The 72,089-nt window shown below is 38.1% G+C and overlaps 1 protein-coding gene and 1 non-coding gene across 2 annotated transcripts; both read right to left on the reverse strand.

The window, feature by feature from the left end:
* Positions 1-7,702: 7,702 nt before the first annotated feature.
* Positions 7,703-16,628, reverse strand: LOC130957207 (uncharacterized). Its single transcript, XM_057884080.1, has 3 exons — positions 16,512-16,628; positions 16,249-16,478; positions 7,703-8,381 (listed from the first exon to the last, which is right to left on the reverse strand). Exons 1-3 carry the CDS (start codon positions 16,626-16,628, stop codon positions 7,703-7,705), a joined length of 1,026 nt encoding a protein of 341 aa, XP_057740063.1.
* A 31,558-nt stretch (positions 16,629-48,186) lies between these two features.
* On the reverse strand, positions 48,187-48,295 carry LOC130959797 (small nucleolar RNA R71). The gene has a single exon (XR_009078862.1). It is a non-coding gene; the product is annotated as a small nucleolar RNA R71 (small nucleolar RNA).
* Between the last annotated feature and the right edge of the window lie 23,794 nt (positions 48,296-72,089).

A 72,089-nucleotide genomic window follows, 5' to 3' on the forward strand; every position in this document is an offset into this window, starting at 1 on the left:
GATCTTCTGATGGAAGTTCATAAAACTTGCAATTCTGTTGCATTAGAGAAACTAATTGAGGATTTAGCTCAAAGTTGTTTGCTCCAATAGCAGGGATTGAGATGCTTCTTCCATGGAAGTTGGAATTTGGTGTAGTGAAGTCACCAATTATCTTTCTTGCATTGTTATTGTTGTTGGGTTTGGCCATTACTTCTTTTCAAGATTCTCTGTAAGGTTTTCTCTGGATTGTTGTGCTTTAGCTTCTCTTAGCTTCTTCTTCAGAGTTCTTTCAAGTTCAGGGTCAGCTTCAACAAGAATGTTCTTGTCCTTGCTCCTCCTCATATGAAAAAGAAGAGAACAGAAAAGAAGAGAAATCCTCTATGTCACAGTATAGAGATTCCTTTATGTGAGTAGAAGAGAAGAAGAATAAGAATGAAGAAGGAATAAGAAGAATTCGAACACAGAGAAAGGAGAGAGGGTTCAAATTATGTGTAGAAGAGAAGAGAGGAAAAGAATTCAAATTTTAATTTTAAGAAAAGAAAATTATTTTTGTTTTTATTTTAATTTAAAGTTAAAATTCAAATTTATAAAAAGGAATAAAATGAAAATTTAAAACAATTAGTTAATTAAAAAATTTTTTAAAAAGAAGTTAATGATTTTTGAAAATTAGAGAGAGAAAAGTGGTTAGATGGTTTTGAAAAAGATAAGAATTTCAAAACCAAACACAAAGTTAAGTAGTTAAATGAAAAGGATTTGAAAATCAATTTTGAAAAGATAAGAAGTTGGAAAAGATTTTGAAATTATATTTTGAAAAAGATATGATTGAAATTTATTTTGAAAAAGATTTGAAAAAGAAATTTAAAAAGATTTGATTTTGAAAATTAAAGTTAATTACTTGACTAACAAGAAACTAAAAGATATGATTTTAAAATTTAAAGATGGAACCTTTCTTAATAGGAAAGTAACAACTTGAAAGTTTTTGAATCAAAACATTAAATGTTAGCAAGATTTTCGAAAATTTGAAATAAAATTAAGAACAAGATTTTGAAAATTAATTTTTTTTAAAAAAAAATTTCGAAAAACTTGAAAGAAAAATGAAAAAGATTTGAATTTTGAGAAGAATTATAAAAGATAGGATTTTTAAATTGACAATTTGACTTGACTCATAAGAAACAACTAATTTTTAAAAATTTTTGACTGGGTCAACTCAACATTTTGAAATTTATGAGAGGAAAAAAAAGGAAAGATATTTTTTTAATTTTTGAATTTTTAATGGGGAGAGAGAAAAACTCAAAAATGACACAAGACATGAAAAATTAAGATCAAAACACATAATGCATGCAAGAACACTTTAAATGTCAAGATGAACACCAAGAACACTTTGAAGATCATGATGAACACCAGAACATGTTTTTAAAAATTTTTAAGAAAGAAAAACATGCAAGACACCAAACTTAAAAATTTTTAAACTTTAAACACTAATAATTCAAAAATGCATATGCAAAACAAGAAAAGACACAAAACAAGAAAATATGAAGATCAAACAAGGAGACTCATTAAGAACAACTTGAAGATCATGAAGAATGCAATGCATGAATTTTCGAACTTAAAAATTGACACTAGACTCAAACAAGAAACACAAAATATTTTTTTGGTTTTTATGATTTTTTTTAAATTTTTTTGTATTTTTTTCGAGAATTATATAGGAAAAAGAAGATAAGAAATTCAAATTTTTTTTTTGGAAAATCGAAAAAGAAGAGAAAATTTTTATTTGAAAGATTTTTGAAAACTTTTTGAAAATAGAACAAGAAGAAAATTACCTAATCTAAGCAACAAGATGAACCGTCAGTTGTCCAAACTCGAACAATCCCCGGCAATGGCGCCAAAAATTTGGTACACGGAATTGTGATACACAACTTCGTGCAGCTGACCAGCAAGTGCACTGGGTCGTCCAAGTAATACCTTACATGAGTAAGAGTCGATCCCATGGAGATTGATGGCTTGAAGCAAGCTATGGTCATCTTGCAAATCTCAGTCAGGTGGATTCAAATGGTTATGAAGCTTTGATAATTAAAAGATAAACAAACATAAAATAAAGATAGAGATACTTATGTAATTCATTGGTGGGAATTTCTGATAAGCGTATGGAGATGCGTTGTTCCTTCTGAATTTCTGCTTTCCTACTGTCTTCATTTAATCATTCATACTCCTTTCCATGGCAAGCTGTATGTTGGGGATCACTGTTGTCAATGGCTACCTCCCTTCCTCTCAGTGAAAATGGTCCTCTACAGTTTCTGTACGGATAATCAACTGTCGGATTTCTCGTCTCGCATGAAAAATACCAGGCACAGCTATCGTATGGCTAATCAGTTGTCGGTTCTCGATCGTGTTGGAATAAGATCCAATGATCCTTTTGCACACTGTCACTGTGCCCCATAGTCGCGAGTTTGAAGCGCGTCATAGTCATCCCTTCCCAGATCCTACTCAGAATACCACAGACAAGGTTTAGACTTTCCGGATCTCAGGAATGCTACCAATTGATTCTAGCCTATACCACGAAGGTTCTAATCTCAGATTCAGATGCCCCATTGTCAGAGGGAAAACAATGTGAATCGCTGATTAGAGACCCAAGAGATATGCATTCAAGCTTGTTTTCATGTAGAATGGAAGTGTTTGTCAGGCACGCGTTCATAAGTGAGAATGGTGATGAGTGTCACTTGATCATCACATTCAACATGTTCTTGTGTACGAATGAATATCTTGGAGTAAGAATAAGCTTGAATTGAATAGAAGAACAATAGTACTTTGCATTAATACTTGAGGAACAGCAGAGGTCTACACCTTAATCTATGGTGTGTAGAAACTCCACTGTTGAAAATACAGAACAAGCTCTAGGCATGGCCGAATGGCCAGCCTCCCAAAAGTCTAAGATAGTATCAAACTGACCAAAAAGATCTCAGATGATCAAAGATTGGTATAAGGACTAAACGTTCAAAGATGCTCAGTACAATAGTAAAAAGTCCTATTTATACTATACTAGTTACTAGGATAACAGAAATAAGTAAATGATGCAGAAATCCACTTCCAGACTCACTTGGTGTGTGCTTGGGCTGAGCATTGAAGCTTTCATGTGTAGAGACTTTTCTTGGAGTTAAATGCCAGCTTTTATGCCAGTTTGGGCGTTTAACTCTAGCTTTTATCCTATATCTGGCGTTTAACGCCAGAATAGGGCAGGAAGTTGGCGTTTGAACGCCAGTTTGCGTCGTCAAAACTTGGGCAAAATATAGACTATTATATATTGCTGGAAAGCCCAGGATGTCTACTTTCTAACGCAATTAAGAGCGCCCCAATTGGGATTTTGTAGCTCCAGAAATTCCATTTCGCGTGCAGGAGGCTCAGAATCCAACAGCATCTGCAGTCCTTTTTCAGCCTCTGAATCAGATTTTTGCTCAGGTCCCTCAATTTCAGCCAGAAAATATCTGAAATCACAAAAAAATACACAAATTCATAGTAAAGTCTAGAAATGTGAATTTTGCTTAAAAACTAATAAAATATACTAAAAAGTAGCTAGATCCTACTAAAAACTACCTAAAAACAATGCCAAAAAACGTATAAATTATCCGCTCATCACCTACCTCTCAGGATTCACCTTTCTATTCCTCCACGTGAGCTCAATATCCTATTTACATCCTTTAGTCTTATTTATAATGTCCTATCATAACCGAATTCAAGCGTATGTTGTACTCATTCTTCTCACTCTTTGCTATCCTTAATTCAACCCCAATACTACATCAGCATTTCAATTTAATGTTCTTTAAATCTTTCTTGCAAAACTAACAATTTATTCATTACCATCTGTGTACAAGTTCAATTGCACCTGTAATCATCTCGAAAGCCTACTTCGAATCGATCTAATCTCACAGTCCTGATTAAATTCAGTTTCTTAGAAATCCCCATTTACCTTAACCCACTAAGCTCTTCAAGAATTCAAGCCTAAGATACGTCTAGTCACCATCCTACTACCTCTATTCACAACTATTATGTGCCATTGCTTTCCGCGAGCTTCTGCTGCACCACTTTGATTCCCAGCCACTAATTAACTAACTAATACAAATGTTCAATCAAGTCATACATCATTATCGGATTACAAAGCCTAGGCTCACTTCTGAACTCTCTCAACTTAACTCAAATAGTGTTTATGCTCATCCTAAGACTAAGTCATAATTTAGTGCCTTATGGCATCTCTATGCCTCATTCAAGGTCTCATTAAATCCTCAATCTCAATAATTATATTACCTAGGACCTTAGTGATAACTAGGGAACCTACTCAGATTATCCATGTTTAAGTGCAACACTACAACTCCTCATACTAAACCATCAATAAATTTCCACTTATCATAACTAAAATCAAATGCCACTCTATGTCTAACCCAATCGAAATTCAAGCCTAAAGTCATGCCCACTTATCTTTCCCCTTTTATACATGCCTTTGTACTTAAATAATCTACCAGGTACTAACTGTCATATTAATCATCTTAGAATCTAAACGTAAAACTCAAAATCAGATGTGGATATTCCTAGGTGGTAGCTTAATTCAAGATCTTAGTCCTTTAGTAGTCTTATCCATCTCTATGGGGTAGTTCCTCCTTGTTCCACATTTTTAAGACGAGCACAAACATAGTAGGCTCCTGATCGTGAGTCAGAGAATTTACTTCGTTACGGCCTTAATCAGCGCAATGCCTAACCCACTATATCCTAAGATTACGTCGGAACGCACTCCAAGATTTCCAATGAAACATCATCATAAATATCAACTAGTTCATGGGATTTTGGCAACACAAGTATTAGCTCTGTAATTAATCTTTCTTTCAAGTCCTGGAGAAGTTTCTCTACAATTTGATGTCGTACGCTCGCAAGTTTTGTCCTTCGGGTTTATAATTTGTGTCCTAAGGAACTAACATACCGATGGTTGCGACTAAGAATTGCATGCGATGCCGAAATGATCTCAAGTTATTAGAAGGAATACCAAGCTTAGAAGAGAAAATACAATTTTGGATGGTATTGATGACAAGTCATCATATACCCATTTTCTATGCTTTTTCATACAAAAAATTGATGATTTGTGCTTAAATATTGAATGCTTTTTGTACTTAAATGATATATTTTCTTGATATTTTAAGTTGGGGTACACTTTGGAGCCTTAGGAGAAAAAAAGGAGAAAAAAAGAGCTTTGGGACACACTTTGAAGTTGGGGTACACTTTGGAGCCTTAGGCCACGCTTTTAAAAGCGTGCCCATGACCAAATCAAGGAAGGAAGCAGCCAGCACGCACACTGCCCTGCCCTTGCCAAGGGCAGGGCAGAATCGTGATGCATATTGAGGTTGGAAGCAAGAATTTCGCTAAGGTAAAATCTGGGCGCTCACAGCATGACCATGCCTCCTTCAAAGGGCTATAACTTGAGCTACAGATGTCCAATTGATGTGCTTCCAGTTGCGTTGGAAAGCTGACATTCAGAGCTTTCCAACGATATATAGAAATCCATATTTGGCGTACAATTGAGGCAGGAACGAGAGGCATCTTTAAGGGCCAAAAATAAGCGAAAATACACCAAAATGCTTCCATCAAGGCTCGAAGAGGGAGACACAAGGAAACCAAGGAAGTCTGCCCTCAAGGAGGGCAGAATGCCCTCTTGGAGGGCAATGTCGTGTTTTATTCATGAAAATTCAAGGAAAAATTGCAACAACTTCCTCCACCAAGTTTCGAACACAAGACCTCTAGGAAGCCAAGCTTTAGGCGCGCACACAACTTGGCACGGCCAGCATCAAGCACGCACGGGCAGCACAAGACACACCAAGGCAACATTGCCTTGCCCTCCACAAGGGCAGGGCAGCATCTTCACACTCCAAGCCCACACCATGCTCGCACCAAGGACGCACGCACCAAATCCTGCCCTGCCCTCCACAAGGGCAGGGCAGCCTCCTGGAAGTGTCATGGGCCAAAAATCAACCAAAATTCAATTTAATTCAATTCCTCACCAAATTGAATCAAGGCAAACCAAACCCATTTCTCCTCAAATCCAAAGCAAGCAAAGCCCACTCATCATCACTCAAAGGCACATGGATCAATTAAATTAGGATTTTCATTTTTGTAATTTGTTTTAATGTCATTTTCATTTTTTATTTTGTAAAGCCTATATAAAGGCATCACTCTCATTTCAAAAGGAGAGCTCTTTCATTTATTTTTCTTCTGTCTTAAATTTGGGATTGAGAGTGAAGGAATTCTGTTTCATTCTTGATCTAAGATTGCTCTTTATTATTTTTCTGCATAATTCAGTGAATTGAGTTTTGGATCCAAGTTTTTCTCTACGGCTTTCATCTTCCTTTCTTCTTCAATTTGTCTTCTACTTTGATCAAGGAAGGGTTTGAGATCTAGACTTGTTTTCTAGTCTCATTGATTCCCTGAGATCAAATTTATTTTGAAATTAAGTTGAGTTCTTGGCTGCTCTTCTATTTTTACTGTTCCATTGGCTTTCAATTTACTTTCAAGCAATTTAATTCTTCTGCACTTGTTCTTCATTTTAGATTTCTGTTCATGATCCCAATTTCCTTTTCTGCATTCTGCACTTTCACATCTTTGTTCACATTGAGCTTGATTTAATTTTCTGTGCATTTACATTTTCCGCAATTTAAATTTCCAATTGCTTAATCTATTGCGTCCTTTAATTTCCAGCACCCACTCCCCTTTACATTTGATGCAATTTACAATTCTTGCAATTTAAGTTTCAGCTATTTTACTTTCTTGCTCTTTAAGTTTTCTGCCCATTTAGATTCTGCAACTTTATCATTCCTGCAATTTACTTTCTGTTGATCAACTTCACACAATTCACTTCAATGTTAGCTTGACTAAACTAATCACCCACTAAAATTGCTTGATCCATCAATCCCTGTGGGATCGACCTCACTCTTGTGAGTTATTACTACTTGATGCGACCCGGTATACTTGCCGGTTGGATATGTGTGTTGGAAATTTGTTTTCCGCAAAAACACCATCAGGTATCCATAAGAAATTGAAGAGATACATTATGTTGTGATAAGAGAAAGTGGTTGTAGAAAATAAGAAAATGCATCCGAAAGTAAATTAGAGTGCACCTCAAGAAAGGGATTCCAAATAAATAATCTTTGGTGGAAACAATAAGGCCAATTGAATCAAAATATGCCTTTATTGATATTTAAGAGGATCACGAGCCCTTGAATAAATGCAGTTCAACCCAACAGTACACATTCAAACTCACATCAAGGAGCACAGGGTTTGCGTGAAGATATGTACAAACAGGGAGTATGATTGGGCAAGGTTCAATATATTCACCAAGGTTCAATATATGTCCAATGCAATTTACAAGGAAAATGACAGGTCGGTTCACAAAGATGTGTTGATGTTTTTATGCGTATAAAATCTCACACCGCCATTAAGATTATGGTGCTTTCGCAACGTTACTCTGATTCGTTGGACTTTAAGATTTTGATGACTCGCAACCAAAAATGTCCCAAAGTTCTGTCGACTTTAGCGGCAATACTTTATGCGGCACAAGTACATTGAGTCATAGGCCTGACGCTAAACCTGATTCCCTCAGCTATAAGTTCACCATATGAAGTTACAAATAAATGTTGGGGTACAACCTCACACCATGTAGTTACAGCTCTGGCACCAATTACACACTTACCTCTCATTGGTGTTGTTTTCGACCCGCATTCGGGTTCTTCTCACGAGTACAATCCCTCGCCATGTGACCAGGTAGTCTGCAATCAAAGTAGTCATCTCTTCCTTTTGCGGGATGATACAGATCAAAAGTGGGTCTCCGTCTCCTAGTGTTGCCTTGACCTTGAGGTACATGTCCTCCCCTCTTGATGTTCTGAGCTCTTGGTTGAAAATGCTTCTCACGCCCACGGTCGTTGTTCTCCCCATGAGTATCTCTTGACGGAGCCACTTTCTTCGCACACTCCTCCACAACTCTCGCCTTGTTTACAAGCTCGGAAAAGATCCAAATCTCCAAAGGAGCTACAACAGTCATAATATTATCCTTCAAGCCCCCTTGGTACTTAATGCTCTTCCAACTCTCATAGCTCTCCAGGGCACCCTGACAAACCCTAGAGAACCTACAAAGCTTCTCAAACTGACTAGTGTAATCCACCACAGACAAAGAGCCTTGCTTCAGCTGCATAAGCTCAAACTCCTTCAATTCCCATACAGATTTAGGAAAGTACTTGTTGTAAAAAGTTGTCTGGAATACATCGCAAGGAATGTCGGCATTTTGAAGCTGTAGTAAGCGGCACTCTCTGTAACACCAGTGTAGAGCTTCTTGATGAGTCCATATTTTCCGATATATTTTGGCTTGATCTGGGTAGCTTTCATCACATAAACCTACACTTAAGCACAATAATAGCATACTTTTGTGTTTGATCCCTAAATTAGACCTAAATGTGAAAACATGCATTTTTTGTGCTTAAATTAGGAAATTTAATCCCACTTTAATTCCGTTCGATCCCATGATATATTTGTTGAGTGATTTTAGGCTTTAGAGGAAAGAATGGATGGCCAAAAGTGGAAGAAAGCATGTACAAGGGAGAACACATGAAAAAAAAGGAAAAGCACACACAGTAATGTGTGCGTGCACACAAGTGCCTGTGCGTACGCACATGAGGATTTTCAGCTAAGTGTGCGCACGCACACATCTGTGCGTCCGCACAGGTCCCAGTACTTCATTAAAAATGCACGTGCACTCATAATTTGGGGCTCTTTTTGGCCCATTTCTGAAGGCTTGAGGCTCGTTCAAGAGGCTATATTAAAGGAGCAACAACACATTAGCTGAGAAAGCCATCTTAGTTTAGGAAAAACACATAGTAGGAGTAGGAGTAGTGTAGATTAGGAAATTGTCCTCTTAGGGTTTTAGTTAGGGTTTGTAGCATTTTATACTTCAAGTTTGATTTTGGATTCTAGCAACTCCGATTGTAAGTATTCCCTTAATTGTCTCTTTTAATACATTGTTTGTTCTACATTTTCTCTTATTTTTATCTCTCTTGTCAATATTTAGATTTCTAGTCTTACAATTTTAGATTTCTAGTCTTACAATTTTAGATTTCTAGTTGTTTAATTTCATGTTTGATGGCTTTTATATGTTTGTTGAGTTGCTGTTATTGCTTTTGATCATGTATGGTTCATAGCTTTCAGTAATTTACCTATTTTGTCATGTTTTATGATTATTCCCATTAGGTGTTTGATGAAAATGAGTGCTAGAGCCATAATGTCCAACATTTAGTGACAATTCTTGGGTTGTTAGTTGTTATTGTTTCCATTAACGCAAGCTTTTTACTAAGGTAATTAATAAGTTAGCTAGGACTTGTGGATTGATAACAATTACGCTCACTTGACTTATCCTTCGATGTTAAGGGTTGACTTAGTGAGATTAATCCATCATAATTATCATAGTTGTGGTTATGGCAAGGAAGGAATTCCATAACTCATCCCAAGTCAAGGTTTCTTTTAGGTCTTAAACCACTTTGTCATTTACTTTAAAGCTTTACGTGTTTATATTGCATACATAGTTCTTTTATTCCTTTATTAGTTTATTAATTGAAATTTTGCCTTGTCCTTTTATTCCTTTATTTTGTTTGCTCTCAATCATTGAAAACCCCTTTGCTTTTTTACTACCAAGATTGTGCACTCGTTGGCATTAGTTCCTAGGGAGAACGACCCGAGGTTGATGTACTCTCGATTTCGGTTTATTTTGATTTGAATTGGATTATTTGATTTGGGAGTTAATTGTTGGTCTAGACTATACTTTCAACGAATGAAATTATACTTTGTGAAAATCTAGATCGACGATAAACGCCTAACATTAAATTTGGCGCCGTTGCCGGGGAGCTAGCGTCATTAGTGCTATATTTTGGTTGTTGTAAATATGTGAATAGTGTGAATAGATACTCTTTTTGGGTTGTTTGCTTGTTTTTTGCTATTAATTAGGATTTTGCTTCTTTTGTTATTTGATGTCTTTTGTCTTTATTTTCTGTTTCATCTATGAGTTATCACCCTCTTGGTTTGGAGTTTGGTTGTGATCATTTTGTAGGGTTTGATAACTTTAATTGTGGATTGCATCATGGGTTTGGAGCATCAATTTTGGGAGGAGCAACCTCCTCCATAATACAATGAACCATACCCTTCCCAATATGCATACCCAAACTTAGGATATGGTGGATTCCACTATGACTATACACCTCCACCACTATATACCTAGGACCCCTACCCTTAACACAACTCTCAATCACCATATTTTCAAACACCAGATCAATACCACCATCCACCTCCTTATACACCACCTCAAGATGCTTATCAACATGAACTACCTCCCACATATACAACCTTCTTCCCTACCAATGAACTTTTCCTTTCACACCAATGTGAAACTTTCCTACCCTTGACCCAAGACCATCAAGACCTTCAGGTTCTTCTCCAAGAGCAAGAAGGATCCCGAAGAACTCAAGGGCAAATCATGGCTACCATAGACGAAGCGTGAAACCGCTTAATCCTCCTACGCTCATCCGATCAAGGCATTCCTCTTGAGGAATGTGAGGGATCAACTAAAGCCTGTAGTGAAGAGGAGTGCGTGGAGCCACAAGGAGAAGAAGAATGGTTAGGGCTTTAAGTGCAACAAGAGGAAGATAGTGAAGTATGTGAACCGGAGGAGAGAAGTGAAGAATTGAGGGAGGTTGATCAATATGAGGATTCCATCATCAATAATTTTTTGTCCTCCTTGATCAATCCCCTTGATGATCCTAATGAGCCTCTTCCCATTGAGCTTGAGAAAGACATGGAGGTAGACTTCTCATAACCTCCTTGTTGTGATGTGAGTGATGGGGAAGAAGGGGAAGAGGTTGGTAAGGAAGGAGTGGACAACCAAGAGCATATTGAGTGGGTGGCAATTTTACCTATGAGCTTCATTGGCCCCCACCAATATGCTATCTTGGAGTCAGATTAACAACTTAAGGTCCTACTTGGGTTGGTACATGGTGGAGGAAGGAGTAGTGGTTGCCGAGCAATTCCAGGGTTCTTCAAGAAAATCAATTCAAGAATTGGAGTTATAGTGAAGTGTAAACCACAATTGGGTGATTTTTGGAATATGTTGTGTTGCTACAAGGGTCAACTGAGACTTTGTTCATCCGGCTTGGAGCATAGTGATCAACAAGAAGGTGACCGGACACCTAGGATATGGGATCCCAGAGGAGCCTTAAGAACCAAGCTTGGATGGAGGTTCAAGGAGGAGTGGAAACACAAGCCACCCTAGCAAGAGTCTCCTCAACAAGTCCAACTTAAGGACTATAAATCAAAGTGTTAGGTGGAAGACACCCCACCATGGTAACATCTTTCTTACCCTTTCTCTTTGTTTATAGTCTTGGTATTGCATTTTTTATTTATCTTGTTTAGCTTAGGATTAGTTTAATTTTGAGTTTGGTAGGTTAAGTTTTTGTATGGATCATAATTTTGGAAATGTTTGCTTGTTTAGGGTTGAAAAATGTGTTGAGCTAAGCTAGGATGCCCTGGATTTTGAAGAAAAAAATTTTGGAAAACAGGGCATCTGTGCGTGTGCACCCTGCTGTGCGTGCGCACAAATCTGCATTTCTCATCACCTGTGTGGCTGCACAAGCATGTGTGTCCACACACCCTTTGAAAACCCCTCTGGTGGGAGCGATGGCATGCCTTGTGCATAAGCTCAACCCACCCCATTTCGCCCTTGTGCGTGCGCATAGAGCTGTGTCCGCTTGCACACATGACCCTTCCCCTAAAAAAAAGTGTTTAGTGCGTGGGCACAGTCTTGTGCGCACGCATACACCTTGTTTCCCTTTCTATCCAGAGCACTCGCACAGCTTGTGCGAGTGAACACCTCCCCTTTCTCATGAAGTGTGTGTATGCACACATACCTGTGCGTACGCACAGGTGCTGTTTTGGGCAATTTTTGTTTTCATTTCTCCTTAAAGCCCTAACGCACTTCCACCCCTTCCATTATCCTCTTTTCTTGCTCTTTCCATGTTTGTCTACTTGTTTTAGTTAGTCCTCATTGCATCTCATTTTCGTTTCAGTAATTATATTAGTTTTACTCTAGTTGTTATTAAATAATTTACAAATGTTTGTTTGTTAGTGATAGGGTTGCCTCTTGATTAAATACAATGTACTTATACTTTGCTTTAATATGCAAGTACCTAGTGGGTTTGAATACTCATGTTTTGATTATACCATTAGGACAAATTATATAAGTGCGTTGGATTAAGTCAATTGAGTTGAAATTACCTGTTCATCATGATTTTCGTATCAAATTCGTCACATGTCCAGTACTTGTTCCTTGTTAATACTTTGCATTTGTTTGAGTGACCTAACTTGATTCTTATCAAGCTTATCACTTTTTGTAACAAGTACCCTTCCATGTGACTTTTTCATTATGCTTCGTGATGGATAAGGAGTTTTCGTTCATTATTGAGTTAGTTGTTGTTCATTGTGCTATTTTATATCAATCTTACACTTTAACTTGCACAACTACAATAGCCAATATCTTAATCACTCAATTCACTTTCATAGTTACCTAGGGTTGCTTGTGCCTTATGTTTTGCTCGTTCTCCACTTTCAACCTAGGTTATCTAAATGACGAACATATGCTTACTTTTTTGTGTGGATGCCACATTAGCCGGCCGTTGTGTGTATTCCATACCGATATGCCAAATTCCTCAATTAGATGCTTATTTACTCTCCCCTTTACCTTTTGTGCTACTTGCCCTATTATTCCTAATTATAGTTTATTCATTCTTTTGAGGATGAGACATACTGGCAAGGAGCCGGGAGAGGAGGAGGACACCAAGAATGGAGATGCCAAGCCCGCATTGGACTTGGAGATTTCGCCACAACCCGAGCCCCCTCCGCATCCACCAGCTGAAGGTGGAGGATCTTAAAGCCATTCTTCCCGGATTATGTTTGTGCACGGAGAACCGTGCAACGCTTAAGTGTGGGGGAGAATTCACCACTTTTGGTGGAGTAAAATTTCTTTTTCGAACACCTTGCACTTTAATTTTTGTTTTCTTTTGCTATGTTTCTTGTAGATATTTGGAGTGTTTTTAATTATTGCATTGCATTTTCTTCATAGTTTATATCTATTGCATTTTGCATCATTTGCAAGGTATATATTTATAGATAGAAGTTGTGATTGGATGATATGAATAGCTTATGCCTAGTTCATTTTGATCCTAATTGTTCATGTTACTTTTTGCTTGTTGAAAATTGGGAAAAGCACTAGGAAATTTTGAAAAATTTTGCATCCATCGCATTATATATTCATATATAGGAAATAATTTTGGTGAAAAATAATACAAATTTTCCAAGAATTTTGTTTATGGGCATTCTATTGAATTGATTTGGAAAATTGTTTTTAAACTTGCTTGAATGAATTTTTATGGAACATAGAAGAGAGAAAGAACAAAATACCTTGTGAGTTTTTGAGCTTTAATTAGTGGTTACAATCTTTAACCACTAATGTTGTTCATTGTGCTATACTCCTTCTATGATTGTAATCTTGGTTTTACTCGATTCTGTATTTCCAAAATTTGATGTTTTGATTGCATTTAGCATGATTAAGGCCATTTTTGTATTAAACTCACTCACCCATATAGACCTACCCTTGCATCTACCTTTGTTAACCTCATTTGAGCCCCTTAATCCCCTTTGTTCTAATTATTAGCACATCACAACCCTAAGCAGAAAACCATGAATTACCTTGAACTGCATCTTTGATTAGCTTAGGTTGAGGAGTGTGTTTCATTTAACTGTGGGAAAACTTTTGGGAAACATTGGTAGTGAATGAAGAAATTTGTATTGGATATGCAATGAAAAAGAAAAATTTTGGAAAATGGGTGCACATTCAGGTATCAATTAGCTTTAACCATATGCATTTGTCATAGAAAAAGAAAAAGAAAAAAAAAAAATATATATATATATATATATATATATATATATGGAAAAAATAATAAGAAAGGACAAAGGTTGCCCCAAGGAAAAAAATTGATGAATAAGAAGTGCATATGTGGATTTGGATGAAAAAGATGCATGAATGTGATGTTAGGTTGCATAGTTTGTGATTTGGTTGATATAGGTTGAGTTGGACACTTGAGCTAATCAAAGATTTAATTCCTTAGTCCACTTAGCTATATTTACCCTACCTTAACCCTAACCCCATTACAACCCTAATAAGACCTCATGATACTTGCACTCATACATCACATATTTGTTGATTGTTAGATGAAAAGCAAATCCTTGAAAGCATTATTAGGAGGAGACTTGAGTGAATTGACCCTAAAACACCGACCGTTAAGAGTGTATACACACCAAGTGAGGGTTCGATCACTCGACTCTATGTTTCCATACTTCTTATCATGTATTCTCGCAAGTGCTTCATTTCGATGAGTTGAATCAATTCTTTAGATTTTGCTTGCATTGTGTTACTTCCTTGCTTACCCCTATATGTCCATATACTTGCTTGGAAATTTTATTGTTTATTTTCACCAAATCAATAGGAACTATAGATAAATATATAGGTATACATAGTATATACATACTTGCATGCATCTAGATAGTTGCATTCAATAAGTTGTTTCCCTTTGAGCATTCTCCTTGTTGGTTTAGCATGAGGACATGCTATTGTTTAAGTGTGGGAAAATTGATGAGTCCATATTTTCCAATATATTTTGGCTTGATTTGGGTGGATTTCATCACATAAACCTACACTTAAGCACCATAATAGCATACTTTTATGTTTGATCCCTAAATTGGACCTAAATGTGAAAACATGCATTTTTTGTGCTTAAATTGGGAAATTTAATCCCACTTTTATTCCATTCGATCCCGTGATATGTTTGTTGAGTAATTTCAGGCCTTAGAGGCAGGAATGGATGGCCAAAAGTGGAAGAATGCATGTACAAGGGAGAACACATGAAGAAAACAAGGAAAAGCACACACAGCAATGTGTGCATGCGCAAAAGTGCCTATGCGTATGCACGGGAGGATTTTCAGCTAAGTGTGCAGATGCACACATCTGTGCATCCGCACAGGTCCCAATGCGTGCCTTCATTAAAAATGCACATGCACTCGTGATTTGGGGCTCCTTTTGGCCCATTTCTAAAGGCTTGAGGCTGGTTCAAGAGGCTATATTAAAGGAGCAACAACACATTAGGAAATTCTCTCTTAGGATTTTAGTTAGGGTTTATAACATTTTATACTTCAGGTTTGATTTTGGATTCTAGCAACTTTCATTGTAAGTATTCCCTTAATTGTCTCTTTTAATACATTGCTTGTTCTACATTTTCTCTTGTTTTCATCTCTCTTGTCAATATTTACACAGTCTTGAAATTTTAGATTTCTAGTTGTTTAATTTGATGTTTGATGGCTTTTATATGTTTGTTGAGTTGCTTTTATTGCTTTTGATCATTTATGGTTCGTAGCTTTCAGTAATTTACCAATTTTGCCATGTTTTATGATTATGCCCATTAGGTGTTTGATGAAATACCAATGTTAGTTTTGGGGTAATTTCCACCGCTTGGCTTGGGGAAAATGATTGCTAGAGCCATAATGTCCAATATTTAGTGACAATTCTTGGGTTGTTAGTTGTTATTGTTTTCATTAATGCTAGCTTTTTACTAAGGTAATTACTAAGTTATCTAGGACTTGTGGATTGATAACAATTATGCTCACTTGACTTATCCTTCGATGTTAAGGGTTGACTTAGTGAGATTAATCCATCATAATTATCATAGTTGTGGTTATTGCAAGGAAGGGATTCCATAACTCATCCCAAATCAAGGTTTCTTTTAGGTCTTAAACCACTTTTTCATTTACTTTAAAGCTTTACGTGTTTATATTGTATAGATAGTTCTTTTATTCCTTTATTAGTTTATTAATTGCAATTTTGCCTTGTTCTTTTATTCCTTTATTTTGTTTTCTCTCAATCATTGAAAACCCCTTTTCTTTTTCACAACCAAGATTGTGCACTCGTTGGCATTAGTTCCTAAGGAGAATGACCCGAGGTTGAGCTACTCTCGATTTCGGTTTATTTGATTTGGGAGTTAATTATTGGTCTAGACTATACTTTCAAAAAATGAAATTATATTTTTTAAAAATATAGATTGATGATAAACGCCTAACATCACTTCTCCTAAAAGCTTATACGCGGTAAACTCCACAAACTGGTTGTACGGAACATGCTGGGCTTGTAATGCATGCTCCATAGCCTGGAACCAATTTCCCGCTTCTGTAGGATTGGTCGAACCTCTGAAAGTCGGTGGATAAACCTTGAGAAACGTAGCCAATGTCATTGGAGTGCCTCCCAAGTCATTACCATTTCCGCCTCCGTTTCTATTTCCATCCCCATTTCCGTTTTCATTACCATTTTCGTTGCCAGCTGGTTGACCTAACCTCTACACAGCTTGCAGAGTCACAGCAGCATTTGCCTCTATAGTATTAGCAAGATTAGCCATTGCCACCATAAACTCGGCATGGTTATCGGCCGGTTGTTCATTTCCAGTCTCTCCCGGTGTACGAGTACGACCTCGTCTGAGAGTAGCCATTAGTGTTCCTTTTGACACCAAACAATCGATATCAAGGTGATCAGTCTCAATATCAAAAGTCTAGTGCTTCAATTATCCCAAAAAGGCACTCATAAACAAGCATGCTATGAAATATCAAGTAGATAGCCTAAATAGCATGAAAGAAAACTGACCTAGAGTATGCAATGAAGCATAATCGGTCCATCCCTCAGGCTCACTAGGACGAACCACTTTGATACCACTAAATATAACACCCTAATTACCCTAAGCCTTACCTCATGCCGTAAAGAAAAGGTTAATCAGAGGTTATGACAATTCTAAAGCTTGTAAATATTTATATAGAAGGAAATAATATATTCTAGAAGCCCGATGAAGGATTAAGCTCAAAAACAGAGTTTGAAAAATGCAAAATGTTTACACGAAGTTACACTAATCTAGGCACAAGATAAATATATAAGATAAAAAAATATAGGTATAATAGTCAAAGGATACTAGCCTCAGCTCATGAAGTTTAAGCCGATTAGTATATACAGATGATGAGCGGATATCTTATACGCTTTTTGGCATCATTTTCATAGAGTTTTTAGCATATTTTGTTTAGTATTATTAAGTTTTTGTAGGTTTTAGTGTTAAATTCACATTTTTGGATTTTACTATGAGTTTTTGTGTTTTTTTACATTTTCAGGTATTTTCTGGCTGAGATTGAGGAGTTGGAGCAAAAGTCTGATTCAGAGGCAAAGAAAGCACTGCAGATGCTGTCCAGATATGACCTCCTTGCATTCAGAAGCGATTTTCTGGAGCTACAAAAATCCCAATGGAGCATTCTCAATGGCTTTGTAAAGCTGACCTCCAGAGCTTTCCATCAATGTATAATAGTTTATGCTTTGTGTAACGACCCAATTTCTAGTACGTCATCATCATACTTGAAAATGAGCACTACCAACTTGTCTTCCAAATTATTATCTATTATTTATTATATGAGCCTGATTCATAGTTAAAAGCGTAATTAGTTTGCGAGGTACTTTTTTTTTTAAAAACGTTTGGATTAATAAACAGAATCATTCATAAGCAATTCGCAAATAATAATAGATAAAACGGTTATAAACAACCACACATAAATACATCTCAAGCAGTTGACAATATTCGGTGATCCAGCCTTTATTAGAGTATAGACTTTCAGGTGGTCCTTAAGCACTTTTTCCTCCTAAATCACATCAAGAACAACTTTAAAACCAAAATTCCTCAACTAACCAAATCTTTCTCAGCATGTTAGGAAGGGATATCTCACCTTAGACTTGCTGGAAATTAACGTTTCTTGGCCCTCAAGTCAAGTTAAGCATGATTCCTAAGGAAGAACATCAAGTAAACACATGTTTTGCATGGTTTTCCTTGAAAACCGAATTGAAGAGGGAGGGAGACAGCCATCTCACCATATTTCCAGCCTTGATATGTTGTATGGTTATGTAGAGGAAGAAGAGAGGATCATTTTGGTGAAATCGGAATTTTGATTTGTGTTTTAGTTCAGAAGAAATCAAGCTTTGAAGATTAAGTGTTCATGAAAGTTTCTCTCTTTTCTCTCTTGTTATTTTCGGCCAAAATGAAGAAATGAGACAGCCTTGGAGTGTCTTGGGGGTGTAGGGTGAGTTTTGATTGGTTGGCTTGAAGGTGGATTAAAATAATATTAAAATATCTCAGGTGTATAACTACTAAAACTAGGTGTATCGAAACACTTGTAAAAATATCTCTAGAAATTATTTTCTGAGCTAATAGCATAAATGACAGTAGTGACATATTTATTATGAGAATAAAATATGTATAATGAGGCCTTAGCATTGCTAAAGTCATCAGAGAGTGCCGGTGCTAAGTTGCACCAGTAAACTGTGAACCCGGTTAAACCGATTTCCTGTTTTTAACTAAAACTGACCAGATAACCTTATAATATCATTCAAGAAGCTTCTAATACTAATATAATGATAATATTATCCTATTATCTCTCTTCTCTCATGAATCGAGTCTGGTTCGTCAAACTGAGACTATTTACGAAAAACAAAATCAAAACTTATAACCGATACGGTTCAAAAACTGGGTTCTTCGTGACTACGTTATCGAGCTTGCGTAAGAAAAGGTTTTTTCTTAAAGGTGACATAATGACAATGAGGATTGAGATACTTGATGATATAGCAGAAGTTCTCCCCTTACTAATCTTCCAGAGAAATCCGTATTTTCAGAAAAGATCTCGCGTACTCGAAAATCGGGGTTGTTACAATCTACCCTCCTTAAAGAAAATTTTGCCCTCAAAATTTTAGCCACGTGCAAGAATCCATCTTCAAGCAATCTATTTCCTTCAAGCCATTTTGACGATGAGATCGATTCATTCCTAACAACATCCAAATCTCACACAGTCATAGCCATGGAGATCATAACAGCTATGAAAACAGCTATGGCTCACATCGATTCATCGTTCAGAGTTCGATTAAACCATGCCTATTCACAGTCATTGAGGTCTTATCCGTACCAAACAATTAATATTAAGGTGATCAGTCTTAACATCTCAAGTTAAGCATGAACTTTCCCAAAATGAGCACTCACAGACATTCATGCCAAATGTATCTTAAAGATACCCTAACAGCATGAGACACAGAAGCAGAGTATGCAATGAGGCATAGTAAGTCCACTCCCCAGGCTCTACTAGGAACGAACTGCTTTGATACCAAATTGTAACGACCCAAATTCTGGTACGTCATGATCATACTAGAAACTGAGCGCTACCAACTTGTCTTCCAAATTATTATCTATTATTTATTATATGAGCCTGATTCGTTGTTAAAAGCGTAGTTAGTTTGTGATGTACTTTTTTTTAAATGTTTGGATTAATAAATAAAATCATTCAGAAGAAATTCACAAATAATAATAGATAAAATGGTTATAAACAACCATACATAAATACATCTCAAGCAGTTGACAATATTTGGTGATCCAACCGTTATTAAAGTATAGACTTTCAGGTGGTCCTTAAGCACTTTTTCCTCCTAAATCACATCAAGAACAACTTTAAGTCCAAAAACCCTCAACAAACCAAATCTCTCTCAGCATGTTAGGAAGGGATATCTTACCTTAGACTTGCTGGAAATTAACGTTTCTTGGCCCTCAAGTCAAGTTAAGCATGATTCCTAAGGAAGCACATCAAGAAAACACATGTTTTGCATGGTTTTTCTTGAAAACCAAATTGAAGAGGGAGGGAGACAGCCATCTCACCTTATTTTCAGCCTTGATATATTGTATGGTTATGTAGAGGAAGAAGAGAGGATCATTTTGGTGAAATCGGAATATTGATTTGAGTTTTAGTTCAGAAGAAATCAAGCTTTGAAGATTAAGTTTTCATGAAAGTTTCTCTCTTTTCTCTCTTGTTATTTTCGGCCAAAATGAAGAAATGAGACAGCCTTGGAGTGTTTTGGGGGTGTAGGGTGAGTTTTGATTGGTTGGCTTGAAGGTGGATAAAAATAATATTAAAATATCTCAGATGTATAACTACTAAAACTAGCTGTATCAGAACACTTGTAAAAACATCTCTAGAAATTATTTTCCGAGCTACTAGCATAAATGACACTAGTAACATATTTACTATGAGAATAAAACATGTATAATGAGGCCTTAGCATTGCTAAAGTCATCAGAGATTGCCAGTGCTAAGCTGCACCAGTAAACTGTGAACACGGTTAAACCGATTTCCTGTTTTTAACTAAAACTGACTAGGTAACCTTATAATATCATTCAAGAAGCTTCTAATACTAATATAATGATAACATTATCCTATTATCTCTCTTCTGTCATGAATCGAGTCCGGTTTGTCAAACTGAGACTATTTACGAAAAACAGAATCAAAACTCCTAACCAATACAGTTCAAAAATTGGGTTCTTCGTGACTACGTTATCGAGCTTACCTCAGAAAAGGTTCTATCTTAAAGATGACATAATGACAATGAGGATTGAGATACTTGATGATATAGCAGAAGTTCTCCCATTACTGATCTTCCGGAGAAATCCGTATTTTCAGAAAAGATCTCGCGTACTCAAAAATCGGGGTTGTTACACTTTGCTTCAGATTAGAAGGCCCAAAACTGGCTTCTAACGCCAGCTTCCAGCCCCGTTCCAGGCATCCAGCCCCCAAAGAGTAGAGACCAGTGTCCAAACGCCCAGAGAGGACCCCTTAGCCAGCGTTTCGCGCCTTAGGAGCCTCATAGCACGTGGATCTCATCAAATCTCAGTCAAAACACTCACAAAGTGGGCACCAGAAGTCGATTTTATTGGTTATCTGTTTAGTATTTAAAGTGTATTTTACAAAATCTTTAGGAATCATCTACACTTTACATGTTTTTACTTTGTATTTCCCATCAGTATGAGTTTTTAAACTTCCGAGTTGAGGAGAGGAGCCCTGCTGAGTCCTATGAATTAATGAAAGTATTATTGTTTCTTCTTCGATCTGTGTCTGATTAATTCTAAGATGTATATTCGTACTTCAACATGGTGAATAGAATGATCAATGACAAATCAACTCTATTCATCATACTAAGACCAACGTGCCTGACAAACACCTGCGTCTACTTGGGTTCGTGTGAATACTTCAGTGCAAAGCACGCACCACCAGCTTGAATCATACATCTCTCAAACAACTAATCTACGACTTTGTTTGGGACTTATCAAGAGACCAGTTCAGCCAATTTCTGGGAGATAAGGGTCTCTGTCGTAGAAGCTAGATCCCAAAGATGCAGCATTCTCTAACCCAAAAGATCCGACCTTGTCTGTGACGTTTTGAGTAGCATCATTAAGGAGAATGGAGTGTATGCACTTCACCCTCAAGCAGAGATGGATCAACACTAACCCTGAGGTTCAGATTTGGAGGAGTATTGACGACCTCTTAATAAAGGCGCCAATCACTTACAGCCTGCCATTGAAGACATCACTCACAAGCAAATAAGACAGTAATACCATAGTTAATTCACAAAGACAAAGCAACTCCAATCCTTAACCCTATTACTATCACCGATTCCCTTCTAATATACAAAGTATTTTATTTTATTAGTTATATGTAATCATAGTTTATATCTCATAAATCCAACAAGCTTTTGATTTTGCCTGACTAAGACCTGCAAGATAACTATAACTTGCTTCAAACCACAATCCTTGTGCGATCAACCCTGACTCGCTCAGGTATTACTTGGACGACCCAGTGCACTTGCTGGTACAGCTGTACGAGAGTGTGGGGATTCGTGCACCAAGTTTTTGGTGCCGTTGCCAGGGATTGTTCGAGTTTGGACAAACTGACAGATTGTCTTACTCCCTAGATTAGGTACTTTATTTCTTGATCATTTTTATTTGAGTTTTTTTTTAATTTTAATTAAGTCTTTTATTTTTATCTTTATTTTTATGCTCTCTATTTTCAAAAAATTTAAAAACTTTTTCAAAAAAATATTTTTGTTTTCTTAGTTTAATCCTTGTTCTTTGTTGAGTCGTAGATGCTCCTTGATGACAAGTCATCTTATGCTAGTTTCACAAGCATTTTTCATTAGTTTCATTAGGTTTTATGCACTTTCTTGCACAATAAGTAAGTGATTGGAGTGGATTTTTATTATTATTTTGAATCAATCAAAAATCATTTATTTTACATAAAATCATAGGTTTTATGCTAGAATTAATTGATTTCATGAACAATGCAAAGACCTTCTGAATTTGGTGAGACTTTGATTGCTTGTTTAGTTGCTTGTAGGTGAAGAAATGAAGAAATGAAGAGAGAAAGGGGATGCAATCAGTAAAGCATTGTGTTCAAAGAAGCAACGCCATGTTCACTAGCACACTTGGAATAGCGTTCACTTTGGAAGTGAATGTGGCATTCACTTTGTGAACTTTTTCGTGTTTTTCAGCTTTGGAGGCAAGCCTCGTGCCATCTGTACAAGTTAGCGCTCAAATATTGAGTGTAGCACTCAACCAAGGGAGCGTTAGGCAGTGCTCAACCAAGGGAGAGCTAGGCAGCGCTCAAGAAAGGAACCGAGCGCTCAACAAAAGGGAGCGCTAGGCAGCACTCATATGCTTAATGTAGCACTCAAAGAGAGAGCGCCCATAAGCAAATCGCGCACGAGGGAAGCACGCCAAGGGAGCACTCACAATTTGAGCGCAGCATTCACAAGAAGAACGCTAGGACGCACCAAATTGGCGCCCACAAGGAAGTGAACGCAGCGTTCACTAAATGAGCTGAACGCTCTACTTGAGCTTCACAAAATGCACCCTGACCCATGCCACCAAGTGCCATTTTGGATCCATTTCTTCACAAACCCAAAGTTCCATTCCAAAGAGGTTAATGATGGAAATAGAAAGTGTATAAATAGGAGCAATTTTGATTTGAGACGGGACCTTGCCTTAGCTTACATTTTACTAAATTTTGAATTCTCTCTTTTAAATTTTAATTTGGGGGATTGGGATCTCTTTGTTCATTTTCTTTTCTTCTGCAACTTTTAATTTTTGTTTTGGGTTTTGGAAATTGGATTGAAGAACTCCACTGAAATTCTTCATCTAAGGATCATCTAGGATCTAAATCTTCTTTTCTGATTTCATTCTATTTCTTCTACAAGTTCTTTTTTGTTTAGGTCAAGAGAGTAACTGAGATCTAGATCTTTTTTCTGTTCTTATTACTCTTCTTCAATTGTCAATTTCTATTTTAAGATTTCATAATTGAGCTGAACTTCTAGCTGTTTTCAATTCTATTTTGGTTCTTCTACAATTTTTCATCATCTAATTTACTGCAATTTACAATTCTAGTTCAATTTGAATCCCAATACCCAATTCCTTCTAATCTTCAAGCAATTTACATTTCCCAGCAATTTAGATTCAGCGATTTAAGTTTCTTGCACTTTAAATTTCAGCTTGTTTACTTTCTTGCACTTTAAGTTTCTGCAATTTACTTCTTCTATACTTTAAGATTCAGCCAATTTTCATTCTGCACTTTTGTTTACTTTCAATTTCACTTCTGTTAATCAAAATCACTCAAATCATCAAATATTTGCTTAACTAAATTCGACCTTACTCTTGTGAGTTATTACTACTTGATGCGACCCGGTACACTTGTCGGTGAGTTTGTGTGGAATCATTTTTCCCTCGTCAAATTTTTGGCGCTGTTGCCGGGGATTGATATAGATTGACAATGATTATGTACGGTGATAATCTAGATTAAGCACTTTTTCTTTGTTTTTGGTTAAGCCAACTAACTATTTGAGATTTTGTTTCACTAACTATTAACATCACTCTAGCAATAGAGTACTCTGCTTATGTTGTTGGTTTGTGTGTATGTCAGAAGCAAGGAGAGAGGTCACCACCATTTGTGACCAAGACGAGAGAACCCTCCGAAGACTAAGGAGAGAAGCAAGAGGGAAAGGAGTTATTGAAGAAACAGACTTAGAGGAAGAAAATCAAGAGATGGAAGGGAATGTCCCTAATCCACCAGATGGAGTGGCTAACAATGGCCAGCCTCAAAGGAGAGTTCTAGCCTCCTACACCTTCCCCAATGCAAGATATTGGGGAGTAGCATACTCACTCCAAATGTGCATGCTAACAACTTTGAATTAAAAGCTCAACTCATCACCTTGGTGCAGAATAATTGTTCTTATGGAGGAGGTCCATTGGATGATCCAAAACAGCACCTAGCCATCTTTTTAAGGATATGTGACACAGTTAAAACAAATGGTGTACACCCAGACATCTATAAGTTGCTGCTGTTTCCATTTTTCTTGAGGGATAAGGCTACTCAATGGTTGAAAGTATTTCCCAAGGAAAGCATCAACAATTGGGAGGATATAGTGAGCAAATTCCTAGCCAAGTTTTACACATCTCAAAAGATCATTAGATTGAAGACAGAGGTGCAAACCTTCACCCAAATGGAAGGAGAATCACTTTATGAGGCTTGGGAGAGATACAAAGCCTTGATTAGGAAGTGTCCACCTGAGATGTTTAATGAATGGGACAGACTTCAAAATTTCTATGAGGGATTGACCTTAAAAGCTCAAGAAGCTTTGGATTATTCTGCTGGAGGATCAGTGCAACTCATGAATACAGCTGAGGAAGCTCAGAACCTTATAGACACTGTGGCAAATAATCAATACTTCTATGCTCATCAAAGGCAATGCTAACCAGCTCAAAGGAAGGGTGTCTTGGAGCTGGAAGGTGTGGATACCATTTTAGCTCAAAACAAAGTGATGCATCAACAAATCCAACAGCAAATGGAGATGATGGCCAAGAGGATTGATGGTCTTCAAGTAGCTGCAGTGAACACTACAAACCAACCATCATCTACATGCGGGCAAAATAAAGAGAGCTATGAAGAGCAACAGCTTGAGCAAGTCAAATATATGCACAATCAAGGTGTTGGACATAATGAATTCCATGGAAATACCTACAACTCATCCTGGAGGAACCATCCCAATTTGAGGTAGAGAGACAACCAAAACTAACAATTTTGACAGAGAAACTCAAACCAGAACAATTCTAGAAACACAAATCACCAAAACCAATACAGAAAACAATAAAATAACCAACCCTCATCCAACTACTATCCACTCAACAACCCGTCCACTAACCAAAATAACTATCATACACCCTCAACATCCCATAATCAACCACAACCACCCCAAGAAGCTCAAAGGATCTCCAACTTAGAGATGATGATGGAGAAGATTATGAAACAGCAAGAGTTAACCAGTAAGAACCATGAAGCTTCAATGAGGAATCTGAGAGAGCACCCAATGCATTACCAAGTGATACCATTCCCAATCCCAAAGAAGAATACAAAGCAATTCAATTAAGGAGTGGAAGAACCTTGGTAAATGACAGAGAAACTAACAAGAGGCCAGCTGAGAATCATGAGGCCAACAGTAAGGAAGAAGTGACACTTGAGAAGCAAGACCAAGAGAAGCTCAAGGAGAAAGAGGAACAACCATAAGCTTCAAAGAAGGGAAAGCAAGTCATGGAGGAGCAATCACAAGAACAGAGGAAGATGGTGAAGCCTTGCACCCCCCACTGCCATATCCTCGAAGATTTCAGAAGGAAATTAAAGACCAACACTTTCCCAAGTTCTTGGAAGTCTTTAAGAAGTTGGAAATCAATATTCCACTTGCAGAATCATTGGAGCAAATGCCCTTGTATGCAAAATTCCTAAAAGAGCTCATCAACAAAAAGAGAAGCTGGAATGAAAAGGAGACAGTGATCTTGACACAAGAATGTAGTGGATTGATCCAAGAAGGCCTTCCACCACAACTCAAGGACCCTGGGAGTTTTTTTTTGCCTTGTACCATTGGTAACATATCCATTGATAAGGCAATGTGTGATTTAGAATCTAGTATTAACCTGAGTGCCTTTATCTATGTTGAGAAGGCTCTTTATAGAAGAGGTGAAGCTTACACATATGTCATTAGAGCTAGTGGATAGATCACTGGTAATTCCCAAAGGGTGTGATTGAAAATCACTTAGTCAGAGTAGGGAAGTTCATATTTCTAGCAGATTTTGTAATCCTGTACTTAGGTGAAGAGGGGAGTGATTCTATAATATTGGGAATACATTTTTTAGCCACAGCAAGGGCCATCATTGATGTGGAACAAGGAGAAATGACTTTGAGGGTACATGATGAAAAGTTCACTCTAAATGTCTTTCAGGAAATAGAGCATACTGTTGAAGAGAAAAGCTGCATGAGGGTTAAAGAAGAAGACTTGCATTGGGAAGAAAAACCCAATGAAGCATTCATCAGTTCATCCCCAAAGAAAAAGACAAACAATGAAGAAGAGCAAAAAGGGAATGAAGATGCAAAGAATAAGAAGAGAAGGCATGAGAAGAGTGAGGAGTTGATCACTATGAAGGTAGACCCTGAGATACAGCCTACTATCAAGACAGAAGGGTCACCAAAGAAAGGAAAGAAGAACAAGAAAAGAGTTCTAAAAGGGTGGAAAAACAAAAGAATCCCAACTGAAAGGTTCTCAAAAGGAGACAAAGTGCAACTGATATACCAACAGTTGGAGATAGGCCCACAAACTGATGATTATTACACTGTCAATAAAATAGTCTTGTTGGAGCATATAGAGATTGATCATCAAGGCACAGGAAGAAGGCTCACAGTGAGAGGGGACAAGTTGAGGCACCATAATCATCAACCACCTTAACAAGGAACCAATGTCAAGCTAGTGACAATAAAAGAGTGCTCCATGGGAGGCAGCCCATGATTTAATATTCTTGCTTTTATTTTAATTTCAATAATTAATGGTTCTTCTAGCATAAATTTGAGCTCTCATGAGTAGATTTGATAACTGCACACATAATTCTGAAGCATATGTTTGATTCCTATGTTTGGTGTGCCTAAAGGCACTTTAAAATAGCTTTCAAGCATGATTAATCATAGAACCATTTTAGGATATATACTCATTCATTCTGTTTAAGTATATAGCCAAACATTAAGTTTGGTGTCTATATATGCTATGAATTTCAAGAAAATCACTTTTACTTAAAAGGCTCAGATTCATGAATAGATAAACCATACATTGCATCATTTTAGGAGTTTGTGGTAATATGGTAGAAAATAAAATAATCCTTATAATGAATATACTAATTATGATAGATATTCATTGAGTTTTATATGAATCACTTAGCAAAAAACAAGTTTGGTGTTCACCAAAATTTTGTTCAATTTCAAAGGGGCATAGTTGGTTATTCATAAATAAGGAACATATAGCAAAATTTTGTTTTTCTTTATTACTTGTCACTTGATAAATACTACCGTATTCAAATCTAAAGTTTAAGCTCACTATTGCCTTGATTCACGTGGATAGGAATGAAGAAGATTGAGAAGGAGACAAAAGAAGGCATGCATGTACGGTTGTCACAAGGAGTCACATGTGCTTAGGGAATTATGTTCTCTTGGAAGCAAAATTTGCATGGAATCAGCACCTAGGAGGCTGAACCACATGCCAAATGAAGGAGTGATCCTTGTCTTCAACCATCTCCACATGCACACCATCCATTTCATGGATCTTCAACAATGATTTTCTCAATCCTCACCCTTCATGGTGACATAACCGAATCCTCCAACCATTATTTTGTTTCAAGAATTCATGTCCCTTCTATAAATTAGCAGTAACACTCCTTAAGCCATATACCTTTCCTTTCTTCATATAAGTCCCCCACAAGATTTACATCGTTCTTCTCTCACCCAAAGAGACCACACAGCACCTTACCTCCCATTCCTTCCATCACAACCGTGCCTTAACCAAGGCCTATCTTCTCTTCTTCCTTCTTTCCTAATTCATGGCTTCATCAAGTTCCAAAAGAAGGAAAGGAAAGGAGCTAGCTGAAGCCGAACCACTAACCTATGATACCAAGAGATTTAAATCTCAATTTCATGAATCAAGATATCACAGGTTAATAGAGTCAAAACAAGTCATTCTAAAGATGGGCTTCAGATTGAAAGATGGAGAATACCCCATCATGAGAAGAATAACCGTGGAGAGGAGATGGGAACTTCTATGTGAACCTCTCACAAACATAAGTGCAACCATGATAAGGGAGTTTTATGCAAATGCTGTGAGGTCAAGCCGGACCAGCCCTCCCTACAAGAGCTATGTTAGGGGGGTTAAGGTAGATTTCAGCCTACCATCCATCATGAGAGTCTTACAGATAAGAGTGATACCGTATGGAAAACTCAGCTTTGATAAAAGACTGATAAGTGAGAATGATCCTCATGAGATACTAAATGGTTTATGCTTTGAAGGCAAAGATTGGGAAAGAGAATCAGAAGGAGAATCAAGCCACTTGAAAAGAATGGATCTCATACCTAAAGCCAAAGGCTGGTATGAGATAGTGAGAAGATCCATACTTCCTGACATACTGCATACTCAAAGGAGGAGAAGTCAATGTACCACAACTCAAAGCAGATAGAATTCAAGAAATGGCTGAGGATACTAACAAATCAAGCAGACTTGGTCACCCAAGTACCATCGTGAGGCTATGCAATAGAGCAGGAGTACTCTTTAAGGATGCAGATACAGATCGGGTAAAGGGAGGCAGAGGAATCACCAAGCAAAAGATGGATGGTATCACTAAAACCTAGGAGGAGAGAAGAGCTCAAGGAAGAAGAAGAAGACCACCAATGGAGGGAGAACAAGCTTCTGGTGCAATGGACTTAAGCCAAATGCAAAGAGCCATTGAAGAAATGTCTCAACAATATATGAGAGCACAGGAGCGATAACAAGAGCAATACTTAAAGCAACAAGAGCAATACTTGAAAGCCCATGAGCAACAGGAGCATTGGCAGTAGCAAATGATGGAGAAGTAAGAAAACTTCCAGCTCAAGATGTCGGATCAACAGAGAGAATTTCAAGCAAGAATTTTGGATGGGCAAAGGGAACAATCGGCACATTTTCAAGAATCATTTAATAGATTGTCCCTACAACAAGCCAAGCAAGGAGAGTACATCCAAAATCTTTACAAATGGAAGAACATATATCATACAATTAGAGAGCATAGGAATTTGGACAAGATGTAGTATGATATAGAAACTCAAGTAAAGTTAGACTATGTAGTCCATTGCATGCCAGCATTGAACCAACAGATCAAGCCATTTGAGCAATGCCAAGAATTGGTAGACCATCAGAGAGCAAAAGCCAAGAAATGGTAATAAGTCCAATCGTGATGTGATGAACGTTATTTTTATGTTGGTATAGAAATGGTAATAAGTCCAATCGTGAGTATAGTCTAACCAACACGCAAATTCCACATCAAATAATTCTACAATCTATAATCGAGAGTATTAGTCCCGAGTCGTCCTCCCTAGGAATTGCCTTAGAATGCACATTATTGATTAGGAAGTCTTTTGTGATTTGAGAGTTGGTATGAGAGTGTAGCCTATCAAAAGGTAAACAACAATCAATTAAGATAAAAGCCTTGGCCAAGGGTGTGCATTGGAAGTTCCATCATTATAGTTTCCTTTAATCGTGATAACAATTGAGTGTTGCTTCACTTAGTTAACCCCTAATTATGGAGAAAAGTCAAGTGAAAATAACTAACTTGAGTCACAAGTCCTAGCCTAACCCTTGGGAAGTCTAGCTTTAGTGCACTCCAAGCCAATTAGCTACTCTCAATTCCCAATCAACAATTGATATCCACTACTCAAGTGTCTCCAATAACTCAACCCCTAATCTAAGTAAGGAAATTCTACTTCATAGCTAGGGTTATCATTTCATCAAACATTTGGTGAGCATTCATAGAAGACATAATGAAATTGAGAGAAAGGAGTTGAATTCAAACAACAATCATCAAACAAGCAAATAATTACACTTGATGAACATGAAAATACCTCAATTCATTGATCCAAATCAAAACAACAAAGCATTCATAGATCTAGAGTGAATGAATCAAGAGAACACAAATTGAGAGTAGGAGAAAAGTAGATCTACAACTTGTATCAAAGCAAAAGTGAAATAGCAATTGATCACACCAAAAAATCAAAGGAGAATTGCAATGGAGAATGAAATCCTAGAGAGGGGTTAGAGCTTCTCTCTCTAGAAAAATGTAACTACCTAATGGAAAAAATCTAGAACATGTGTCTAATGAATGAATGGATCCCAAGTCCTTCAATCCTTGGTCTACTTAAGCTTCTCCCGCCAGAACTCTACCCCAAAATAGGGTTAGTAACTGCCTGAAATCGCTGGTCACGTTTTCTTCTTAAAAATTATACCCGCACAGTACGCGTACGCATCCCTGGGGCTTTAGCAATCTGCGCGCAGGCGTGAAGTATGCGGGCGCGTCCCTTGAGGTTCTGGCTCAGCCGCTAAATACGTCAGCTCTTGGCTTCGGCTCCTTCGTGCTGGTCACAACGATGCGTATCCGTGCGTACGCGCCAGGTGCGCATGCGCGTCCTTGCTCAAAATTTCAAAGATCCAATTTTCATTCTCCTTCCCCTAATGCATGCTTCCATCCTCTCCTCTAAGCCATCCTAGCCCTAAAATCTCTGAAATCACTTAACGCACGGATCACGGCATCAAATGGTAATAGAGGAAGATCAAAATATATCTAATTCAATGTAAAAAGAAGCATGTTTTCATCCATGAGGCAAAATTGGGAGAGGAACATAAAATCATGCATTTTTATATGAATAAGTGTGAAAGATCATTGATAAAACCCTCAAAATCTATACAAGATAAACGCTAAAAACGGGGTTTATCAACATGCAACAAGGATTGAAGGATGCTGGGCTCTGGGATCAGGTAGACCACATTTGGGATCGTAGGTGCCCTGTTGAAGAACCCGAAGAAATAAACAAGAAGCGGAAGAAGAAAGGAGAATCCAGCAAAGGACAGGAGCATAACAACTAGAGGTGTGGAGTCCCATTTATAGTCTTAATTAAATAAGGATGATGCATATCTGAAACATGATATGCCTCCAAGTATTTTATGTTCTGCACTTTCATGTCTTAGTAGATTTCTTATTAGGATCTGCATAATGCTTATTGTCATCACTCCTTTGCCTTAAATTCATGTCTTGTTTCCCTTTTTGCATCAATAAGAGAAAATGTATGAAATAGAAAGTGATTGTCCAATGTGATAGGAATTAGAATGAAGTTCAGTGGTGGTAATTGCTTGATTAGATGATAAGTTCAATAATAAAGGCTGCAAAATAGAATATCTCTTGTAGTGTGAACTTAGTTGCTGCTATGAAACCTTTTATTGATGAACATCTTTTCCAAATGAAGAAAAGTGAGAAAGAAAAGAAAAGAAAAGCCAAGAATTGGCAAAGAAACAAATAATAAGGCTAGACACTAATAGCTTGGACCTTAGGATATATGCATGTGGTGCTTCTTGTATTAGGATATGCTTGGACAATTAGGCTCTGAGGAGTCTTTTAAAACTTGGTAACTTAGATTAACTAATCTGGGATTACCAACCGAAAGTCCATTATCAAAAGTGACCTAGTTACAAAGCATTTAGTAACCCAAAGAGGTGCTGGGCATTAATGTTCCTAAGAAGATTTGTGAGCCAAGTGTGTGTAGTGAAAAAGTGTTGAGAAAAATTGAGCCAAAAGGCTGCTGCAACACTTGACACTGAGCAATCATTGAGAAATAAGCTTTCTATGAAAAATAAAGAAAGAAAAAGCTAACGGCAACTCTAGGGAATCTTAAAAGGGACATTTAATATCTATCAGCAAAGAATAAGTGAGCTGCATGTTGTCTGCATAAGACCCCATAGTCTAAATTCAATTACCTGCTAAATGAGGACATGTATGCTTCTCTGTTTGATTTCATTTCTTCTCATGTTTAGTGATTGCTTGGGGACAAGCAAGGTTTAAGTTTGGTGTTGTGATGACAAGTCATCTTATACTAGTTTCATAAGCATTTTTCATTAGTTTCATTAGGTTTTATTCACTTTCTTACACAATAAGTAAGTGATTGGAGTGAATTTTCATTATTATTTTGCATCAATCAAACATCATTTATTTTACACAAAATCATAGGTTTTATGCTAGAATTAATTGATTTCATGAATAATGTAAAGACCTTGTGAATTTGGTGAGACTTTGATTGCTTGTTTGGTTTCTTGTAGGTGAAGAAATGAAGAGAGAAATGGGATGCAATCAATAAAGCGTTGCGTTCAAAGAAGCAACGCCACATTCACTAGCAAACATGGAATAGCGTTCACTTTGGAAGTGAACGTGGCGTTCAGTTTGTGAACTTTTTCGTGTTTTTCAGCTTTGGAGGCAAGCCTCGTGCCACCCGTACAAGGTAGCGCTCAAATATTGAGCATAGCGCTCAACCAGGGAGCGCTAGGCAGCGCTCAAGAAAGGAACGGAGCGCTCAACAAAAGAGAGCGCTAGGCAGCGCTCTTATGCTCAACGTAGCGCTCGAAGAGAGAGCGCCCATAAGCAAATCGCACACAAGGGAAGCACGCCAAGGGAGTGCTCACAATTTGAGCGCAACGTTCACAAGAAGAACGCTAGGACGCACCAAATTGGCGCCCACAAGGAAGTGAACGCAGCGTTCACTAATTGAACTGAACGCTCCACTGGAGCTTCACAAAATGCACCCTGACCCATGCCAACAAGTGCCATTTTGGATCCATTTCTTTACAAACCAAAGGCCCATTCCAAAGTGCTTAATGATGGAAATAGAAATTGTATAAATAGGAGCAATTTTGATTTGAGACGAGACCTTGCCTTAGCTTACATTTTACTAAATTTTGAATTCTCTCTTATAATTTTTCATTTGGGGAATCAATATCTCTTTGTTCATTTTTCTTTTCTTCTGCAACTTTTAATTTTTGTTTTGGGTTTTGGAAATCGGATTGAAGAACTCCACTGAAATTCTTCATCTGAGGATCATCTAGGATCTAAATCTTCTTTTCTGATTTCATTTCTATTTCTTCTGGAAGTTCTTTTCTATTTTGGTCAAGAGAGTAACTGAGATCTAGATTTGCTTTCTGTTCTTATTACACTTCTTCAATTGTCAAATTCTCTTTTAAGATTTCATAATTGAGCTGAACTTCTAGCTGTTTTCAATTCTGTTTTGGTTCTTCTACAATTTCTCATCATCTGATTAACTGCAATTTACAATTCTAGTTCAATTTGAATCCCAATACCCAATTCCTTTTAATCTTCAAGCAATTTACATTTCCCAGCAATTTAGATTCAGCAATTTAAGTTTCAGTCATTTACCTTTCTTGCAGTTTAAGTTTCAGCTTGTTTTCTTTCTTGCACTTTAAATTTCTGCAATTTACTTCTTCTGCACTTTAAGATTCAGCCAATTTTCATTCTACACTTTAGTTTACTTGCAATTTCACTTCTGTTATTCTAAATCACTCAAATCATCAAATATTTGCTTAACTAAATTCATCACCTAAGTAAAGTTGCCCAATCCATCAATCCCTGTGGGATTGTGATAAACCACTATTTTATAGTTTATATTGTGTTTAATTGTGTGGTTTTGTCGTGATCCTTACCCAGTTATTCATCAATTTAGCATGCATTTAGATTTCCTTTCTGATTTTATTACATGTTTGAAAATTGCTTCCTAAAGACTTTGATTATTTAATTTCAATTCTCCTTTATTCCATTCGATGTCGTAATCTGTGTGTCGAGTGTTTCAGGCTTCATAGGGCATGAATGAGACGGAGATTGGAGAGGAAGCTAGCAAAAATGGAAGGAACACAAGAATTTGAGGAGATAACCAGCGAAAAGTGACGCGGTCGCATGGCTCACGCGACCGCAGGAAGGAGCGCAAATCGCAGTGACGCGGCCGCATGGCTTGTGCGGCCGCGCGGATTGAAAAGCACAAGCAACGTGGTAGCGTGGACGACGCGAACGCATGAAGAAGAAAAGCGCTAACGACGAGTCCGCATGGACGACGCGATCGCGTGACATGCACGATCTGCATAAACTATAGAATCTGAAACCAGCGACTTTGGCCCAGTTTTCGGCGCAGTTTTCGGCCCGGAACAACAGACTAGAGTCAGAGAATATGCAGAAACAAGAGACAATTCATTGAGTAGTTTTAGAGCTAGTTTTTTTTTTACTCTCTTAGGTTTTTCTCTCTAGTTTTTAGAATTTTAATTTTCAATTGGTCTTAGCATTGGAACATCAAGAAGAATCATTTCCTTATCAAGACTTCATCATTCTAGTTTGTTCTCTTAACTTGGTTTTATTCTTCCATGTTCTTTGTTATGTTCAATTTTGTCATTCAGATATTTTTATGATTAATTAATGCAAGGATTATTTCTTTTTAATTTAATTTCCATTCCAATAATCATGTCTTCTTTTAATTCCCTTTCATATGCCATGAATTTTTTATTTACAATGAGTGAGTAGTTTCATTACTTGATGGGGAGTTGATTAAAAGGAACTCTTGAGTTGGAAGGATTGGAAGAAAAATTTGTAATTAGGTTGAATGTTGGATTGCTATCCTGTCACCGACGCCAATCCCTTTGAACTAAGTGGATTGCAACTTGTGAACAGATCTGGCATTTCCACTTGTTTGACTTTCTCTTACCTAGTAAGGGATAACCAAACGGAACAACTATTAATTATAAATTAATCTTACAATCACACCATCAATGATAGAGATTCTAACCAATCAATTCCCAGTCAAGGCCTTTTATTTTTATTATTTAAATTTCCTCAAATTAAATCCCAATTTACTTAGCTCAACTCTTTTTGGAATATCTGATTAATAAAACAACACACTTTTCTGCAACTCGTTGGGAGACGACCTGGGACTTAAAACTCCCAGTAATTTTAATTTAAACTTTCAGTGACATATTTCTAAATTGATAGGCAGATTTTCGGTGAGTTAAGAACTATACTTACAATGTAAACATTTTAATAAATTTTTAATTCACCAGCTTCTGCATCTCCATCAATTTTTGGCGCCGTTGCCGGGGAGTTGAAATAGAGTGCTTATTTTATTAATTAGAATTTATTTATTTGCATTTTATTTAATTTTGCTACTATGAGCTGCGTATTTCTTCCGTCAAATGACACGTTCACCTCCTGATCCGCGCTTGCTAATATTCGATCCTGAAATTGAAAGAACAATTTCACGAATAACGCAAGAACAGCGTAGGTTAGTCCGCTCTGAGGGCGGATCTGAAAGTGAATCTGACGAAGAAACCAGCCCCCATTCTACTGATTCGGTTGTTTTACGTGCAGAAAACATGGCAGCTAGAAGAATTACCATTCAGGAGGAAGGAGCTCCTAATTTTACACTGCAATCGTTTCAAGCGCATCATCCAGCGGTAGCTATGGATTTTGAAATAAAGACCGCACTGCTAAATTTGATGCCGAAGTTTCATGGCCTACCTGCTCAAGAGCCTATCAAGCACTTGAGAGATTTCCAGGCAGCCTGTTCTACTGTCAGGCATGATGGCGCTGATGAAACTTCAATTCTGCTGAAAGCTTTTCCGTTCTCTCTTGAGGGAAAAGCAAGAGAGTGGTACTACACTCAACCTCTAGCAATCGTATCCAACTGGGATACACTCAGAAAGGAGTTCCTGGAGAAATTCTTCCCATCTGAAGTTACTGATAAACTGAGGAAGGATATCTCTACAATTGTTCAAGATGACAATGAAACTCTCTTTGAATACTGGGAACACTTCAATAATCTTCTAGAAGCATGCCCCCACCACATGATTGACAAGATCGTGCTACTCAGCTATGTCACACAAGGTATGAGGCCCCAAGATAAGACCACATTGGAAAGTGCCAGCAATGGGTCTATGAAGAAGTACAAGACCACTGATGAAGCTTGGCAATTGATCAGTGATTTAGCTGAATCTACTCGGAACCACAGACAGAAGCAAGGCCGTTCAAGGGCCATTGCAGAAGTATCTTCTGGCATAGAAACTGCTACTCTAAATCGAAGCATCTGTGAAATGACCAACCTGCTTAAGCAAATGCAGTTAAATCAACAAGCTCAGCAAACTCAACCGCAGCAAAACCAACAACTAGTCCCACAAAGAATTTGCGGAATTTGCGCTGATTACAGCCATTACACTGATGAATGCCCGCAGCTCAAACAAGAAGACAACATGGTGGCATCCACTCACAACTTCTATGACCGCCCCAACCAAGGGTATGATCAAAGTGGAAATAATAACCATGGATGGCAGGACAATTCAACCCAGGATTGGAGGGACAACAATAATAGGGGAGGCAGAGATAATCAGGGAAATCAGAGGTGGAATAATTACAACAACAGGCAGCAAAATCAACCTTACCGAGCACCTCACCTGAGGCAAAACCAAGGACCACAGAACAATCAGCAGCAAACCCCCCAAATTACTCATTCTTCTGTATCTTCTAATGAAGAATTATTACAAGCTTTTGAGAAAAGACAACTAGCCATGGAAAATACCATTATGAACAGTATTAACGCCAGTCTGAATGGTTTCACCTCTACTCTGTAAGCTTTTATGACACAACTTGGTTCAGCACAAAATTCCAATAACCAACCTTCAAGCACCACTGGAATCCCCTCTCAACCATTACCCAATCCAAAGGGAGGCATTAATGCCATCACCCTGAGGTTCGGAACCACACTGCAGGAGAGGAATCAGGAGGAACCAAGCTCACCAGAATACGCCTCAGCTGAAGAGGTGGTAGAAATCAAAGATGTTGAAGAGGAAGAGGATATACAGGACACAATTAAAGAAGAAATAGCTCAACCACAGGAAGAAGCACAAAAAGGTGCAGGCACCACAGAAAACACTACTCCCATTCCATTCCCACAACTTGCAAGGAAGCCTAGGAAGCAGCTGGAACCTGATCCTAAAATGGTAGAAATATTCAAAAAGGTTGAGGTAACTGTTCCCCTTTTTGATGTTATTCAGCAAGTACCTAAATATGCAAAGTTTCTAAAAGACTTATGTATCCATAAAGACAAAATTAATGAATTAGAAACTATTCCTTTAGGTAGTTCTATATCTGCTTTAATGGGAGGATTACCTGAAAAATGTAGTGATCCAGGTCCTTGCATAGTTAGTTATACTATTGGTGGTGTAGTAATTTATGATTGCATGTGTGATTTAGGAGCATGTGTTAGTATAATGCCTTTGTCTATATATGATGTTTTAAGGCTCCCTCCTTTAAAAAGGTCGGCAGCTCGTTTTGTGTTAGCAGATAAAAGCATTATTACAGTTGCTGGAGTTGCTGAAGATGTTTTGGTGAACATTAAAGGGCTCACATTTCCCACTGAGTTTTATATCTTGGAGATGCCCCATAATGACTCAGATAAGCCATCATCAATCCTACTTGGAAGACCATTCCTGAAGACATCAAAATTCAAATTAGATGCTTTTTCAGGACATACTCCTTTGAAATAGATGGCCGCATAGTAATCTTCAATCTGAATGGAGTCATTGACAACCCCCCAGAAGATCGTTCTATCTTCCAGTGTGATGTCATAGACGAAAGTGTGGCTGAAGTTCAAAAGGAAGAGTTTGATGAGAGGCATACTGGACAAGGTCCAAGTGTGGGGATCCTCTTAACTGACAATGAGGACACTTCACCATTTTCACAAGCCCAAGAAAACCCAGAGCCTGTCCACGATCAAAAGTTAGAATTGAAACCTCTCCCTCCACATCTCAAATATGCTTACCTTGAGGATGAGGAGAAGTTTCCGGTTATTATTGCAAGAGAACTGACTTCTCAACAAGAAGAACAGCTACTTGATGTGTTGAGGAAGCATAAGAAGGTAATTGGGTGGATTTTGGCAGACATAGTGGGAATCAACCCTCAGATATGCGAGCATAGAATATTTTTAGAAGAGGGAGCAAGACCTGTCCGTCAACCACAAAGAAGATTGAATCCTACCATCTTGGAAGTTGTCAAAAAGGAAGTGACCAGACTATTGGAGGCCGGTATCATATATCCCATTTCAGACAGGGAATGGGTGAGCCCAGTGCAAGTGGTGCCCAAGAAGTCCGGAGTCACTACAGTGAAAAATGAGCATGGAGAGCTCATAGCAACTAGAGTTCAGAATGCTTGGAGAGTCTGCATTGATTACAGGCGTCTCAACCAAGCTACTCGTAAGGATCACTATCCACTTCCATTCATTGATCAAATGCTGGATCGCTTGTCAGGTAAATCGCATTATTGCTTTTTAGATGGTTATACAGGTTATTTCCAGATTCATATAGCTCCTGAGGATCAGGAAAAGACTACTTTTACATGTCCTTTTGGGACCTATGCTTATAAGAGAATGCCCTTTGGCTTGTGCAATGCACCAGCTACTTTCCAAAGGTGCATGATGAGTCTTTTCTTTGATCTTATTGAGGACTGTATGGAAGTTTTTATGGACGATTTTAGCGTTTATGGTGATTCTTTTAACCTTTGCTTAGATGGATTATCTAGAGTATTAGATAGATGTATTAATACAAACCTTGTATTGAATTTCGAAAAATGCCAATTTATGGTAAAGCAAGGTATTGTATTAGGACATGTGGTATCTAATAATGGCATTTCTGTAGACCCAGCAAAGGTGAATGTTATTTCTAGTCTACCTTACCCCTCTTCTATGAGGGAAATCCGTTCATTCCTTGGCCATGCAGGTTTCTACAGGAGATTTATTAAGGATTTTAGTAAGGTGGCACTTCCCTTATCCAGATTACTACAAAAGGATATTGAGTTTGAGTTCAGTGAGGAGTGCAAACAAGCATTTGATAAGCTAAAGACTGCTCTAACTCAAGCTCCAATTGTGAGAGGACCCGATTGGAACCAGCCATTTGAAATCATGTGCGATGCTTCCAACCATGCAGTAGGAGCAGCGCTGGCTCAGCGTGAAGGTAAGAACCCTTTTGTTATTGCCTATGCGTCTAAGACTTTAGACACTACCCATTCCAATTATACTACTACTGAGAAAGAACTACTTGCTATTATTTTTGCTCTGGATAAATTCCGGGCTTATTTATTTGGTACTAGAGTAGTAGTGTATTCGGACCATGCAGCTCTAAAGTATCTATTGGCTAAAAAGGAATCCAAACCAAGACTTATACGTTGGATACTGCTGTTATAAGAATTTGATTTAGAAATCAAGGATAGGAGTGGTAATCAAAATTTAGTTGCAGACCACTTGAGTCGCCTTGAACATATTAAGGATGATTCTACTCCTATAGATGATAATTTTCCTTTTGACAACCTGCAAGCAGTATCTGAGGTAGTCCCTTGGTATGCACCTGTTGCTAATTATTTAGTTAGCCGCACATTTCCTCCACATTTTTCTAAACATCAAAGAGACAAGCTGAAAAGCGAGTCTAAATATTATATATGGGATGACCCATATTTATGGAGATGTGGTGCTGACCAGATAATTAGGCGTTGTGTACCTCAATCAGAATTCCAGTCCATTTTAGAGGCCTGTTACTCATCTGAAGGTGGAGGACATTTTGGCCCTCAACGAACAGCTAGAAAGATCTTAGACTGTGGATTCTGGTGGCCTACTCTTTTTAGAGATGCTGCTGAATTTTGTAAATCTTGTCACCCATGCCAGAAATTTGGTAACATATCCAAGAGGGATGAGATGCCTCAACAATATATGCTCTTCTGTGAAATTTTTTATGTTTGGGGCATTGACTTCATGGGTCCATTTCCAAATTCTAGTGGATATTTTTATATATTGTTAGCTGTAGATTATGTTTCTAAATGGGTGGAAGCAATTCCTACCCGCACTGATGATGCTAACACTGTTGTTTCCTTTGTGAGAAACCATATTATATGCCGCTTTGGATCACCACGAGCGATCGTGAGCGATCAAGGCACCCATTTTTGTAACAGGAGACTAACAGGATTGATCAAGAAGCATGGGATAATCCATAAAGTTGCAATAGCTTACCATCCCCAAACTAATGGGCAAGCCGAGGTGTCAAACAGAGAAATTAAACGTATCTTGCAAAAGATAGTAAAGCCTCACAGAAAAGACTGGAGCACCAGACTACAAGATGCACTGTGGGCATATAGAACAGCATACAAGACACCCATTGGGATGAGTCCCTTCCGCTTAGTTTATGGAAAAGCTTGTCATCTCCCAGTTGAAATCGAACACAGAGCCTTCTGGGCAGTCAAAGAGTGCAACATGGGGATTGAGGATGCTGGAGCTGAAAGAAAGTTACAACTACAGGAACTGGAGAACCTTCGCCTAGAAGCTTATGAGAACTCCAGAATATACAAGAAAAAGATGAAAGCTGTGCACGATCAAAACATCAAGAAGAGAGAGTTCCAACCTGGAGATTTTGTTCTCCTTTACAAATCTCGACTGAGGCTCATGCCCGGTAAGTTGAGATCAAAATGGGAAGGTCCATACAGAATAGAGAAAGCTGAACCGTACGGAGTTTATCACCTAAGCCATTCTTCCAGTTCTGAACTTATTAAGGTTAATGGACACCGCCTGAAGCTATACCATGGTGAGAAGGTGCAGAAGAGCAAGGAGCTTGAGATCTTCCGCATGGAAGATCCCTACATAGCAATAGATTGAGCTAGTGGAGCGTCCAACTTACGGACTTAAAGCAAAGTGCTTGGTGGGAGACAACCCACCGTGGTATGATCGTTCTTTTCTTCACTTTTAGTTTTCCTTCTTTAAATAGCTCTTCTCTTTATTAATGCTTTTGTGTTCTTCCAATTACATGTCTTTATCTTTCTTAAAAAAAAATTAAAAATTATTTTTCGCCGTGCAACGTGATCGCACAAACGACGCGTCCGCATGGTAGGGGAAGTGAAGAAAAATAAAATGAACAGAAAGTTACGCAGGAGCAGTGCTGGAATCGTGCCAAAGGCACAATTTACTCCACGCGGCCGCGTCGCTGACGCGACCGCGTCGCTGACGCGACCGCGTCGCTTGGAAATCGTGGCCTCCCACGCGACCGCGTGCTCCACGCGGCCGCGTGCCCTACATTTTCGACGTAAAAGGGTGCACAATGCTATATTGTGCGAGAGTGGTGCTGGATTGGTGCTGGAAGCACAATCCTTGTCACGCGACCGCGTTGCCGACGCGGCCGCGTCACATACTTTCTGATGCACAGTCACGCGATCGCTTGACCAACGCGATCGCATGACCTTAATTTGGCAATTGAATTATATTGAACAGAGAGTTGTGCTGGAGCGAGGCTGCACTCGCGCCAGCAGCACAACGTAGGTCACGCGACCGCGTGATCGACGCGATCGCATCCCCCTTCCTGGCGCACATCTACGCGAACGCGTGCCGTCCGCGGCCGCGTCGTATGCGCCGCACAGCTCAACCCAGTAAGCCACATTATCTTATCTTTTTCTCCTCCAAACCCTACTTTTTCTTTTCCCCCCTTCTTCCTTCTTTCTCCCTTTCCCCTTCTACCTCACCTTTCACTCTCTTTCTCTCTCACCACCATTAACAAGGTTTTACCTTCTTCTTCCTTTTTCTTTTTTCTATCATTCTTATTATATTATTTATATATATTATTATTTTCTTTTTCTTTTCTTTTTCTTTTCAAATCTTTATTTCTCTTTCTTCTTCTTTTTCCTTTTTACATGGTGTTAGAAACCTTTTGAGTCATCATTCCTCATTATATGCTTGTGGATTATTGCAAATTGTTTGACAATTATTTTTTCTCTTATTTAAGGGATTGCATGCATGTTCAATTTCACACTTTTTATATCTTGTTTACCATGCATGACATGTGTTTGTGAAAAAGCCCATATAGCACCATGCACTTTTCTACATTACTTTACTCTACTCTGCAATGCTTGCTTTTAACAAATTCCCTTTCATATTTTATTAATTCAATTTAATTGTCAATACAAACGTGATAGTTGGTTTGTTACAAATGGTAACCTAACTTGGACATTGAATGTTTGATATATGCTACTCATGCCCTTGCCTGCATGCCAATAACCTCTTGCATTCCATTGTCCTCCATGCACTTGCTATATTTCCTTTGATGAGCTTTTCACATGTAATCCGGACCATGTGTTCATGCCATTTATCTTTATTGTGCATTGACTATCACTTACAATACCCTCTTCCTTGCTCTATCTCTTTGAATTCAATTTCCTTTCTCTTCCCTTCTTTCAGGATGGCCACCAAGAAAGGAAAAGAGAAAGCTACTTCCAAACCACCAGCAAGAAGAGGAACTAAAAGAGCATTAGTGGCAGAGCCTTCTTCAACCGCAGTCAAGCCCTCAACAAAAAGAATTAAGAGGATAATAAAGGTTGACGACAAAGAGAAAGCCTTTCCAGCAAAGGACACCGCGCGATTTCCCAATCGCTACTGTGAGCAGATGTTCCCTATCCTAGCAGAAAGGAACTATAACAACGAATACCTTCTCATCCTCCCACCCAATATTGCCACCTTTGTTGAGCCACAAATTGAGCGAAGATAATGGGGTTTTCTGCGGAGACAGCCAAGGCAGGTCAATCTTTCTTGGGTAGTTGAGTTCTACTCCAACTTCTACACACCAACCCTGTAGTCTGTTTATGTCCGGTAGAAGCAAGTCCCCATTACAGAAGAGGCCATTCAGCAAGTTCTGAGTCTTCCCCCTATTCCAGCAGGAATGGACGCTTTTCAAGAAGCCACCCTTCAGCGCCAGCGATACCAATTTGACTGGGACTCCGTTCTCAGAGTCATTGCTTTACTTGGCAGCCGTTGGATCTATGGATACCACCGCAACCGCCCTAAGGGAAAATTGGCTTCCGCACTTACTTTGGAGGCTCGCGTATGGGCACAGATCATGTCCCATTACGTCTTCCCGAGCACTCATGAGTCCTCCTTCACTGCGGACATGGCTGTTCTACTATGGTGCATCCTTACAGACCAACCTCTGGATCTTTCAAGACACATCCGGCATGCTATGGAGCATGTACAAATCACGGGCAACTTACCTTTCCCCACCTTGGTCTCAACTCTTGTCTCACCAGCCGGAGTCTCCTGCAGAGCTGGGGACACCAAAGCCATGCTTCCAAGGGATGATCAATATGTCCCTAACGGGAAATACCTCAGACTTTCAGCAGCCACTACAAGCCAGCCTCCTGAGCCGGTTGAAGATATTCCTTCTTCAATACCACAAGCATCTACCACTGAGAAATTGCTCCAGCAGATACTTGAAAAGTTGGATCGGCATGAACAGAAAGCAAAGATGAGAGAGCGCCGTAACGAGCGCCGATTCAAACACCTCAAGGAGCTACTCAAGGGACGCTACAGAGACTCAGACACCCTGGACTCCACTTCTTTTACCAGCACCGGGAGCCATGATGATCCCGACTGTGGAGATACTGCTACCAGCCCACCCCTGTTCCTGACAGACGGCACCAAGGACGGTGCAAAGCCTTAAGTGTGGGGAGGTCGGTCAGTACCTGACTTCCGGAGGTAAATTCTCTTCTCTGACACCAATAATTAGGATATTTTAGTTAGATTTTACTTTCTTTTATAGAATAGAATAAATTGCATAGGTTAGGATAGTTGCATGCATGTTCTACTTGATTGAAAAGACAATAAGTTTCTTTTAAAAATCTATCTTTGGAACAAAATTTCACTAATTTTTCAAAATTTTCATGATAAATCTGCTTGAGTTGTACTTGGAACATGATGTTTGAGCTAAAGAACACACAACCTGTGAAAGATTTGAGCCTTTATGTATGGTTACATTATTTAACCATAATTATTTTATTCTTGTGTGTTTATTTCTCTATGATTGTAATCTATATTTTATTTTATCTTATATGTCCAATATTTATTATATTTACATGCTTGCACATGATTGAGGCCATTATTTGTTTATTAAAATCACTTATCCAAATCAAGCCTACCCTTTTCAATTACCCTTGTTAACCACTTTGAGCTTTTAAAACCCCATTTGTTCTATATTTTACCACATTACCAACCTTAAGCTGAAAAACAAATTGCATATCGCAAATTGAATCTTTGGTTAGCTTAAGATAGAATTGTGTGTGCTAGTTAAGTATGGGAAATTATGGGAACAAAAGTTGTTAAGGGAATGTGTCATGAAAATTTAAAGGAAATTTGGATACCCACTCATGTAAAAATATAAGAATGAAAAATCTATGTGCATTGATAAGCTTTATTTATTAAAAAAAAATTTCAATCAATAAATAAGGGGACAAAATTACCCCAATGTTAAATTCAGGATCCAAAGATCAATGCACATATGATAGAATTAAAATACAAGATTAAAACATGAGTATGGGTTGAAAAAGGGAATCATGGGTAGCTAGGCATGAATTTAAAAGTACATAGAATATATGTACATTAGGTGAGAGCTTAGGTTAATTAAAGATTCAATTTATAAAGCTCACTTAGCCATATATATATCCTTACCTGCACCTTGGCCCCATTACAACCCTGGAAAGACCTCATGATGTTTGCATTGGTATATTAACTGTTGTTGATTGGTTAGGAGAAAAACAAAAGTTAGAAAGCATGACTAGAGAAGAATAGAGTGATTACCCTATACACTAGAGATTAGAGCATACATACTTTATCAGTGAGGATTCAATGCTTGAATTTTCATGTTTCCGGCCTTCATAAGCTATCTTCTTGCACTTTTATCGGTTTTATTATATGATGATAGAATTAGTGGAATTTGATTTGTAATTGTTTGAAGAGCTTATTTACTTTTGATCAAGTGGACAATAATCATATAGTTGCATTTATTTATATATGTAGGATTGCATTGCATTTCATGAGTTGCTGCATGTTCATACTTATTTCCTTGTCTCCTTCAATTTAGCATGAGGACATGCTAATGTTTAAGTGTGGGGAGGTTGATAAACCACTATTTTATAGTTTATATTGTGTTTAATTGTGTGGTTTTGTCGTGATCCTTACCCACTTATTCATCAATTTAGCATGCATTTAGATTTCCTTCCTGATTTTATTACATGTTTGAAAATTGCTTCCTAAAGACTTTAATTATTTAATTTCAATTCTCCTTTATTCCATTCGATGCCGTAATCTGTGTGTCGAGTGTTTCAGGCTTCATAGGGCATGAATGAGACGGAGATTGGAGAGGAAGCTAGCAAAAATGGAAGGAACACAAGAATTTGAGGAGATAACCAGCGAAAAGTGACGCGGTCGCATGGCTCACGCAACCGCGCGAAGGAGCGCAAATCGCAGTGACGCGGCTGCATGGCTTGCGCGGCCGCGCGGATTGAAAAGCACAAGCAACGCGGTAGCGTGGACGACACGAACGCGTGAAGAGGAAAAGCGCCAGCGACGCGTCCGCATGGACGACGCGATCACGTGACATGCGCGATCTGCATAAACTACAGAATCTGAAACCAGCGACTTTGGCCCAGTTTTCGGCCCAGTTTTCGGCCCGGAACAGCAGACTAGAGTCAGAGAATATGCAGAAACAAGAGACAATTCATTGAGTAGTTTTAGACCTAGTTTTTTTTTTTTTACTCTCTTAGGTTTTTCTCTCTTGTTTTTAGAATTTTAATTTTCAATTGGTCTTAGCATTGGAACATCAAGAAGAATCATTTCCTTATCAAGACTTCATCATTCTAGTTTGTTCTCTTAACTTGGTTTTATTCTTCCATGTTCTTTGTTATGTTCAATTTTGTCATTCAGATATTTTTATGATTAATTAATGCAAGGATTATTTCTTTTCAATTTAATTTTCATTCCAATAATCATGTCTTCTTTTAATTCCCTTTCATATGCCATGAATTTTTTATTTACAATGAGTGAGTAGTTTCATTACTTGATGGGGAGTTGATTAAAAGGAACTCTTGAGTTGGAAGGATTGGAAGAAAAATTTGTAATTGGGTTGAATGTTGGATTGCTATCCTGTCACCGACGCCAATCCCTTTGAACTAAGTGGATTGCAACTTGTGAACAGATCTGACATTTCCACTTGTTTGACTTTCTCTTACCTAGTAAGGGATAACCAAACGGAACAACTATTAATTATAAATTAATCTTACAATCACACCATCAATGATAGAGATTCTAACCAATCAATTCCCAGTCAAGGCCTTTTATTTTTATTATTTAAATTTCCTCAAATTAAATCCCAATTTACTTAGCTCAACTCTTTTTGGAATATCTGATTAATAAAACAACACACTTTTCTGCAACTCCTTGGGAGACGACCTGGGACTTAAAACTCCCAGTAATTTTAATTTAAACTTTTAGTGACATATTTCTAAATTGATAGGCAGATTTTCGGTGAGTTAAGAACTATACTTGCAACGTAAACATTTTAATAAATTTTTAATTCACCAGCTTCTGCATCTCCATCAGATTGACCTCACTCTTGTGAGTTATTACTACTTGATGCGACCTGGTACACTTGCTGGTGAATTCGTGTGGAATTGTTTTTCCTTCGTCACTCCTATTTTTCATTTCCAAAAATTTTAAAACTTTTTCAAAAACCTTTTTCAAGTAGTTTATTTTCAAGCATCCTTAGCTTTCTGTTTGAGTCTTAGTGTTTGTTCTTGGTTTAATTTTTGTTCCCTTCAAGTCTTTCCTTTTAAAAATTTTCAAAAATAGTCTTCTTGTTTGAAGCTCGTTTTAATCTTTAAGTTTGGTGTTTTTGTGTGTTTTTCTTTGCATTTTTCAAAAATTTATGTTTGGTTTTCTAAAAATTTTAATTTTGGTGTTCTTTATGTGTTCTTGTGTTCTTTATGTTCTTTGAGTATTGTTCTTTGTGTTCTTAGTCTTCTTTGTGTTTCGATCATAAAATTTTTAAGTTTGGTGTTCCTTTGTGTTTTCCTCCAAAATTTTCGAAAATAAGGAGCATTAGATGTAAAAATTTTAAGTCTTATGTCTTTTACATGTTTTTCTCTTTCATCATTAATTTCAAAAATAAAAAAAATTATATTTTCTATTTTTATTTTTTACTAAATTTTCGAAAATTTTAAAATAAAATTCAGATTTTATTTTCAAAATTTTATCTTATCTTATCTTAGTTGTCAAGTTTTCAAAAATCAAATCTTTTCAAAAATAAAAATCATATCTTTTTCAAAATTCTATCTTATCTTTTTCAATTTTAAAATTTAAGAATTCAAATTTCTATTTTTAAAATTAAATCTTTTTCAAAATCAAATTTCAAAATTTTCTCTTTCTCAAATCTTTTTTATTTCTTATCTTATCTTTTCTAACTTCAAGTTTTAAAATTAACTCTTTTTCAAATATTTTTAATTTTTTAGCTTATCTTTTCTCATCTTATTTTAAATTCAAATCTTTTCTTAATTAATGAACTATCTTCTCTCTCTTCTTTTTTCAAAACTTCCTAACTAATTCTTCTCTCTCTTCTATTTTCGAAAATTTACTAACTAATTTTCAATTCTTTTTAAATTATTAACTTTATTTTGGAAAACTAATTAATGAATAAAATAAAAATAAAAATATTTTAATCCTTGTTTATCTTTTCTATTTTTACTTCTTGTCCTGTTCACTTCCCTTTATTCGAACTCTACTTGTCTCCCATCTTCCATCTTCACTTTTCTATCTTCTTCTTCTCTCTTCACATCTAACTGGAAACTCTTTGGTCCAAGTAACACAAAAAAGCTTTCTTTTCTTCCCTTCTATTCTCTTTTCTTAACCTGAAAAGACTTTAAGGAGGAGCTTACAACAAGTTAAAGCACAACACTTCAGAAGAAACCTTTTCAGAAAGTTTTGAACAATAAACATAGGACATGGCCGAACCTCAAGAAGAACCAAGAGAGGTCCTTGGTGACTTTACCATGCCTACCTTTGACTTTTATGGCAGTGGCATCTCTGTACCTGCCATTGGAGCTAACAATTTGAGCTTAAACCTCAGTTAGTCTCTCTTCTGCAGTAGAACTGCAAATTCCATGGACTTTTACTGAAAAATCCTCATCAATTCTTAGCGGAATTCTTACAGATCCGTGATATTGTAAAGACTAATGGAGTAGATCCTGAAGTCTACAAGCTTATGCTCTTTCTCTTTGCTGTAAGAGACAGAGCTAACTTGTGGTTGGATTCCCAACCTAGAGAGAGTCTTGACTCTTGGGAAAAGATGGTTAATGCTTTTCTAGCTAAATTCTTTCCCCCTCAAAAGATGAGTAAAATTAGAATGAAAGTTCAAACCTTCAAACAAAGAGAAGGTGAATCCCTCTGTGAAGCTTGGGAAAGATACAAACAATTGATCAAAAGATGTCCCCCTGACATGCTTTAAAAATGGTCCATCATAGGGGTGTTCTATGATGGCCTATCTAAAACATCCAAGATATAATTGGATAGCTTTGTAAGTAGATCTCTTCACTTGAAGAAAACGCCTACAGAAGTAAGAGAACTCATTGAGATGGTTGCAAATAACCAATTCATGTACACTTCTGAAAGAAATACTGTAAATCATAGAGTCTCTCAGAAGAAAGGTGTTCTTGAAGTTAATACTCTGAATGCCATACTGGCTCAGAATAAGATCTTGACCTAACAGGTCAATATGATCTCCCAGCATCTGACTGGAATACAAACTGCAGCTGGCAGTACTCAAGAAGCTTCTTTTGAAACAGAAGCTTATGATCCTGATCAACCTACCATGGAGGAGGTGAATTACATGGGAGAACCCTATGGAAACACCTACAATCCTTTATACAGGAACCATCCTAACCTCTCATGAAAGGATCCACAGAAACTTCAGCAAGGTTTCAATAACATTCAAGGTGGAAAGAACCAGAACAGGTTCAACAATAGACCACCGTTTCCATCTTCTCAAGGGAATATGGAAACCTCTAAGTAGAGCCTCTCTGACTTAGTTACTCTAGTTTCCAGCCTCTCGAAGACCATCCATAGTTTCATAAATGAAACAAGGTGAATCCTGACACTCTTCCCCGTAACACTGAGGTGAATCCTAGAGAAGAGTGCAAGGCCATAACCATGGAGGTTGAGGCCAAAATTGGAGATAATAGGATGGCGTTGAACGTCAGTGAAGGACATATCGCTAGGCGTTCAACGCCCAATCTGGTAGCAAGCCTGGCGCTGAACGCTAGTGAGAAACCCCTCACTGGGCGTTCAACGCCCATCCTGGCAGCAGAGCTGGCGTTGAACGCTAGCCAGGTAGCAATAGCAGGGCGTTTAACGCTCAAACACACAGGCTTCCTGGCACTGAACGCCAGTGAAGAACCCAACCCTTCACTAGGCGTTCAACACCCAACCATCCAGGATATCTGGCACTGAATGCCAGTGAGAATCCCTCACTGGGCATTCAACGCCCAAATACACAGGCTTCCTAGCGCTGAACGCCAGTGAGGAACCCCTAACTAGGCGTTCAATGCCCAAACAGGCAGCCACTCTAGCGCTGAACGCAAGTGAGGAACCCCTCACTAGGCGTTCAACGCCCACTCAACCAGGGAAGCTGGCATTGAATGCCAGCAAGGACATCCCTGTTGGGTGTTCAACGCACAAAACACTAGAGGGACTGAAGTTTAACGCCAGTAAGGGTGGACAGCAAGTGTGTTCAACAATAAGCTAACAAAGCTGGCGTTAAACTCTAGTAAAAGCACACCTTCTGAGTGCTTAAATCCCACTCAAGAATCCTCTATCCCAGAACCAAAGGAAACCATAAAGACCATAGAGGTTCCTTTGAATGCACTTCTGTAGTGGATAAGTTCTTATGACTACTCATCCTATGATGAGGATGAAGACACTAGGGAAGAGCAAGTTGCTCGGTACCTAGGAGCTCTTATGAAGCTAAATACCAAGTTATTTGGTACAAACCCTCTGGAGGAAGAACCTCCACTACTTTCCAAAGAAGTCCATGCTTTGGTTCAGCAAAGGCTACCACAGAAGCTTCTAGATCCTGGATGCTTTCTGATTCCTTGCACCATAGGCACCATGACCTTTGATAAGGCACTATGTGACCTAGGGTAAAGCATAAACCTCAAGCCACTCGCTGTAATGGAGAAGCTGGAAATCCTTGAGGTACAACCTGCAAACATCTCATTAGAGATGGCATATATGACAATGAAGAAGCCATATGGCTTAGTAGAGGATGTCTTGGTAAAAGTTGAAAACCACTACATCCTTGCAAACTTCATAGTCTTAGACATAGGAGAGGATGAGGATGACTCTGTCATCCTTAGAAGACCTTTCCTAGCCATTACCAATGCTATCATTCATGTGGCTAAGGGAGAACTGACCTTACAACTATGGAAGGATTACATCTTGTTCAAGATGCCTCATCCTAATTCTCCCTCTAAAAGAGAGATACATGTGCAACACCTAGTGTTGCAACCCTCTCTTTCTATGTAGAGCTTTACTGAGCCCCCAAACTTCAATTCTAAGTTTGGTGTTGGGCAGCCATCAACAAGCTCTAAGCACAAAGGTACTAAGAAGAAAGTACCTAAAGGCTGGAGGGACAAAAAAGTCCCAACAGAAGGCCTCTCATCAACAGTGAGTCATGTCTTGTCTTTAGAGCATGCAGAGCTCATTTATGAAAGGACATGAAGAAAGTTCACTATAAGGGGCAAAAATCTGAGCTAATACTCACCTCCGTGAGGAGCTAACCGTCAAGCTAATGATGTTAAAGAAGCGCTTGTTGGGAGGCAACCCAACCTTAATTAATTATTTATTTTCATTTTTATTTTTATTTTTAGAGTCATGATCATGTGCATCAGTCAGAACAGAGACAGAATTCACAGCAGTGAAAACAAAACACTGTGGATGGAGTGTTAAAAGTTGAACGCCAGCCAGGGTACCCCTGCTGGGCATTCAACACCCCTAATGAGCAGCATTGTTGCCGTTCAACGCCAGCTAATAAACCCTAAATTTGTGATTTATCTTGTGCTTAATTTGAGGGATTTTATCACCTTTTCCCACATTTATTCAATAAAATAGCATGGTTTTGCAATTCTCCCTTAATTGTGCTTAAATGTGAAAACATGCTTTTTAGGCCTTAAAATAGCTAAATTCAATTCACTTTAATTCCATTCGATGCCTTGATGTATTTGTTGAGTAATTTCAGATTCATAGGACAAGTATTGGATGGAAGAAGTGAGGAGAAAAGCATGCAAAGTGGGAGAATTTATGAAGAAATGAAGGAACCGTAAAGCTGTCAAGTCCGACCTCTTCACACTCAATCGACCATAACTTGAGCTACAGAGGTCCAAATGAGGCGGTTCTAGTTGCGTTGGAAAGCTAACATTCATAAAATTTGCCATATGTTACTTCGCGTTCAGGGGCGCGCAAGTGCCATGTATGCATGCGTGCCAATGCTGCTCGTGGCCCACTAAAGTAAAATCGCCCCCAGCGATTTCTGAAGCTCTTTGGGCCCAATCCAACTCATTTCTAATGGTATTTCATGCAGAATTCAAGTTGGGGCAAAGGGGGAGCAATTGCTTTGAAGTGTTAGCATCATGTAGTGTAGTTTCTAGAGAGAGAAGCTCCCTCTTCTCTCTAGAATTAGGGTAGGTTAGGTTAATTTTATCTTAGATCTAGTACCAATTTCATGATCTCATCTTGTTTTCTCTACAGTTTCATGTCTCTATTCTTGGTTCCTCTTAGTTTTCATGTTAATTCCCCCTTTTTCCTATCTTTTATGTTTATGAATGCTCATGTTAGATTTGAATCTCTTTTAATGCAATTTAATGTTGATGTTTCTTTTACTGTTGAATGGAGTTGTGATTTTACTTTTCTTGCAATTGGTAGTTGGTAGATTTTATCTTTCCTTGCAATTTACTATGCTTTCCTTTTATACCCACCAAGTGTTTGACAAAATGCTTGGTTGGGCTTTAGAGTAGAATTTTATGCTCTTGGCTTGAGAAGGTAACTTAGGAACTCTTGAGTTGCTAATGTCCAAGTGATTGATGATTGGGAGCCATTGACCTTAGATCTCACTAATTGAATTGGTAGAGAACTAAGACTTATGGACTTGGATTGACATAGCTCATTTGAATTTCCTTTATCATTTAGAGGACGACATAATGGGGTTGATCCTTGCCAATTTTCATGTCTCTTATTCCAAAAAACCCCAAAACATACTTCATAGCCAATAATTGACCACTTCATTGCAATCATCGTGAGACGACCCTGAGTCCAAATACTATGGTTAATTCTTATTTGGGGTTTGTTCTTTGTGACAACCAAAATTTTTGTATGAAAGGATTATTGATTGGTTTGGAAACTATACTTTACAACAAGACTCCATTAGATAAATTCAAAACCGTCAAGAACCCGTTCATCAAAATGGCGCCGTTGCCGGGGATTGCAATAGTGTTATATTTTTGGCTATTGTATATATGTGAATATTGTAAATAGCTTGATTTTTGGATTGCTTGTTAGTTTTTGCTAGTCTTAGTATTTTGTTTCATTATTTCTTATTAGTTTTTGTTTCTTATTTTCTCTTGCTACCATGAATTCTGACCTTGGCTATGAGTGTGATTACAACTATGTTGTAGAAGATGGAATTTACAATGACAACATGCATCAAGGATTTGGAGATCAAAGGTGGGAGGAGCCTCAAGCTTTTGGACAACCTTCTTGGCAACAACTTCCCCCGACTTCCTATGAGTATAATTCAAATTTTCATGCATACCAATCTAATGTATGTGATGACCCTCATTGTGATTGTCAACCACAATCATCATATGCATATGAACCCCCTCCTCATTATAGCCCTTCACCATACTTACAAGCCTCATACCACTATTCACCTCCGTATGATCCTAACCCATATCCACCATACCAACCACCATATGAACCATACATAGAGCCACCATTATTCCAATACCAATACTCCCCTGAATCACAAAATCCATACACACCACTTCAAGAATTTTACCAATATGGACCACCTTCCAACTACAATACCCTTCCCTCAAATAATGAACCCTCTCTTCCACCATCACCTCCCGATGAAGCCCTTATGCTAGAATTGAGAGATCTTAAATCTCATTTCTTAAGGCAACAAAAGGAGGATGAAAAGAAGTTTACGGAGTTAAGAGCAAAAATAGCCATCATGGTAGAAGCCATTGGCAACATAGTCTCATTCTTCCTAAGCCTATGCGATCAAGGCACTCCCATTGTTGAAAGTGGAGAAGCAACCAAGGAGCTTAGTGAGGAAATGGACTTGAATCTTCAAGGTGGAGAAGAAGAGTTAAAGCAAGAAGTGCAACAAGAGGAGAAGGTAGAGATGATTGAACCAAAGGATGTAGTGGTTGGAACCTTAGGATATGTTGAGTACATAGAGAAATCACAATTTGAAGAGCCTTCTTCCATGGAGTTTGAAGTTGATGTTGAAGAGGAGAGTGCACAACCTCCAAGATACAATGTGATTGAAGAATTAGAAGAAGTGTTCCAATCAATAGGTCCTCCTATTTATGATGATTCCGAATCAACATGTGATCCCTTTGAGCTTGAAGAACCCTTCCCAACTCTACTTGGAATTGATGAAGAGGTAGATTTCACTCAACCTCCTATTTATAATTTGAGTGATGGGGAAGAGCTAGAAGAATTTGATAAAGAAGATGTGAACTTGAGGAAGCATGGCAAGAGGTAGAGCTTGAAGAACCTTGCCAAGTGGTGGAAGCCTCTAGAAGATGATGGACAGGAGTGGAGCATGCTTTGTCAAGATCGTTGGGAACTCCTCCACCTAGGTTGTCATCTAATCCTTCATTTGAGTGGGTAAAACTTCTAACTCTTAGCTTTATTATCCCACTTGAATTTGGTTTGCTTGAGACGGATGGCCAACTTAGGGCGCTTTGTGGAATTAAGCGTAAGAGGAGGATGTTTAGTGGTTGGCATTGTAAGTCTAGGCTCATTATGGTTGAAAGCTCAAAATTGAAGAGCATGGATTGGTGTAGTGCTTAAGTAGATGGGTTTAGGAGGGTAGTTTGGTGCCTTCATGAGAATTCATCTCCCTTGCCACCCGGAGGAAATCACCATGATCAACTCAAGGACAGGTATGAAAACAAAATGTGGGATCCTGGATTGCACAAGGAAGATCAACTTTGGGAGCCCCACGCTTGTGAAGAACTCCATCAATATTTAGTGCAAAAAATAAGAAATCTTGGGGCACAATGGAGAACCAAGCATTGGTGGATGTTCCAAGATGGTTACAAGCACAAGCCACCTTGATGAAGAGCTCCCCAAAAGTCCAACTTAAGGACAATAAACAAAAGTGCTAGGTGGGAGACACCTCACCATGGTAAATTTTTTCATTTTCTTTTTTGTAAATATTGGTAAAATATGTTTAATTCCTTGTTTGATTGCTTAGTTGAGTTTAATTGGGAGTCTATTAGGTTAAATAAGGTTTTATGATGTTTTGGTAGTTGTTTAGAGGTTTGGAATGCTTAGTTTGGTGCAAAAACATAGAAAAATTTTGAAAAACAGAGCACCATCCACGCGCACGCGCACTTTACGCGTACGCGTGACCCAAGTATTTTCAACCATCCACGCGCACGCGCCATGTACGCGTACGTGTGGATTGAATTTTTCCGCCCCTCCATACATTTTCCCGAGAGTTGTTCCTGGAGTGTGCCAACCTTGTGCCCCAAAGCACGCGCACACGTACCTTGCGCGGGCGCGCAGCTCTCGAAATAACCCACCGACGCACGAGCGCACTGCACGCGTACGCGTCGCTTCCATTTCATCAATCCACGCTTACGCGCACATGACGCGCACGCGTGGATTGCCCTGTTTCACCAATCTTCTTTTCTTCTCTTCTTTCCATTTCTTTCCTTCTTCTCTCTTCTCTTTCCACCCTTCAAACATCATCCAACACTACCAAACATCATGTAACACCATTTCTTTTAGTTAGTTAGTTTGTTTAATTTTTGTTTTCCATTATAAGTGTTGAATTACTAATCTTGTTTACTATTTACTGCTGCTTATTACTAATAGGATGTTAGTAACATCATTGTGTTATTGCCATTGTTGGATTCCTTTGTTGAGGTTACAATTTATTACTTGGTTTTGGATTTTCATGTTGAACATTTGTAAATACCAAGTACATGTTACAATGCCTTTAAGCTTCTTAACTCTATTGAATCGCATGTTTTGGCCACCATGCATTCATCATCCATTGTTAGGCAATTGTACATTATCATTGCATTTTTTTAGGTGATGCTTGTTTATGATTTACCTTATTCACATCACCTATTTCATGCATTGAGATTTTGGAATTGTGAAATTGGATCGAAAGCTTACCTAGTGACATATTTTTGAGCTTTGTAAAGCTTTGTGGACCATGCTTGCTATGTGATTGATTTTCACTTCTATGTCCTTTTTCCTAAGTTCCATAGCATCCATGTGTTTCACCTCTATGTCACTTAGGTGTTGCAACAACTTCAATAAGTGTCATTGTTTGATGTGTGAGCTCTTTATACCATTTTGTTCACTAAGTCTACTTACACATCAATCAATGTCCATGCATTATCCAATTTCACAATTGCTTGCCCTTTTTACTTGAATGCTTTTGTGCTTCTTCACTACTTGTTGGGTTGTTTTCACCTACAAGTCTTTTAAGGTATCTCAAGCACACTAGAATGGGTGAAGTGTATGATTTCTTTTGTGTAATTGTGACATAGCTTTTTAGATTAGCGTGTGTGTGTGTTTTAACCAGCGCGCAATTTTAGAACCCACACACCTATTTTTCATCAATGTCGCACCGATTCACTCACTCCATTCTAGTGGTTCTTACCTCATTCCAACAATTCACGCTTCCTTACTTTTGTATTTTCTCATCTTACGGTGTTTCTTTTGTGTTTCATGATCAATGCACCACAAGCAAAAATGGAAGCGGGAGGAAGAACACACAGCAACCGATTGACCTACCAGCTGAAGGTGGCAACTCGGAGAGTCGCCGTACCCCCTTGCTCATCTTTGGATGCACAGAGGACGGTGCAAACTTTTAAGTGTGGGGAGGTCATCCGACCACTTGGCGTTTTTGGGTAACAAGTTTCTAATCCCAACACTTTTGTATTTTGTTTTAGGATTTTTAGTTGCATTATCTTGTATTGCATATGTATATATTAAGCTTAGTCAAAATAATCAAAATTTTCAAGGATTTTATCTAGAGGGCACCCCAATTGATTGAAAAAATTTTTTTTTATAACTTGCTTGAATTATATATTTTGTGGATCATGTTCTTGAGCTAAGAACACAAGCATGTGAGATTTGAGCCTAATTGTGTGGTTACATCATACATAACCACTTATTTTCATTCTTGAGTGCATTATTCTCTTCATATGATTGTGATCTTTGATTTGTTTAATTCTTTATGTCCATTATTTTGTGTATATATGCATTTATATGATTGAGGCCATTGTTTCAAATAGCTCACTTACCCAAATAGCCTACCTTTTATCTTCCATTGTTAGCCAATTCTGAGCCTATGCTTAACCCACTTATTCTTAATTGTAGCACATTACAAGCCTAAGTGAAAAACAATAAATGTCCCTTATTTGGATCTTTGATTAGCTTAGGCTAGTGAGGGTGTTTATCATTTGATTTTGGGAGAGTTGGGAACATTGGGTAGAGACAAAAGTGTGTTTACGTTTTTGTTGAAAAATCTTGGGAATTGGGTATATACTCATGTATTAATCATGTGTAAACCGTATGCATTGATATTCTTGTATATATGTTAGTTTGAAAAGAAAAAAATGATAAGATAAATATATATATATATATATATATATATATATATATATATATATGATAGTAAAAACAAAAAGAAAAATAAAAAGAAAAAATAGAAAAAGAAAGAAAAAGAATTGCAATAAAAAGGGGACAAAATGCCCCAAGTAAAGCTCAATAAGAATCAATGCATATGGGTGGTGATCAAAAAGAGAATGCATGAGTGTGTGAAAAAGTGAAGAATGGGTAGTTAGGTTTGTTTAGAATTGTATAGGTTGTCATAAGTTAGGTGAGAAGTTTAAGTTAATCAAAGATTCGAATTTCAAGCTCACTTGACCATATGCATCCTACCTTGACCCTAGCCCCATTACAACCTATGAGAAAGCTCTCATGATATTTATATGCATGCATAAAGTAACCCATCAATGCAAGAGATAGCTCAAAGTTCAACACCCATGGAAAATATAAAAAGAAAGGAAGCAAAAAGACAAAATGAATAAAGTAAAATGCAACTAAGAAGAAAAGGAAGAGAGCAATTAAATGCAACTAATAAGAGAAAAATGCAAACAAAGACAAAAGAGAATGGAAGGGATAAAAAACCTTGAGAAGAGGAACAAGGTAAAGTAGACTGCAAGTGAAAGTAGGAAAGGAGGAAGGAGGAGGAGAAAGGAGAGAGAGAGTAGGATCGCCAGAGGTGGTGGTCGCCAGTGGTAGTGGGCGGAGGTAAGGTGGTAGGAAGATGAAAGAAGAAAAGAAGAAGGAATGGGAGAAGGAAGTTGAAGAAACAAAATAAAACAGGGCACCCAGCGTATCAGTTGCGTCGGACAAGCGACGCATGCGCCCCGTCCACGCATACACGTGGATGAGTGGAAAAGAGTAGTAACACGTAAGTGTTGCCCACGCATACGCATGGATGGAAGAAATGAGAGAGGACGCGTACGAGTCAGTGGACACGAATGCATGGAGTCAGTTGTTCATGGCGCACAAGGGCAGCATAAAACTCGCACAACTCTCGGGTTTTTATACCAAGAGTTGGCTGCAGCTCAATCAACGCGTATGCGTCAAGTGACGCACGCGCGTGGATGTTCAAAATGGAAGGCGACGCTTACATGTGGGTAGCAGTTGTACTCCCCGTCCAGTTTTCACACAATATTCACACAACTCTTGGGTTTTCGTACTGGGAGTTGTGGAAGCACAATCAACTCGTACGTGTCGCGCACGCTTACGCGTGGGTTGCGCAGAAAAAATTCAAGGACACACGCACGTCATTCACGCTTATGCATGGAGGCGCAAAACAGAAAAGGGCGCGTACGCGTCAAGGGACGCGCACGCATGAAAGGGGTTGAGCGTTGGGCACAATGGCAGCATAGTTTTTGCACAACTCTCGGGTTTTTGTACCAAGAGTTGCAGAAGTGCCATCGACGCGCATGCTTCATTCATGCTTGCGCGTGGATCCCCCTTTTTTGTTTTTTTTTAACATGAAGAAAGGCGATTTTAACACAATCTTGGCAGCTGAAGAGCGGGTAATTTATACGCTTTTTGGCGTTGTTTTTAGATAGTTTTTAGTATGATTTAGTTAGTTCTTAGTATATTTTTATTAGTTTTTAAGCAAAATTCACATTTCTGGACTTTACTATGAGTTTGTGTGTTTTTCTGTGATTTCAGGTATTTTCTGGCTAAAATTGAGGGACCTGAGCAAAAATCTGATTCAGAGGCTGAAAACGGACTACTGATGCTATTGGATTCTGACCTCCCTTTACTCGAAATGATATTTTTGGAGCTACAAAAACCCAAATGGCGCGCTCTCAATTGCGTTGGAAGGTAGACATCCAGGGCTTTCCAGCAATATATAATAGTCCATACTTTGCCCAAGTTTAGACGACGCAAACTGGCGTTCAACGCCAGCTTTTTGCCCTATTCTGGCGTTAAACTCCAGAAACAAGTTGCAAGCCAGAGTCAAACGCCAGAAACAAGTTACAAACTGGCGTTTAACTCCAAAGAAGGCCTCTACACGTGAAAGCTTCAATGATCAGCCCAAGCACACACCAAGTAGGCCCGGAAGTGGATTTTCTGCATCATTTACTTATTTTTGTAACCCTAGTAACTAGTTTAGTATAAATAGAACTTTTTACTATTGTACTCAGATCCTTTAAGCTTTTGGAACATCTTTGGACGTTTAGTCCTTGGATCGGTCTTGGTTATTCTGGTTCCCTCTCTGGGGCCGAAGCCAATGAACACCATTATCACTTATGTATTTTCAACGGTGGAGTTTCTACACCCCATAGATTAAGGTGTGGAGCTATGTTGTTCCTTGAGTATTAATGCAAAGTACTATTGTTCTTCTATTCAATTCATGCTTATTCTTATTCTAAGATATTCATTCGCACACAAGAACATGATGATTGTGATGATTATGTGACACTCGTCACCATTCTCACTCATGAACGCGTGATTGACAACCACTTCCTTTCTACATGAAAACAAGCTTGAATGTATATGTCTTGGGTTTCTAATCCACGATTCACATCAACTCCCCTCTGACAATGGGGCATCTGAATCCGAGATTAGAATCTTCGTGGTATAGGCTATAATCCATTAGCAGCATTCTTGAGATCTGGAAAGTCTAAACCTTGTCTGTGGTATTTCGAGTAGGATCTGGGATGGGATGACTATGACGAGCTTCAAACTCGCGACTGTAGGGCATAGTGACAGACACAAAAGGATAGTAAATCCTATTCCTACACGATCGAGAACCAACATCTAATTAGCCATACGATATCTGTGCATTGTATTTTTCATCTGAGATGAGAAATCCGACAGTTGATTAGCCATACAGAAACCGTAGAGGACCATTTTCAGTGAGAGGACGGGAAGTAGCCATTGACAACGGTGACACCCAACATATAGCTTGCCATAGAAAGGAGTATGAAGGATTGGATGAAGGTAATAGGAAAGCAGAGATTCAGAAGGAACAACGCATCTCCATACGCTTATCTGAAATTCCCACCAATGAATTACGTAAGTATCTCTATCTTTATTTATGTTTATTTATATTTTAATTATCAAAACTCCATAATCATTTGATTCTGCCTGACTGAGATTTACAAGATGACCATAGCTTGCTTCAAGCCGACAATCTCCGTGGGATCGACCCTTACTCACGTAAGGTTTATTACTTGGACGACCCAGTGCACTTGCTGGTTAGTTATGCGAAGTTGTGAAAAAGAGTTGAGATTACAATTGTGCGTACCAAGTTATTGGCGCCATTGAGATCACAATTTCGTGCACCAAGTTTTTAGCGCCGTTGCCGAGAATTGTTCGAGTTTGGACAAATGACGGTTTATCTTGTTGCTCATATTAGGTAATTTTCTTTTTGTTTCAACCTTTATTTTATTTTAAAAAAGTTTTCAAAAATCTTTCAAAAATTTTTTGCTCTTTTTCGTTTTTCTAGAGATAATTTTTGAAAAATCCAAAAAGATTAAATAAAATCATAAAAAACAAAAAAATTTTGTGTTTCTTGTTTGAGTCTATTGTCAAATTTTAAGTTTGGTGTCAATTGCATGCTTTTATTTTCCTAAAATTTCCGAAAAATTCATGCATGGTGTTCTTCATGATCTTCAAGTTGTTCTTGGTAAATCTTCTTGTTTGATCTTCATATTTTCTTGTTTTGTGTCTTTTCTTGTTTTTCATATGCATTCTTTAATTCTTAGAGTCTAAATATTAAAAACTTCTAAGTTTGGTGTCTTGCATGTTTTTCTTTTCTTGAAAATTTTTCAAAAATAAGTTCTTGATATTCATCATGATCTTCAAAGTGTTCTTGGTGTTCATCTTGATATTCAAAGTGTTCTTGTATGCATCATGTGTTTTGATTCATAATTTTTATGTTTTGAGTCATTTAGTTGTTTTTTCTCTCTCCTCGTTAAAAAATTCAAAAACCAAAAAAATATCTTTCCCTTATTTCCCTTGTTTCTTGTTAGTCAAGTCAAGATTTCAATTTTAAAAATCTTATCTTTTCAAAACTTTTTCAAAAATCAAATCTTTTTCATTTTTATGTTTTTCGAAAAAAAAAATTTTTTTTAATTGATTTTCAAAATCTTTTTCTTATTTTCATTTCAAATTTTCAAAAACTTTACTAACAATTAATGTGATTGATTCAAAAGTTTCAAGTTTGTTACTTTCTTGTTAAGAAAGGTTCAACCTTTAAATTCTAGAATCATATCTTTTAGTTTCTTGTTAGTCAAGTCATTAACTTTAATTTTCAAAATCAATTCTTTCTAAATTTCTTTTTCAAACCTTTTTTCAAAATAAATTTCAATCATATCTTTTCAATCATATCTTTCAAACATATCTTTTTCAAATCATATCTTTTTCAAAATCTTTTTTGACTTCTTATCTTTTCAAAATTGATTTTCAAATCTTTTTCAGCTAACTAATTGAATGTTTGTTTGTTTTACTATTTCTTATCTTTTTCAAAACCACCTAACTACTTTTCTCTCTCTAATTTTCAAAACTCACCTTCCTCTTTTTCAAAATTCTTTTAATTAACCAATTGTTTCAAATTTTTATTTTTATTTTATTCCTTTTCTTAATTTTCAAATTCTAACTAAACTTTAAAATAAAAAAAATATTTTCCTTTTCTTCTTAATTATTTTTGAAAACTCCTATCTCTCATCTCCTTCTATTTATTTATTTATCACTAACACTCTTCTCTTCTTCTTATAATTCGAACCCTCTATTCCTCTCTGTGTTCGAATTCTTCTCTTCTCCTTCTCATATTCTTATCTTCTTCTACTCATATAAAGGAATCTCTATACTGTGACATAGAGGATTCCTCTTCTTTTCTGTTCTCTTCCTTTTCACATGAGAAGGAGCAAGGATAAGAACATTCTTGTTGAAGCTGATCCGGAACCTGAAAGGACTTTGAAGTGGAAGCTAAGAGAAGCTAAAACACAACACTCTGAAGAGAACTTTACTAAAATTTTCAAAAAAGAAGTAGAGATGGCCGAACCCAATAACAATGGTGGATGTGCAAGGAAGATGCTTGGTGACTTTACTACACCAAATTCCAACTTCCATGGAAGAAGCATCTCAATCCCTGCCATTGGAACAAACAATTTTGAGCTAAAGCCTTAATTAGTTTCTCTAATGCAACAGAATTGCAAGTTTTATGGACTTTCATCAGAAGATCCTTTTCAGTTCTTAACTGAATTCTTGTAGATCTGTGACACTGTTAAGACCAATGGAGTTGATCCTGAGGTCTACAAGCTTATGCTTTTCCCTTTTGCTGTAAGAGACAGAGCTAGAACATAGTTGGACTCTCAACCTAAAGATAGCCTGAACTCTTGGGATAAGCTGGTCACGGCTTTCTTAGCCAAGTTCTTTCCTCCTCAAAAGTTGAGCAAGCTTAGAGTGGATGTTCAAACCTTCAGGCAGAAAGAAGGTGAATCCCTCTATGAAGCTTGGAAAAGATACAAGCAATTGACTAAAAAGTGTCCTTCTGACATGCTCTCAGAATAGACCATCCTGGATATATTCTATGATGGTCTGTCTAAATTGTCTAAGATATATTTGGACCATTCTGTAGGTGGATCTATTCACCTGAAGAAAATGCCTGTAGAAGCTTAGGAACTCATTGACATGGTTGCAAATAACCAGTTCATGTACACATCTGAAAGGAATCCTGTGAGTAATGGGACGCCTCGGAGGAAGGGAGTTCTTAAAATTGATGCTCTAAATGCCATATTGGCTCAGAACAAAATGTTGACTCAGCAAGTCAATATGATTTCTCAGAGTTTGAATTGATTGCAAAATGCATCCAACAGTACTAAAAAAGCATCTCCTGAAGAAAATTCTTATGATCCTGAGAACCCTGCCATGGCAGAGGTGAATTACATGGGTGAAGCCTATGAAAACACCTATAATCCCTCACAGAGAAATCATCAAAATTTTTCATGGAAGGATTAACAGAAGCCTCAACAAGGCTTTAATAATGGTGGAAGAAACAGGTTTAGCAATAGTAAACCTTTTCCATCATCCTCTCAGCAACAGACAGAGAATTCTGAGCAGAATTCATCTAGCTTAGCAAATATAGTCTCTGATCTATCTAAGAGCACTCTAAGTTTCATGAATGAAATAAGGTCCTCCATTAGAAATTTAGAGGCACAAGTGGGCCAGCTGAGTAAAAGAGTCACTGAAACTCCTCCTAGTACTCTCCCAAGCAATACAGAAGAGAATCCAAAAAGAGAGTGTAAGGCCATAACCTTACTTGGTGTGGCCGAACCTAGAAAGGAGGAGGAGGACGTGAATCCCAATGAAGAAGACCTCATGGGACGTCCTCTGGACAAAAAGGAGTTCCCAATTGAGGAACCTAAGGAATCTGAAGCTCATCTAGAGACCATAGAGATTCCATTGAACCTACTTTTGCCATTCATGAGCTCGGATGAGTATTCTTCCTCTGAGGAGGATGAAGATATTACTGAAGAGCAAGTTGCTAAGTACCTTGGAGCAATCATGAAGCTGAATGTCAAGTTATTTGGTAATGAGACTTGGGTGGATGAACCCCCCTTGCTCACCAATGAACTGAATGACTTGGTTAGGCAGACATTACATCAAAATAAACAAGATCCCATTAAATTCTTAATTCCCTGTACCATAGGCACCATGACCTTTGAGAAGGCTCTGTGTGGCTTGTTGTCAGGCATAAACTTAATGCCACTATCTGTAATGGAGAAACTGGGAATCTTTGAGGTACAAGCTGCCAAATTCTCACTAGAGATGGCAGACAAATCCATGAAAAAGGCTTATGGACAGGTAGAGGACGTGCTAGTAAAGGTCAAAGGCCTTTACATCCTTGCTGATTTCATAATCCTAGACACTGGGAAGGATGAGGATGAATCCATCATCCTTGGAAGACCCTTCCTAGCCACAGCAAAAGCTGTGATTGATGTGGACAGAGGAGAGTTGATCCTTCAATTGAATGAGGACTACCTTGTTTTTAAAACTCAAGGATCTCCCTCTGTAACCATGGAGAGGAAGCAAGAAAAGCTTCTCTCAATGCAGAGTCAAATAAAGCCCCCACAATCAAACTCTAAATTTGGTGTTGGGAGGCCACAACCAAACTTTAAGTTTGGTGTTGAACCCCCACATTCAAACTCTAAATTTGGTGTTGGGAGGTCCCAACAATGCTCTGAATATCTGTGAGGCTCCTTGAGAGCCCACTGTCAAGCTATTGACATTAAAGAAGCGCTTGTTGGGAGGCAACCCAATTTTTATTTATCTATGTTATTTATTTTTTTTAGGTTGATGATTATGTGGAGTAAAAAAAAAATACTACAAAATTATAGAAAAATAAAAAATAGCACACCCTGGAGGAGAAACTTATTGGCGTTTAAACGCCAGTAAGGGTAGCAAAATGGGCGTTTAACGCCCAGTCTGGCACCATTCTGGGCGTTAAACGCCAGAAAGAAGCACTAGACTGGTGTTAAACGCCAGAAAGAAGAAATAAACTGGCGTTAAACGCCAGAAACAGGTTGCAACTCGGCGTTTAACGCTAGGAAAGGAATAAAAGCTGGCGTTTAATGCCAGAAACAAGCAGCAGTCTGGTGTTTAACGCCAGAAACAAGAAGCAGTCTGGCGTTAAACGCCAGGATTTCACAATAAGGGCGTTTTGCACGCCTAAAAGGAGCAGGGATGAGAAATCCTTGACCCCTCAGGATTTGTGGACCCCACAGGATCTCCACCTACCCCTCCTCTCTCTCTCTCCCCCTCACACATCTCTATAGCACTCTACCCAAAACACCACTCACCAATCAAATCCTATCCTCTTCCTATATTCTCTTCACCAATCACCTCCATATCTCTTCCCCAAAAACCCCACCTACCTCACTTTCAAATTCAAACAATTTTCCCTCCCAAACCCACCCAATTCTATTTGGCCACTCTCCCTCTCTTTTCCTATAAATACCCCTCTTCACTTCTTCATTTTCACACATTACCACCAATACTTCTACCCCTTGGCCGAACCACATACCACCCTCCATCTCCTCTATTTCCTTCTTCTCCACTCTTCTTTCTTCCTTTGCTCGAGGATGAGCAAATATTTTAAGTTTGGTGTGGTAAAAGCGTTACTTTTTATTTTTCCATAACCATTTATGGCACCTAAGGCCAGAGAAACCTTTAGAAAGAGGAAAGGGAAGACAAAAGCTTCCACCTCCGAGTTGTGGAAGATGGAGGGATTCATCTCAAAGGTCCATCAAGACCACTTCTATAAAGTTGTGGCCAAGAAGAACGTGATCCCTGAGGTCCCTTTCATGCTCAAGAAAAATGAGTATCCAGATATCTGACATGAAATCCGAAGAAGAGGTTGGGAAGTTCTTACCAACCCTATTCAACAAGTCGGAATCTTAATGGTTCAAGAGTTCTATGCCAATGCATGGATCACTAGGAACCATGATCAAAGTATGAACCTGAATCCAAAGAATCGGCTTACAATGGTTCGGGGAAAATACTTAGATTTCAGTCCAGAAAACGTAAGGTTGGTGTTCCACTTGCCAATGATGCAAGAAAACGCATGCCCCTACACTAGAAGGATCAACTTTGATCAAAGATTGAACCAAGTCCTCATGGACATATGTGTGGAAAGAGCTCAACGGAAAAGAGACTCAAGAGGCAATCTGGTTCAATTGAGAAGACCGTACCTTAAGTCCGTGGCTAGAGGATGGTTGGAGTTCATCCAACGCTCCATCATTCCTACTAGCAACCGATCTGAAGTGACTGTAGATCGGGCCATCATGATCCATAGTATCATGATTGGGGAGGAAGTAGAAGTTCATGAGATCATACCTCTAGAATTCTACAAGGTGGCTGACAAGTCATCCACCTTGGCAAGGTTAGCCTTTCCTCATCTCATTTGTCATGTATGCAATTTGGCTGGGATAGATATAGAAGAAGACATCCTCATTGAAGAGGACAAGCCCATCACTAAGAAAAGGATGGAGCAAATAAGGGAGCCTACTCATGGACCTCAACAAGAGCATGAGGAATTCCCTCATCAAGAAATCCCTGAGATGCCTCAAGGGATGCATTTTCCTCCACACAACTATTGGGAGCAACTCAACACCTCTTTGGAAGGCTTGAGTTACAACATGGACCAACTAAGGGTGGATCACCAAGAGCACTCCATCATTCTCCATGAAATTATAGAAGTTCAAAGAGCTATGAGGGAGGAGCAACAAAGGCAAGGAAGAGACATAGAGGAGCTCAAGAGCACCATTGATTCTTCAAGAGGAAGACGCCATCCTCACTAAGGTGGACTCATTCCTTAATCTCCTTGTCTATTTATTTTTCTGTTTTCGGTTTTGAGCTTTATGTTTGGCTATGTTTTGTGTCTTTATTACATGATCATTAGTGTCTAGTATCTATGTCTTAAAGCTATGAATAACTACATGAATCCTTCAACTCTCTTAAATGAAAAATGTGCTTAATTACAAAAGAACAAGAAATACTTGGATTTCAAATTTTATCTTCAAATTAGTTTAATTATTTTGATGTGGTGGCAATACTTTTTGTTTTCTGAATGAATGCTTGAATAGTGCATATTTTTGATCTTGTTGTTTATGAATGATAAAATTGTTGGCTCTTGAAAGAATGATGAACAAAGAGAAATGTTATTGATAATCTAAAAAATCATGAAATTGATTCTTGAAGCAAGAAAAAGCAGTGAAAAAAATGGCGAAAATTAAAAGAAAAAGAAAGAAAAAGAAAAAAAAAGCAAGCAAAAAAAGCCAATAGTCCTTTAAACCAAAAGGCAAAGGTAAAAAGGATCCAAGGCTTTGAGTATTAATGGATAGGAGGGCCCAAGGAAATAAAATCCAGGTCTAAGCGGCTAAATCAAGCTGTCCCTAACCATGTGCTTGTGGCATGAAGGTCCAAGTGAAAAGCTTGAGACTGAGTGGTTAAAGTCGTGATCCAAAGCAAAAAAAGTGTGCTTAAGAACTCTGGACACCTCTAACTGGGGACTATAGCAAAACTGTGTCACAATCTGAAAAGGTTCACCTAGTTATGTGTCTGTGGCATTTATGTATCCGGTGGTAATACTGGAAAACAAAGTTCTTAGGGCCACGGCCAAGACTCATAAAAGTAGCTGTGTTCAAGAATCAACATACTGAACTAGGAGAATCAATAACACTATCTAAAATTCTGAGTTCCTATAGATGCCAGTCATTCTGAATTTCAAAGGATAAAGTGAGACGCCAAAACTGTTCAGAAGCAAAAAGCTACTAGCTCCACTCATCTAATTAGGACTAAGTTTCATTAATATTGTGAGATTCATTGTATATTCTCTTCTTTTTATCCTATTTTGTTTTCAGTTGCTTGGGGACAAGCAACAATTTAAGTTTGGTGTTGTGATGAGCGGATAATTTATACGCTTTTTGGCATTGTTTTTACATAGTTTTTAGTATGATTTAGTTAGTTTTTAGTATATTTTTATTAGTTTTTAAGAAAAATTCATATTTTTGAACTTTACTATGAGTTTGTGTGTTTTTCTATGATTTCAGGTATTTTCTGGCTGAAATTAAGGGACCTGAGCAAAAATCTGATTTAGAGGCTGAAAAAGGACTGCTGATGCTGTTGGATGCTGACCTCCCTGCACTCGAAATGGAATTTTTGGAGCAACAGAAACTCAAATGGGGCACTCTCACTTGCGTTGAAAAGTAGACATCCAGGGCTTTCCAGCAATATATAATAGTCCATACTTTGCCTGAGTTTAGACAACGCAAACTGGCGTTCAACACCAGCTTTCTGCCCTATTCTGGCGTTAAACGCTAGAAACAAGTTGCAAGCCAGAGTCAAACGCCAGAAACAAGTTACAAATTGGCATTTAACTCCAAAGAAGGCCTCTACATGTGAAAGCTTCAATTCTCAGCCCAAGCACACACGAAGTGGGCCTGGAGTAGATTTCTGCATCATTTACTTATTTCTGTAACACTAGTAACTAGTTTAGTATAAATAGAACTTTTTACTATTATACTCAGATCCTTTAAGCTTTTGGAACATCTTTGGACGTTTAGTCCTTGGATCGGTCTTGGTTATTCTAGTTCCCTCTCTGGGGCCAAAGCCAATGAACACCATTATCACTTATGTATTTTTCAACGGTGGAGTTTCTACACCCATAGATTAAGGTGTGGAGCTCTGCTGTTCCTCGAGTATTAATGCAAAGTACTATTGTTCTTCTATTCAATTCATGATTATTCTTATTCTAAGATATTCAGTCGCACACGAGAACACGATGATTGTGATGATTATGTGACACTCATCACCATTCTCACTCATGAACGCGTGATTGACAACCACTTCCGTTCTACATGAAAATAAAATTGAATGTATATCTCTTGGGTTTCTAATCAACGATTCACATCGACTCCCCTCTGACAATGGGGCATCTGAATCTGAGATTAGAATCTTCGTGGTATAGGCTAGAATCCATTGGCAGCATTCTTGAGATCCGGAAAGTCTAAACCTTGTCTGTGGTATTCCGAGTAGGATTTGGGATGGGATGACTGTGACGAGCTTCAAACTCGTGACTGTAGGGTGTAGTGATAGACACAAAAGGATAGTAAATCCTATTCCTACACGATTGAGAACCAACAGCTGATTAGCCATAAGATATTTGTGGATGGTATTTTTCATCCGAGATGAGAAACTTGACAGTTGATTAGCCGTACAGAAATCGTAGAGGACCATTTTCACTGAGAGGACGGGAAGTAGCCATTGACAACAGTGACACCCAACATACAGCTTGCCATAGAAAGTAGTATGAAGGATTGGATGAAGGCAATACGAAAGCAGAGATTTAGAAGGAACAACGCATCTCCATACGCTTATCTAAAATTCCCACCTATGAATTACATAAGTATCTATATCTTTATTTTATGTTTATTTATATTTTAATTATCAAAACTCCATAACCATTTGAATCCGCCTGACTGAGATTTACAAGATGACCATAGCTTGCTTCAAGCCGACAATCTCCGTGCCATCGACCCTTACTCACGTAAGGTTTATTAGTTGGAAGACCCAGTGCACTTGCTGGTTAGTTGTGCGAAGTTGTGAAAAAGAGTTGAGATTACAATTGTGCGTACCAAGTTGTTGGCACCATTGAGATCACAATTTCGTGCATCAAGTTTTTGGCTAGATTGGCGTTTAACGCCAGAAAAGCGCACAAAGCTGGCGTTTAACGCCAGAAACAAGTAACAACTTGGCATTAAACACCGGGAAAGGTATAAAAGCTGGCGTTTAACGCCAGAAATAGGCAGCAGTCTGGCATTAAACGCCAAGATTGCACAATAAGGGCGTTTATGCACACCTAAATGGAGTAGGGATGAGAAGTCCTTGACCCCTCAGGATCTGTGGACCCCACAGGATCCCTACCTACCCCACTTCTCTCTCTCTCCCCCTCACACATTAGCAGCCATTCAAGCTAAATAAGTAAAAAATACTCAAAAATCCATGCAATACTCAAAATGAAGTGTTTTCTTTGAAATTATGAATACAACCTAACCAAGATCAATGGAAATCCTCATGAATATCTTAACGAGCCAAACAAAATCAAGCACATCTAGAGAAACTCACCAAAACTAAGCAATCACAAAATCGAGTAAAGAATCTAAAAACTACATGCAAGAGATATACAAAAAAGGAAGATCTTACCATGGTGGGGGTGTTTCCCACCTAGCACTTTTCTTTAACGTCCTTAAGTTGGAAGGTCATGAGCTTAGATCTCTTCGTCTTTGGGTGCATCCTCCAAAAGGAACACCTCAACCTCCTTGTTGCTTTTCATCTTCTCTCGATGATAGAGCTTCAGACGATGACCATTGACTTTGAAGATTGTGGGGCTTGAAGGATGACTCAAGTGAAAAACTCCATATGGCTTAACCTTCTTCACTCTATACGGTCCTTCCTACCTTGATTTTAACTTTTCTGGCATTAACCTCAATCTAGAGTTATAGAGGAGGACTAGATCCCCAGCTCTAAACTCTCTTCTCTTGATATTGATGGGTGAAAATTAGATTTCCACATTAAACTTACCGCCAAGTGTACCGGGTCACATCAAGTAGTAATAACTCACAAGAGTGAGGTCGATCCCACAGGGATTGATGGATCAAGCAACTTTAGTGAGGTGATTAGTTTAGTTAAGCTAAAGTTGGTGAATTGGATGAAATTAAAGCAACAGAATGTAAATTACAGAAAATTTAAATTGCAGAATGAAAATTGCAGAAGCTTAGATGACAAGAAATGTAGATTACAGTAAATGTAAAGGGAATTAGGTGTAGGGAATTTAAAGAAAGCAAGAAAGCAAGCAATCGAAGAGATCTTAAGAACAAGTAATAGGAAATTTAAATTGCATGAAAATTAAATCAAGTTGAATCATGAACAGAATTGAAAAATTGCAGAAGAGTAAATTTGCAGAAAAGTAAATCAAGCTTAAGGGAAACGAAAATGTGAAAGTTTAGAAGAACAGCATTGCAGGAAGATGTAAATTGCCTAAACTAAATTGAATTCAATACTTGAAATGTAAAGGTGCAGAAAAATAAAAGTGTATCAAAGAGAGCCTTCTATTTTATTCCTACTCCTACTGCTCTCTAGTAGAGCCAGCCTCTTAATCCCCCTAATGAAATGAAATTGAGGCCTTTTTATAGGCTTTACAAAACAAAAATGAAATTGAAATTGAAAATAAAATACAATTTAAATAAAATTCCTAATCTAACTATTTCTTGTGCCTTTGAGTGATGTCCATGGGTTTTGCTTGCTTTAGTGTGTATATGGGCTTGAATTGGAATTAATTGAGCCAGCTTTTGGTTTGGCCTTGAAATGGATCCAAATGGCACTTGGTGGCTTGGGTCAGGATGCATTTGGTCAAGCTCTAGTGGAGCGCTCCGTTTGGTTAGTGAACGCTGCGTTCACTTCCTTTTGGGCGTGCCACTTTGGTGGGTATTTGGTGCCTAGCGTTCACTTAGTGAACTTCACATTCACTTATTGAACATTGTTCCTTGTGGGTGGCCCTCCTTGGTGCGCGCTATTCTTCATGGGCGTTAACTTTATTGAACGCTGCGTCACTTCTTTGAACGCTACCCTTTGTTCCTTGCTACGCCTTGCTTCTTTGGTTGAGTGTCCTGAAAACATTCACTTTAGTGAACGTGGCATTTATTCATTTGAACGCTTGCTCACTCCTTAGTTCTTTGATGCGCGCCTAGCACTCCCTTGGTTGAGCACTATGTTCGATCCTTTGAGCGCTGGCCTTTGTTTGAGTGTGGTTTTTGGGCCTTAAATATGCCTATGACTTGTGCTTCAATTTCATGCCAAATATGGATTGCTATATATCGTTGGAAAGCTTTGAATGTCAGCTTTCCAACGCAACTAGAAGCGCATCAATTGAACCTCTGTAGCTCAAGTTATGGTCCTTTGAAGAAGCAATGGTCACGCTGTTTTGGAGGCCGAAAACGTTCTTTTTAGTGAACGCCACGTTCACTTTAGTGAACGCTGGCTGTTTGGAGGTCAAAGTTAGTGCCAGCTTCTGAGGCCCAAACTTGATGTTCATCCCTTACTATTATATATTGTTGGAAAGCTTTGGATGTCTACTTTCCAATGAAATTGAGAGCGCATCATTCAAAGCTCTACAGCGCACAAGCTATCATCCATGGAAGGTGAAGAGGTCAGCTGGCCTTACTGCAGGTTGATACTATGTTCATCTTTGCACTTTCGGGGCAAGTTTTCTCCCTCGGATTTAGTGTTCATCATGCAGTGCCATATATGCTTGGAAAGCTCTAGATGTCTACTTTCTAATTCCATAAAAAGCACATCATTTGGAGTTTTGTAGCTTGAGTTATTTTTGTTGGAGTGTAAAGAGGTCAGGGTTGCAAATCCTCTTTACTCCTCCTTCAGTTTAATTGAGCTTAATTTGTGCTTCTTTGCTTCTTTTTCTACTTATTTCCTACAAAGTTTATCAAATCAAAAGATCAAAGAAATATACCATTTAAGCACAAAAGCATTCAATATTTAAGCACTAATCATGAATTTCTTGTATGAAAAAAGCATAGAAAAACATGACATGATAACATGTCATCACAACACCAAACTTAAACTTTTCTTGTCCCCAAGCAAGAAAAGAATCATGCAGTACATTTTGACAAACCAAGGTGAGAAGAATAGCAAGTTAATGTTCATGGTAGGCTAGTTTTCTATGCATGCTACAATCATAAAAAAAATGTAAATAATTGATGCTTCTATCTAGCTCATTTTATGAAATCTTTTCCTTATGTTTCTTCCTTGAAACAAGCTTTTGATTTTCTTATTAGCTTCTCCTTTTGGGCATTTTACCCCGTGAGTTGATAACAAAGC

The sequence above is a fragment of the Arachis stenosperma genome, chromosome 10 (genome assembly GCF_014773155.1).
Source record: "Arachis stenosperma cultivar V10309 chromosome 10, arast.V10309.gnm1.PFL2, whole genome shotgun sequence".
NCBI lineage: Eukaryota > Viridiplantae > Streptophyta > Magnoliopsida > Fabales > Fabaceae > Arachis > Arachis stenosperma.

Excerpts from the sequence above, each read along its gene's own strand:
- LOC130957207 (XM_057884080.1), bottom strand. The coding sequence starts at position 16,628 with ATGGCTACTCTCAGACGAGGTCGTACTCGTACACCGGGAGAGACTGGA. Across the intron at positions 16,479-16,511 it reads ATCTTGCTAATACTATAGAG|AGGTTAGGTCAACCAGCTGG; the intron begins GCAAATGCTGCT and ends CAAGCTGTGTAG. Across the intron at positions 8,382-16,248 it reads CAGCATGTTCCGTACAACCA|CTACCCAGATCAAGCCAAAA; the intron begins GTTTGTGGAGTT and ends ATGTGATGAAAG.